Raw genomic sequence first — 72,089 nt, forward strand, 5'->3', positions numbered from 1 at the left:
ACTAAAAAAAATGTGTTTTTTTCAATAATTTTGATACTCCTGGCAAGAGCGGAATCTCATCTCTAATTTGAAACCAAAAACTTATCAAATCATTTACGCGTGACAGATTACAAGCAATAAATATTGAAGAATATCAGAAACGATTTGCGCAGAAACCCATTGCACGCGTGAATCATTATCAATTCTCATTTCAGGGATCAGTGAGAAAAATTTACCAAAGAATGTAAAAAAAAGCTAATGGGCCAATTGTCTAATAAGCACGATCGCCGTATATCACGAACAAATCTTGTGCAAGTTTTCGGCGCAACCTGGTTTTGACATTCAAATTTCAAACTCGTCTTGCTCATTTATGCGTGAAGTGTTTGTCTTATATTTGTCATCAAACTAAATAGGAATAAATGATTCATATTATTATGTAAATAGATTATCATAATTCATTTGTCTTTGAAGAAGAAAAATACATGGGAATCCGGTTTTCCCTTTTCCGGGACGCACTGTATAATGGACAAAGAGTTGTACTATCATTAGAATTAGCAATATTTTCAGTGTAAAATGGAAAAGTTGGGACATCACATAATCTTGGACGCTTTGTCAATGGGAGGATCTCCATAGTATTAGTAATTTTGACATTCAAATGATCCCAACGTTCTTATTGCTTGTTCAGTTGAATTCACACTTTCATTGATCTTATTCTTTGATTTTTCAGTTTTCATGCAAGCTAATCTTCCCCCAAGGGTTTTATTTTTTCTGTAAGGTAATGGTGGGAAGGAGGGGGGGGCGTCATGTGGAAGTGTTCTTTGAAATTGTTTTCCACTTGACCAGAATACTTTTGTCAAGAGACCGACTCCTTTGGGCAAGAGGAATTCGTTTGATAAAACCGCCCTCGATACACCACCGTCATTCATTTATCTTTGTTATCAATCGTCTCTATGGATTCATCCTTTGATGTTTAGTAGATGGTGGGGAAAATACTAAGAAGTTGATTTAAGGTCATTTTCAGAAGTTTTACACTTGCCATTTCTCGCCTTCCTTTCTTTTCAATACGTTCATGCAACCTTCCCTTTTAAGGCATAGATGGGATCCATTGTTAAATGCATAAGACGATTGTCAAAACATGAAGCAGTTTGCAATTATGGCACGCTTTGGAGATCCGATCTATTTTCAGAAACATGGGACTGTACCTCATGGGAAATTATTCTTATTCTTGCTGCAAAATTGACCTTGACCAAATACTGATGAACATGAACAATGGTAGGCTTTATAAAATTGATAATAACTCTAATCTTCTTTTTTCTCTTTCTATCTCACTATTTACTTCTTGTTCTATTTCCTTTTATTTATATCTGCACTCCCCTCCTTTATTGCCAACAATCTGTATTGCTTTTGTTTAGCATATTACTATCTGTCAAAATTCAAAAGAGCCTCTCTTATTCATACTTATCCACAAGTTGGCCCGCTCTCTGTCTAGACCCTGCTTATAGATAGAAATACTGTTCTGTTCCTTTAGTTCCTCGTAATAATTGATTTGTGCCCTTGAGCTCAAATGTACCGTTAAACGGTGAAAATCACTTTGCCTTTATGCCACCTTTTTGACAGCTGCTTGTACATACGTATCTATATCAAATCATTTTTTCAGTTGATTTATTTCGGATCGGTAAATCGAAAAGCATACGTTAGAAATTATTTTGCATGAGTCTAACTCAAACTCTTCCACATACTGAATCAGATGAAATAACTACGAGTTTAGATTTCTAAAACAAATGCGCACAGTCTTCCTACGATTCAAGTGATAATGGAATTAGTATATATAGTTTTGACTGATGCCCTGAGTTATTTTGCCCATTCCAACATTTGAATATGAGAATGCAAAATGACATCAATTTTCTGAATCTTATCTTAGCATCGATGACTCTTTCTTTTACACATAGGTCTATAAAGCAAATATCGACGATTCCTATTTTTTTTTTTAATCTACCTTTATTAAAAAAAAAATCATTAAGAAACCATGCAGGCAAAGAACACGAAGGCCTATATGCCTTTCTACTGCCGTTGTAAACTCTGAAACTGAAATCCAGAAGCGGTTATGCATTGGCAGTATATTCTGACCTTGAATCAGGAATCGATCAATTGCCATTTGCCGCCAGCAAATCATCGAATAAATTTATTTGGCATTTTGTTTACTAAGTTCATCAACGATTCATATATTCCCTGGAAATCACTTCTAAGAGAATCAAAGAAACAACATCCCATTTGAAAGAAGGGGGTCGGATGATCAAAACGATATCCTAACGAGACGAACTATTTGCCAAATCCTTGACTATTTTTGGAAATTTGTTACGTATTTAAGAGATCACTAATGTATCTCTCCAAACCACTGTCTGCCATGACCCCGAAATCAATTTGGACTTCAAAGCATCAAAGTGAATAGGTTGGACCAGTAAGGTTGAAGTTCTAATGAATAGTGATAAATGAACGGCATCTTGAATCTGTTACCGTGAATGTGGAACTAGGTTATCTTCTGTATCTGAGTCATTCTCGTTTTTTCTCTCTCATTTCGTCACTCCATCTCTCCCCTCCTTTCTCTCACTCTTCTATCATAATGAAAATGGGGGGGGGGGATACTTGACTGTCGGCATTCAATGAAAAGCATTCCTTTTCCACAGTAGCTGTGTGGCTGATTGAAATTGATTTTTCACAATGAGCCTGTGACATTACCTTCATTCTATACTCCAGCTTCATTCCTATATTCCATGTTCATACTACGTTTGTATTCCAATGCAGTACACAGTTCGATATCACAATGCATGGTTAAATAGATATATCACTCATTAACCCTGCCCCGTATTTCTATATTATGAAAGCGTCATTTTTCATATTACACATATATAAACTGAAACTACCCTTTTCAATGTTTTTTTTCGAGAAATAAGTCACTCTTTTGTAGTGTATTTGGTAGGGGAGAGGCTTCCCTTATTTTCATTTTTATTCTTTTGATTATTTCGTTAATAATTGTCTCTTGTTCAGCTGCTGTTAATTACAATGCGTAGTTGAGTACATCCCTATAGATATTGCGCAATGTACAATTATTTTCATTATGATTGTCCTAATTTTTGTTGTTATTATCATAATCAGTATTATTGTGTCTACATATCACTGGTGCTTCATACAACCATACCAGCAATCGTGATATCAAAGAAATATTTTATCGTCATGTCATTGATGTGTCTCTCTTTTAAACGTTGATGATATTGCTAGTTCAAGATATACAATCGCTTATAACGTTTAAAAGGAAGAAGATCAGAATTAGATAACATTAGGGGATCAATTTCTACACTGTGGACTAAACCTATATTCTTAGACCCTCAATTTTCGCCACATATACAGATCGCTTTAATGACATTCCAGTTTCAGTTGTTCAAGTTTAAACTATTTATTCTTCGTATAGTTTTTAGAGTGAAATCCTCGGACTGTGTGTCTTAATCGTTGGATATCGTGTTTGTTATTTATTATTCTACTAATACATATTTGCCCTCATCTCACTCTCATCTGATGATACATGAAATAACAGGAGAGCGTCCCCTTGGGTAATATGTTATAATTCAGTTATCGATGATTTTAATGATTGATTTTTGTTCTAGCTTTCTTGTTTCCTGATGTGTATACATGTAACCCATTTCCCCTGTATTTCAACAACCCCGTCCAATATTACTTTTGCTTTTGCTGTTGGATATAATTTCTATAATATACAGATATTCTACAGTCGATGCAAATTTAATGAAAGCTATTTTTCGCACATATCGAGGCTCCATTTTGCTCAGAGAGATGCGATGTCAACAGCAAGACTTCCTATAAATCAATTCAATTAGACATGTTTACTACAGGTTATTGTACATGTAGTCACGAATCATAATAAGGTGGTATGAATTCAACATTGGTAAATTTCATTGCTAAAGCATTTAGGAAGCAATGAAATTTCCCTATTGGTTTGGGAATATCATCGATGACTTGTTTTACATAAATGAACAATTGGATTCTTATATTCACCGTTATTGGTGGCAGCAATCATAACACAAATGGCGGAAAATATACATAGCTTTTTTTGTAAAAATATATAAATATATATATATAAGTTCGACTGGGATGTGCAATTAGTATAATATAAAATAATAGTGATGTTTGATAAGTGATGTTGAATGCAAAGTACTAAATTGTGTTTTGCGATATGAAATGAGAATGAAGATGCACGCACAGGTCTGTAGTGGTGTTCGCTTGGTATAATAAAACTGGTATGGCGTACAGGAATGCGTATATATTCACACACTCTCACTCCAAAATATCTGGACGAGTATTACTTTGACTAATCAGATTCTATCTACTTAATACGATATGAAACGTGTTTACTTTGTCAATGCATGGGCCAAGGTTATGTTACTGGAGAGAGCACATTCAGAGAACAGGCACGTCCCTATTGTGATTGTCAAAATGTACACTATGATACGTCTAGTTTCGAATAAGAGGGACTCGACATCTCCATGTATGCACAAAACTTAATCATTATACGTGAGGCTCACAATAGTTGAATTACAACACCTTTTCTAAAAGAGATTATAAGAAATTGGATATGAAATGAAATGAGAAGTTTATCCTGAAGTTAAACTTGTTCATGTGTCAGCGTGAGGTCAATTCGTTTGCTTCTATTCATTGTAGTCAGATCTCGTGCTTGCGATAAGATCAGGGCCCTGTTGTACAAAGAGTTACGATTGATCCGATCAATCGTAACTATGGGAATCCATCAGTGTCATATTTTTTCTACGAAAAATTTGCACAATGTCCGTTTAATGCAAAAAGAAGCGCAGTGAATTTTCAAGAAAACAATGAATGCATGAATATACATCACAGCTAGAAATTATATTGAACAAACATGCATAATAGATGTTGACGTTGCTGGCCGTCCATAGTTGCGATTGATCTGATCAATCGTAACTCTTTGTACAACAGGGCCCTGGTGTCTATGAGTTAATTCCCCGAGATCCTTCTATACTCACCAGGCCTTTGATCAAAGGGCCTTTTAAAAGGCCTGTAAATGAAGACCTCGCTTGTATGACACCTCCAAAGTTCAAGAAAACTGTATATTGTAAGGTTACATGTAATGAATCGTTAAATCGTCACCCTCCCCTCCTGTGTTGTGAAATCGAGATGGCCACGTATAATGACAAGTTGTAAATTATCATAATTTATATATGCATATCTTGCTAATTTTGTAACATGTATACATGTGCTTAGCAAAATCTGTGTCCCAGATATTTATTTCATTTTCGTCATTTACAGCTATACACTCACTATCGTCACCCACATCCACACGCACATTTCACATTCGCGCATCTAATAAAGATTACCATTTATAACATATAAAAGAAGAAGAACTAGAATTTTAATTCGTCATGAGGACGAATTAGGTGATCTGTCTCTGATTTTATGAACACGAAGACAATCAGCATGTTTATTGAGATAGATATGATCATCATGATGAAAACTGAACTTTTCTTACGAAAAGAATATGTTGAATACTCTTGAAAAAGAGGGAAATGAGAATATGTGAAATACATGTAGGTGTAGGCGATACACATTGTACATGTTATAGGCTTATTAAAAACGATTTTAATCTACTTAATTGTGCGATATTTGAACATATATACCTTGTAATGGTGATTAAGAAACGTTTGCGAAATGTTGAAAAGAAAAAAAAATTATGTCCACTTTTGGGTTCGAACCGGGGACCCTAAGGACGCAAGTCTGATGCCTTACCCATTGAGCTACACGCTTCCCATAGACTTAACACATAAGCAAAACGAGAAGATCTGAAATCCAATTTTGCAAGTGAAATACGGACATGATCCCGGCATCTGATCGGAAAATGGAGACCACACTTGCAATAGCTCACAATCTCAGCTACAACATACGTAAAGCCCAGAGAAAACCAACGAACAGAAATGGAGATATGGCTCGCGAAATAGAGGAATGTAAAATCCAGTTTTGAGAAAAAGTCATTTCCCATAGAGATTGCACACAAAATGAGCGAAAATGACATGCCTCTATAACTTGCCATTTTTCAGGATGATCCATTCCTTTAAAAGTAAATTAAGCCATCATATTAAGAAGAACATGTTCTCAGCTACAACATATTGAAAAGTGAGCGAAAATTGACCAATATTTACAGAGTTAGAGTCAAATTTGCAATGACGTCATAAGTAGCAAAATGGGAATTTTGAGTTCCGACGCCATTTTGATGACGTCATGATAAAATTTCGGGTCAAATGAGACACGAAATCACATCTCCCATCCATACTCTATTCGAATATGAAAAAAAATGGGGGTCAACGGACTACCCTAAGAGCTATAATGAATTTTGTATAGGCATGTTTTTGCACATATATTGTCTATGGTTAGTGCGCGCGCGCGTGCTGTAAACTTTGATGGAGGCTAATTCCTTCATTACTTGTCGTAGAAGGTTGATCAAGGTATCAACTTGTTCAGAATTATATTATCGGTGCATTGATATAAAAAAATGGCGATCCTATGTTTTATAGTGCCGTTACGCGCGGAAACGCGCGCGTAACTGTGCGCGCGCAAATTTTGAAATGTTTAAAATCACCTGAAACATACTGGGCGTTGTGGCGTGCGCCTGTAATCCAAGCTGTGGGGAAGTTACAAATTGATGCAGAGGGTCGAGGTTCGAGCCCTGGTCACGTCTTTCGGATGGTGACGTTAAAGGTCGGTCCCAGACGTAAATAATCATATCTGATTGATACACGTCTGACAAAACTCAAATACACACACACACACACACTCTACTTTGGTCAAAAAGCGATTTTGAGCATTTTAAAATTTTGACGCGCACGTCGTGACCTTTACATGACCTTTGATGACATGGACAGTTGACCCTTGACCTGAAGTTAATGTGATGTAAATATTGTTAATTTTCGATCATTGATAATGAAGATACGATTGATAATGTGATTTTACAAAATGGCGTCTAGACGTCATGATGACCTTTTGACCTTGATCTTGTTTCGTTCACATGACATGATAAGTCCCCATATCTGATGATATTTTGAAGATAATTGATGGTGTAGATTTGGAGATTTTATGGTAACAAGAAAAGGGTGGAAAAATAAAAATTAAGAAATAAATAAATAATAAATAAAAAAGAAAATTCTTACGAAATTATTAGTTGATCTGTCGATTGACAGATCACCTAATAATTATATCAATTTGCCGAGTCATTGGCTCAGATATATTAATGTACATCTTCAGGTACTCACATACCCCCTCCCCTCCCCCCCCCCCCCGACACACACAAACGCACACCCACATTCTTGTACGCTCTCGCAATAAGTTACAAAGCCTTATCTTATATACAGTAGTGGTCAGAAAAAAAAATGAAAGCTTGATAGACTTTACTTATTTCGTTTAATACTAGTTTCACATCAGCATTAGATAGCAATGCGAAGGAAATCAAAGCACACACACACCCATACGCCCGCATGCATATGGGTTAGTGTGTGTGAATGTGGGTGTTCGGGATGGTGCATCTCCATATGTGCGTGTGTATTTATGTGTGAGGGTGTGTTTGTGTGGGTGTGTGTGTGTGTGTGTGTGCATTCATATAGTTAAATACGAAATCAATCGAGACAATAAAAAAAGATAATTTACTTGGTCTTGGAAATGCGATGACACAGAATCTATGTGAACACTGGTAATCAATAATAATATTTAGAAATACAAAAAACAATGAAAGCAATAAGTAAATACAAAACTCCACATTATTTTCTTAATTTGTAATTGGTATACAGGTATCAACCTTAAAGGTTGATATATAACGAATACAAATTAAGAAATATGGAGTTATAAAGGTTTCTTAGTTTCGAAATTTGAGATAAAGTCCACTAGATGCGTTCCAATCATGTCGAAATTTCTTTGAGGTTGAAAATTGTCTCCGCCAGAAATGGACTCTGGCCCTTAGCTTTGAAGGTCATTAACTTTAACAACTCGATCATGGAGAAGTGCTAGTGGTTTATCCGGCTCTATATTGAAAAATGTTCTCCCCCTCCTTATTAGCTCAATTTTCGAATCCGAAGCTTGCATATACATGTTATAATAGTTTTGTGACAAAGCTTTTGTGATACAACAGTAACTCTCGTGGAAATAATGAATAAATCGTTGATATATTTCAAAGAATACAGTTTTTTCTCCTTTGGATGAAGAACTTCAGGGGAACTTCCCTTTGAAATTTACCCTTTTGGTAAATTAGATTCGCTTCATGACCATAACAATACAATTTTGCTCGATATCAATTTAGGTGTTTAATGAAGGATAAAAACTATAATAAGTACACTTATCATTTACCTTTGAATCAAAGAATTGAATTATTGGCGAAGTAAAATATTTTACTTTCTCAACGCCTTGAACAACACGAGCTTTATGTACATGTATGTGGTCCTTCCTGTTAGTGATTAGCTATAGTGTGTAGCCATTACATAATTTCATACATGTATGTGTGTGTGGACGGTATTGATAAATTTTCATGCAATAATAAGCTAATCAACGGCAAAATCTCTTTTTCCAAGGATCATAAAACGATCTGAATTATAGAGGTAAAACAGCTTTGAATGAATCTTTCAGTTCCACTCATGTATGACATATGAATCGAATCACATCCAGAAATTGAATGACAGTAGCTATTTCAATCTTTGAAGACTGCAGTAGGCAATCATCGATAATTCATTCGGCAACGACCAAATAACTTACTATATCATTTCAGAGAGACTTTGTAGAGACGTTTAATGCCCTAATGAAGGTCATCGTTGCGTTGAAGTTGTTTCGAAACTGTATCATTGGATCACTATACGAGTCACTCATCTTTAAAGGTCAAGTCCACCTCAGAAAAATGTCAGTTTGAATCATTAGAGAAAAACAGACAAGCACAATGCTGAAAATTTCATCAATATCGGATGTAAAATAAGAAAGTTATGACATGTCAAATTTTCGCTTATTTTTAACAAAATAGTTATATGAACGAGCCAGTTACATTCAAATGATAGAGTCGATGATGTCACTCACTCACTATTTCTTTTGTTTTTTATTGTTTGAATTATACAATATTTCCATTTTTACGAATTTGATGATTAGGACCTCCTTGTCTGAAGCACAAAATGTTAAAATAATGGAATTCCACGTGTTCAGGGAGGAATGAAACTTCATTCACATGACAATGAAGAAAAAATCAAAATATTTCATATTTCACATAATAAAATACAAAAGAAATAGTGAGTGAGTGATGTCATCAGTTCCCCCATGTGCATACCGACCGAGATGTGCATATAAGTGTTTTGTTAAATAAAGCGAAACTTTAAAATGTCATAACTTTCTTACTTTACATCCGATTTTGATGAAATTTTCAGTGTTATGCTTGTTAAATTTTTCCCTTTTTATTCAAATCAAGTTTTTGTTGGGAGGGACTTGTCCTTTAAATACATTTTTTTGTGAAGCTGTAACAAATGTATAGTTTGCAAAAAAGGGGAAAGGGTAAAAATATTTGCTAGGTTATCTAACACTTACCTCTGATCATTTTCCTTTTGTTAGTTTTTGCGTTTTGCCTTAACTAGGAAAGGGAATTAAATATTTTCTTCTTTATTCTCTTTAGGGGAGAGAAGGCCACCAGAGAAAGGATTGCTATGATGCCCATCAAGAGTATAGTCACGTGTTTGTTTCTTGCTCTGGTACTGGCTCTATGGATAGGGGGCAGCTTCGCATGTTTTATCTCCAACTGTCCCAAGGGAGGTAAACGATCAAATTCTCGTCCAATTAGACAGGTAAGTCTATTGTCGATAAACCTATTACATGACTTTAAAGTGACGTTTGGGGGTGGAAATAAGCTTTCGAACTTCTATAGCTTAGCGTTGTAAAAATGCTTTGTTGTGTTTTTGGATGCATGGAGAAATAAAATCAATCGATGTGTCCTTCATTGATATCAGTCCAAGCTAATCCATAATAAGGTGTCGTCGTGGTCTAGTGGTTACGACTCTCGTCTTTCAATAGGAGGAACGTGGGTCGAATCAAAGTCATGGCGTGTGTTCCTTCAGCAAGAAATTTACCCACGTTGTGCTGCACTCAACCCAGGCAAGGTGGATGGTTACTTTGAATGCTAAAGCTGGGGTCATAATAAAAGTGCGCCTCGGAATGATTTTTTTTCTAGATAGATGGCGCTATATAAATGTATTTTTTAATATATCTTACTCAAAGACATTGGATTTCTAGGTTCCATATCATTAAGCTTAACGTTTGATCGAATGGCATTTTTTGTACATTTAATGGTTTGGTTATTTTGTAGGCCTATAACTTATAATTATTAAAGTTCAGCAGTGCCATGCCCCAGGTCAATCGCAAAATTTATGTTACGGAGCCTTTGTCTTCTTTGAGTCAAACCAGGTGTAGTCCTAGAAGGTACAAGATTGTTTTTGATAGTTTGAGTGAAATTCTTTATTTTTTATCTATTTGTTTTTGTCTCTCGTTTCATAGTTCTTAAGCAAAGTGATTCTTTTAAGTGATTTTCAACAACAAAATTACTTACTTGAAATGATGCATATCTGTTATTTGATAAAAGTTAGAAATTTCTTCCAGAGACTATGAAATTATCTCGTACGGATTGTCAGCGCTAAAGTCTAGTTTGTTATAAGAAGTGTGCAGTAAAATTACAACAGATGCAATTATTTTGGAGAACTTTAAGAAGGGATTTCAAGCAATGTACTCAGAAAGGAAATAAATCTAGTCAAAGCACTGAAATAATTATAATCTACCTATAAGCATTGCCTCAAACGCTGTCAAACAGTATCGCGGTAACGTGTTATAACTTACCGGATAGATTTTCTGTCAAGCAAATTAACCCTGGTGTACCAATGTGGTAACGACGTATCACAGTACGGATGAATAAGCGAAAATAATCTCAGGAAAATTATCCATCGGAGCTTAAGGATGTGGATGGGCATTGCACTTGACTCAGGGTTAGCGTGAAACTTGAACAATGCTGATAAGTGAAGGCTATTGCTAGAGAATTAATCATGGTGAGAAGTGATTATGATACTTTATCCTGTCGTGTTATGGTAATTTTTAACACGTTCTTGATGGAGAAAAACAGGGATCAATAAATTCTGGTAGGAAAAAAATTACAAGGCAAGTACCGTGCTTTTTTACATTCCACAAAATGCTGCTGATATCTAAATTTGGATATCAAGAGTGTACAAGGTGTGTGTTTCTAATACTGCAGATTATTTACCTCCACAATATTTCATTACAAAGGGTTGTCTAAATGAAACGTTGGCTGTTAGCATGACTCTTGGAAGCGAAGATCAAGCCCCCCCTCCTCCAAAAAATATGTCTTCGGTTGCTTCGTGTATTATTTTCCATAGGCAGCACCCCAGGTATTCTGGAAGATGTGTAAAAATTGAAAAAATATAGCAAAAAATGACCTCTACTTTGTAGTGAAACCCTTTTTTTGGCTTCTCGAATATCTGGGGATTAATTTGACCTCCCATATCCCCATATTTCTCCCAGTGAAAACCCCTTTGTGTCATTTTTTTTCAATTTTTCTGGGCCAATTTGATTTCCATTTTGTAATGAAAGCTTTTTTTTTCAAATTTACATCAGCACCCCTATTAAAAAAAATATTTTAAAAAATATCGCTCCCATTGCCCTTGTCGTTACACGTCTTAATTTGAGTAGTTGTATATGGATAAGATCAGATGGGGAAAACGAAACAAAATGTGAATGATTTCAAGGAATAGATATTTTTCAACGAATTATGCTGTCATCAATACATCTGAATCCTGCGGTGTGAACAAATACTAGTAGTCAGTGGCGTACCGTGGGTCACGGCGTTGGGGGGGCACCAGAAAAAATTTTGAGCCACTTAGTGAGCGCTAAGTTGCCAAGTACACTGACCTATAGAGACATTTTAAGGACAGTGCCATTAAATTGATTAAATAATGCGAGCGCGAAGCGCGAGCTTAAAATTTTAGATATTCAGACCTAAAAGGGACATTATAATAAAAGTTTTGTAATCATGATACGTACCTGTCTCACTAAACAATGCGAGCGCGAAGCGCGAGCTGAAATTTTCGCATATATTGACCTCAAACAGGGAGATTTTAAGGACTATATCTTTAATAGGAATCCATTAAGAGTATACAAATCTCACTATAGTCATATATTGGGAGTGCCAAGCTCTTGCTGATTTTGTTAGAATTGCATCTAAATGCATTGAGCACTTGTAGTAATTGTAATCATCATTATACGCATCTCACTAAATAATCAAATATTGCGAGCGCGAAGCGCGAGCTAAAAATTTAAGAAATTCAAATACGAAGAGGGGCATTCTAAGGCTTGTTTTTTGTAGGAATTTACAAAGAACATACGTATTTCACTAACCAAAATGATGCGAGCGCGAGCCTGAAATTCTTTTATATTCAGATCAGAAAAAGGGACATTTTAAGGACTGATCCTAGAAATTCATGGAGAGCAGACATACATGTATATCACCAATCCACTAATGCGAACATGAAAATCTTTTAAATTCAGATCAGAAAAGGGAACATTTTAAGGACTGATTCTAGGAATTCATGGAGAGCAGACATATTTTACCAATCTACTAATCGAACGTGAAAATCTTTTATATTCAGATCAGAAAAAGGGACATTGTAAGGACTGATTCTAGGAATTCATGGAGAGCAGACATACATGTATATCACCAATTCACTGATGCGAACGTGAAAATCTTTTAAATTCAGATCAGAAAAGGGAACATTTTAAGGACTGATTCTAGGAATTCATGGAGAGCAGACATATATCACCAATCTAGTAATCGAACGTGAAAATCTTTTATATTCAGATCAGAAAAAGGGACATTTTAAGGACTGATTCTAGGAATTCATGGAGAGCAGACATATATCACCAATCCACTAATGCGAACGTAAACACGGACAGGAAATGTTTTATGTTAAGACCTTAAAATGGGGGAATCACTTTAAGTAGTCATGAAAAAGAAGCATAGTATTAAACATAAAACAATATCTCGAAATGCAAGGAAATATTTTTGGTGTATGTCGACTTGATAACGGGAGGTTTTAGTATATTAGGATTACATATCTCGTTAAACAGACAATGCGAGCACCAGGAACAATGAAGACGTAGGCCCTGAGTGAATTACGTTTCATAAAGTAATGAAAAAAATATTTCTTTTGTAATATAACATAACATAATTATAATTTAATATAACATCATATAATGAACAATAATTTCTTCTTCCCCAGTACGTTTCTCTTCCTTTCTTCCTCTTTTTCTCCTTTTCCCCGTTTTTTTTTTTTTGGTCAGCCGATTGGGGTGGGGCACGTGCCCCCCATGCCCCACCGTAGTTACGCCACTGCTAGTAGTTGTTGATTCTCATCGCTCATATTTCATTTATAGACAGCTTTTCGGAGATGATTTTTCATCATGTTTATCGTTATCGTTGGATTGCGAGCATGGAATCTTAGGTAATAGGATTATAGTAGAATGTCCAATTGAAAATTGGAGACAGAAGGTAAAGTTCATTCCCACACACCGTGCGTGACTACACCACGTTTTCGAGGATGTTATATGTCGTCGTCCATTTCTGTATAAGTCTGCCCCAATCTTGGATTTACATTCGCACTCTCGGATGGATTGATTAGATGATAATCATGGTATAATAATGACATCCTACTGACCAGTGATTCACCCGTACATTGTCCATTACATCCAGCATATCCTCCAATCCCCATTGATTGAACTATTCACGATTTTTTTATCATTCATGAATGGTAGAGTGGGAAGGTAGTGAAAGAGGAAAATTATAAATGTAATTTTCCACCCATCCCCTATTCTCTGTTACTCCATGACTATATTTCTCCATTATAATAAGGGCAACATGCCATATCCTCCCCTTTCCGACAGATCAAAGCTTCAATTTGAAGTCAATTCAATTTTCTCTCTGAGACCATGTAATTGGTTGGGCAAAAGTCGGAAAGCCTATGGCATTTGTAGCATTCATCACAGATGGTAAGAAATGTCGTAATTGACTCGGAATAATGCACTGACAAAGCTCTGGACTGGGAAAAAGCCAGTGAAATGTACCAGCTAGCTACGGGGAAAGTGCATGAAGGTTGAACAATGATCTACCAAACCCGAGTTGCGACTCTTTGCTTTACGCTGCAAACGGAACAACAACTTTATATTCCCATATTACGTGGTGCATATAATCATCAATATAACGATGGAAACTTCAACAATTAACTTCGTTTTCTTTTTCATTTTAAGGTTGCTAATTATTTCCAATGATAGATTGCTTCTTCCATCGAAATGTTGACGAGTATTTGATGGTTCATCTTGAGTACTCATTATCACCGGAAGATTCCTTTGAACAAATTGCGATCATACGTCATATATTTCCCCGAGATTTTCTTTTGTACGATACCATTAAGCGGAAATCTACCTGGATATTGATCTGTTCAGACGATACAATGATGTGCTCATTGATACACATGATAGGTTAAGATAAAGACGGGACCCATTACAACATCAGTACATTAACAATTATTCTTTATATTTCTTACGCATAGAATGCATAGAAATTAATCATGTCGGGATTAGAATAATACAATCCAAGAAATTTGCATTTCATTTCATCCTCACATCCTCGGGTCCTGATAAACATAAGGCAATTTTCCATCCCAGAAATGATAACTATAGCTTGGTGAAAGGAATGAAAGATTTGTAATATAAATCACGGATTACTTTATAATTCTGCCCATTATTTTTTTAAACCCTATGCCTTTTTTGTCATGGGTCCTCTTTGTAGAGTAATGATATTTTCACAAACGCAGAAAAGGGATCGACTTTAATTTATATGGTAATAAATTTGCACCGGTGCAAAGGTTTTGTTTGGACAGAAAGCGAAAGGATTCTGAGGATATTGGATTTATCTTCCAAGCTCACAGTAACCCTAGAAATCTTGTCTTTAGTATTATGATATACATGTACAACAAAGATAAATCGATGGAATGATACGTAGCTCTTAGAATAATGAATACTGAAGAATTACAAAAGAACGTGAGTAAAGGAAGATAATAGTTAAATCAGAAAATAAAATAAATAAGAAGTCGATTTTGCTTTGTTTTGTACATTAGGAATGTGGTCCTTCATTATGTTCATGCGACAACTATTCCACAACTGAGCTTGGAGTATGCTTTTAAAAGATCATGGTTAAAATCTTGAACAATCTAATTGGGAAAAAAGCCAAACTCATGGGTTGACGCTATATTAAGAAGTAAGCAATAATAACCCTCCCACCTCCTACAGAAAAGAAGGTTATTATGATTTATTTTTTTTATCAGTAGGGAAAATTATATTCAGGTGATACGATGGTCCAGAACTTGTTTAATGACTGAGATAGGTATTAAATTCATCTCTCAAAGACGACTATGAAATTTGTTGATAACCCATTTTCTTTCATGTGACGAAATTCTGCGACTGCGAGACGTAAATTTGATGGGTGTGTTACCCCAAATCCCGGTATTTTTCATATTTTCGTTATTTGCATGACATTCTAACCCCTTGAGCTACAGAATTGTTTTCGACCCGACGTTCTGAGTACAGATGATTACTCACGAATGATTCATGTGATACAGCCATTAGCTACTGGCAGGATAAATTTGACACATTCCCTCTGGGCGATGCACGTGCAGTGCATCCCTTCCACTTTGCCACCAACCCTGGTTGCCAGTTGTGTAATTGCAGGGAACGAAACGCCAGCGTGCTCTATCATGCGGCTTACGAGCGAGTCCGGTATCTTTATCAATGGTGTGTAAAGAGAGAGCGAGATTGGTAATGGGTCGGTGACATTGAAGCAGCTGTGACTAGCCGGATGATGACAGGGGTTAACCAGTCATCCTCTACACCGGGTTCATACGATCTCTATAATCGATCACACCTAGCGGCTATTTACGAGGCTAACGAGAGGTTTAACGCGTGGTGTTGACTACACCACAGTCACATTACTACCACGTTAATCACACACGCAGTATAGAGGGTGTTGACCGGCTAATTGAAGTCTTTGAATTACCCTGCAGCGGGAATCACAATGATCCCTTCAGATTCTTCGTGCATCCGAAGAAATACTTTCCTTAAATAGATAAGAAATTCGCAATTCAACGTAATCCAGAACAATGCATTTCATGGTTTTCTGAGACAAATTTCAAAACAACAGCTCATCAAGTTGAGCTGCTTGAATTTATTGATTTCATGTCTTACGAAAAAAAAATGTTTAAATAGAGATTTATCCAAACTAAACCAAGAATAAACTAGAAGTCCACATCAGGAACTTGATGAACATGCATCAATATGGTATTCAATCAAAACAAAAAAACACGATGGAAACTTTCTCTTTTTTTAGGAGACGTTGCTCTTCTTTAATATCTACTAAAGATTATCTGAATAAATGAATCGGGTACGCCGCAATGGCGATGAGTTGTTAAGTTTGATGAACAGGTATAAAATCTTGTGGTCATCAAATTGAAGAGGTTAGAAAACTATTTATTTCCAACCTGAGAGGTTTGTGCTTGTCCGTAATCTGACTTGAGAGGAAATGGCCTGTATGAGGAGGATATGATTTTAATAGATGTCAATCTCTTGGTTGCGGTTCATGCAATAGGATATTCTCTCAAACGAGACAGCCGTTGATGATGCGACAAAAGACACAGGACACAATATTAAATGTCTCCCAGAGGGATAGGGCAACGTTTGTTGAATTAAACGAAAACATGTAGACGGAATTTCGAGTGATATACACAATGACGTCAAGCCTTTTAATAGTCTTATCAAGTTCAAATATATGAATACAGTTTTCGTTTCTGGAGGCAGTAAACATGATGAGTGTTGGGCCAACATTCTACGTTCTATCAGGCCCTCATTGCCAAGCACTTGTAGTATTGGCAGTATATTAGCCAAGAGGACAAAAGATAATTGAATTCTGCTTTTTTTAAGGACCATAGTTGGTAACCTCAGGCGAAAATGGCTTTATTACAATCCATATGGTTTTGAGAGTATTCGTTTGCAAAATGTTTTTTGAATACTGAATTTCTAACTGAATATAACATTGATGAACGTCTTGATGGATGAATTTTATCTTCATTTTTTCGAATCATACGTACGTGTGGCATTTTCATGCAGTTTGTTTGTAAAGAAAACTACTGGGGATTTCTGACGAATACAGACTCTTTAACGGTCCAATTTGGTAAAGACTGTCAATAAGACCCGATGACCACCGAAAAAGTTGGAAATAAGATCCTGAACCCTCCACTTTTCAGAAAAATCAATCATCTCAAATCATCCCGAAGCTCTTCCACCCCCTACCAAACCATCCGAGACTTCCCAAATATGCCAGTGAGGACTGAATCCAATTTCGGAGTTGTTCGGTTTGGTCATTCTACAATTTCTATATTATCAATTTGGATTTACTTGGCATTCCCAAAACGTGCCTTTTTTAATTTTCTGTATACTTACATTGCAATTATGTCACTTCTAGCATATTACTTTGTTGTGTCGTACATTTTTTATACTGATATACCCGAAGACATCTGTCTTGCTCTTTACAAGTTGAATTGACAACTAAAGTACATCTTATTAAGACATCCATGTTCAACATTGCCATTAAAACATTTTGTATCTGTCTTGGTTTTAAATGGTAGGTAAACTTAATTAGACTTTCATATACCTCAAAGAGAAGCAGATTACAGGACGTGTTACCTTTGAGTAAAAACTGCCTGTCCTACATTATGCTTTCTTTGATATCAGATTGCTAGGATTTGAATTGCCCTGAATTTCAATCATCACCCTGCTTTTGCCACCCTAAGATCTGGAGACGTGATAAGACCGTGATCAGAGAAAGTCCGCATTAATGGATGCCCTTTTCTGAAATCACTTTTGAAGACATTTCAGAAATTCATTCGATTTCTTGTCCTGGTACTTTTGAGGTAGACTCTAAGTAGGTCACATGCATAATATAGAGAAAAATGAATCCAATCGGTAAGTCTTATATTGACCTATTCCAATCAATTTGGGAGTAAGACCGCCACCTAATATGACGTACTTAAAATCTTATCAAGCAATATAATTACCAAGTAATTATATTTTTGTGAAATAATTTTGTAAACGGTAAGATACTGTTCTAAATGATTGAGGATTTTTGTAACGACGTTATGTCAAATTGTATAGCTTATTTTGATACCTGATGCAAACATTCACCATAAGGTGAAGAATCAACGTCCTTGTCCTATAATACTATCTATTATCATACTCATTACGATTTAATGAACTAAATGACCACTATTTATCATTTCCGTTAGCGTTTGCATGAACATTTACGTTATTATAATATTGTTAGCATCGCAGAGCCATCCAAAGCCAAACAAACTTTTGTATCTATCTAGATTTGCAAACACTTGTATGTTTACTTTAAAATAGACCTATTAGGACCTATTACATTGGTGAGAATGCAATGGAGACCATCTAGCATGACTTAGAGGTCTAGTCTCTGAATTAAGCAATTAAATATACTCCTAACCTATTGCGCCCAATACGTTGAAATAGGTAAGTACACTAAAGCCTCCCCAATGGGAAAGGGTTTGGTATTAGGGCGTGAAGCAATGCATTCATCGGTCTATATAATCTTTCCGTGCCTTCCTCCGTCATTCCCCCAGTGGGCAGTCAAATTTCAATTATGCCATTGAACTTTGTTCTCAAACGCCATTTAAACTATTATCTTGCTTTTTCGGAAAGAGAAAAGTTTGGCAATATACAATTACCATCCCGTGGAGGATGGGACAGTGCTTTAGAAGGGGATGGTTCATCCTGGAGTGTAATGGTCTTCTTGATTGTTGGAGAGTACTCCATGCCATCTTGACCGCATACTGCGAATACAACAGCAGATGTCTAAGCCACTGGGGTTCTGCTGGTCGATTTGTTCAGCCAGCGAAGGATTCTGTCTAATTCTTCAGCTAAGTTTAATTCTATACGATAATCTCCCTGCATTTACCCCATTGATATTTTCTCATTTTCATTTTTTACTTCAATTTCGTACTTTCCAGATACAGAGATAACTCTCAATTAAGAGTATGTCCTTTTATATGTTTAATGCAGCATGCAAGACAATTTGAATTAATTTTGACGCTGTAATAAACATTAGTGTGTAACACAGCACAGACGAGATAACTTTCGACGACTTTTGATAGGAATATAAAGGTTAATGACACACTTTTATGATGATAATGATGATTAACGAAGATCTGTCCTCGGAGGTCGGTTATGGACAATAGCTTATTGTATTAAATAATTCAGAGCGTCACATTTCATTCCCGTAGTCCTCTGTAGCTGGTATAGTCAACCAAGTTGAGGTTGGTCCCAACATGGACCTACTCTTTCCAATATGGGGATTACGAAACAAAGGATTATTACAATGAAGTAATCAAACGCACCCATTTGTCCAAATTCACAAACAGACGGCACTGCCAGTTCATCGCCAGTACTCGCTTCAATCGCTGGCTCTTTCACCAGTCATGATTGCTCAACGTTCAGCATCGTGTGAATAATAAAGAAATCGTTTCCCCAAACACAAATGAGCAAAGTAATGCTTTGCTTATATTTTGGTTACCGCCTTAATACCTCCCTTGACATATCCAGTCATTAGTAGCGTGAAACGTAGCTATAAAACAGATCAATTGAACTAAATCTGACAATTAACATGCACGTGTTATGCTCAGTGGAGTCAACGTTAATTATCAACGTGTGGAAATGACGTATCGCTCCAAGACAGTGTTTCGCATCGTAGAGTCCATCTCGGCGTTGAAAATTCATTTTGCCGTTGCAGCATTACGATTCTAGCTCTGGGGTGAAAACATTCCAACTCATGGCTTACAGCAACAACTCAAAATAGGGTTGCCCCTCGATGTTGATTCAGTGTTGTCTTTAACATTCTGATAAAACAAAACGTAGCCCGTGCGTCTTCGTCCCGAGGCCCAGGCGATCGCTTCATTATTGCTTCATTTTGATAGACGTTTTCCTTCCCGCTCTTCCCTACGCCGAGCATTTCCACGACACGTTCACGGCATTTCTTTTGACAACTATGACTTTTTCACTGACCATTGACAAACAGCTGAAACATCCGGATCTGCTGTTTTTTTCTTCTTTAATTGGAGCTGAGGCTAGAATTAATTACTATCAAACTCGTCCCATTTTCAGACCCGTGTATGGCTTCTTTTTTTGAGAAAATATATCCTCAGAATTACTTTGTCCCCTGGAGACTGTAGTATGAGGAGGATTGTAGAAGCTTTAAGGGTGCAATTTTTCTATATTCTGTACCAATTTAGGATGATTAGTTGTTACCTATTAGGATTTGGTGCACCATTGAAGGTACAATGTTCACTCTTCATGGTGCAAATTGGCATTTTTAGGTGCAAAAAAGGTCTTTTGTATTATTTTCAAAATAGATAAAAGATTTAACCCACATGGTGCTTCCAATGATGCTTTTAGTTGTGTAAACTTTAAACTTTATTCTTAATACGCACATTACCGTTAAATGTGATACCCTAATTTCTGTTGCCCTTGCTTCAGATAATCGAATGGGGATTTTAAGTGAAATTGATTACATTCTGTGTAATCCCTAATTTGAAACTTAGATCTGAGTGGGAAAGGATATGGCAATAATAAAAATTCGATTAAAAAATTTCGAGTATTTGTGAGATTGCTTAAATCAGTAGCGTAATGAGCAGAAAGTTTCGAGGGGACAAACTTGGCATAGCGGGAAAAAAAATTGCGAGCGACCGAGCAGAAATTTTGTCCCTTTTTATAGTCCAAAGTTCGAATTTGTGATAGATATTGTGATACTATGTAGGGAACTATATCACATTTCAACCCTTTTCTTTCCTTTTCTCCCTTTCAATTTCCTCGGTCGTGAAACTTTTGGGGGGCCATGGCCACAAGCCCCCCCCCCACACACACACCCATCCGCACGCCAGTCAGTGTGCGTTATATAAACCATTGTAATATGTGGGGTTTCCAGGAGCTTTTTTCTTCATTGAAAAAAAGGATGATAGTGCATGCATATACGTGATAGGGTGGGACGATAAGACAGAAATAGGGAAAATCATTATTAAAATATGTAATCTGACGGAATAACATAGGTCAAATAGTTTCTTCATCATTTTTAAGATAAAAGAAACACACACGAAAAAAACATCGTCAACTCTTCAAATTTTATAACCCAATTCTACAAACCTCGTACATTTGAAATAAAATTTTCATTGTTGTGTCAAGTAATGCAGTTAGGACTTCTTCCTATCGCGAATGTAGGTCTGGAATAACTGATTAAACCATGGAGCTCCTGACGTTATACTTGATTGACATCTCACAGTGATATCCGGACATCGCGGTTATCCCGAATATGAAATACAATGTACACTGGCGACCAAAGAATAGGGATTATCATATTGATCGAACCCATTTAATTCTGATCCTTCTTCACGCTTTGATCATTCCTCTTCAACTTCGTATTCCTGACCGGGATTTCAAGGGTTTTATTGCACCAAATACATATCATCATTGGGGTACATGGATTATCCCAGACGGGGAGGACAGACCCCCATTAGGGACAGACATATCAGCAGGAAACGATCAGTTAGGTTTAATAATCGTTGGCCTCGTGCTTCCAATATGAAATGCTGCTCATTGAAATTAATATAGCGCTGTTCTCCGGTAATATTACGACCATCATCTTCTCATTGGTTAATGTAGATGAAATTCTCTTCTTTCACATTTTCACAATCAGGAATAGGCCTATATGAATATATTTCGCTATTATTATAGCCATCAAATACTCTAGAATGTTTCAATTTCATAAATTAGGTCATTTGGCTCAATTAGAAGAAATATCCTAATGAACTAAACACTAATATATGAATAACGTTGACATTCATCGATGCGGACTATTGCTTAAAGCCTGTGTATAGCTTTGGTAAAGGGTCAATAATGTGATTGATAATTGAATATCATCTAATATGACAGTCTTACTGAAGCGTAGAGACCGTTAGATATTTTTCCAACTGCACTTCTCTGAGAAAATTTCAAATATTCAAATCTTGGATATATAGCGCCCTCTCTCGGCGATGCTTGTTTTAAATTAAAAAGAATGGGCATTCAAGCACTTATCTTATAAATTTAGTGATTAGATATCCAATAGTTACAGACAAAGAACATATCTTGGAAATTTCAGCCCATTCTATGATTTGGAATAGGATTTAATTGAAAGACAAAAACACACAGATATTTAATTTGATCGGGTGACCCGATCAAGTTAAATTTCCATGTAAAATCGCAAAATTTATCCTGTAAAACACATTTTCATTTCATATCCTCCACATCATAACTCTTATAGGGCATATCCATTCATATTAGCTAAAAATGAATTGGAATAGTAATAGGTGCATTTTGGTGGATTTACCAAAACTATACACAAGCTTTAAATCAATATAGACATGGATTATACAGTAAAGATATTCCTTCGGCACTCTCTGCAAAATAAATTATTGCTCAATTCTAAAAAAAAATGATAATGATAAAAGAATCAATCCAAGGATTTTACCTCAATTAGTGCTTTCTAAGACGTCACCGAGCAATGAAGGTCTGATGTATTATACTCACAGCGTTGGCACTGTCGTTTGGTAATGTATTCATTCAATATTGCCACTCCCCACCCAGGCCATGCATGTGTGAATGAGAACTTACATTGGATCAATGTTTGCAGAGCCCTCAGGAGGATAGTGCTTACTCTTCAATATAGGCCTACACCAAAATGTAAAAAGTATTTTATTGTTTAGCCTATTCGGTCCTGATGTATTAGTCGTTGTATGAACTATAAACATGATAAAAGAAACTTAAAAGGAATGAGAACCTGCATTGGATCAATGTTTGCAGAGCCCTCAGGAGGATAGTGCTTACTCTTCAATATAGGCCTACACCAAAATGTAAAGAGTATTTTATTGTTTAGCCTATTCGGTCTTGATGTATTAGTCGTTGTATGAACTATAAAAGAAACTTAAAAGGAATGGGTGAGGTAAACACAGCAAACTCAACCAAAAAACAACAACAACATTGTGTCAGAGGGAAAATTAGTCGTTTGTTTACAGTTTTAAAAATCAACCGGGGTGTAACCTATTCTTGTGATGACCATAGGCCTGTATAATTCAACACCATCCGTTTCCATTGAGTCTAAAGATTTAACTGATACATAGGATGGACCTACCCTTCGGCTTTGTAGTAGCTATTCCCAGCCATGGTGCAAGCTAACTTTCATGAATTTAATGTAAAGAGAAACGGTCACGACTAGGGAATTGCGATTTCTCATTATACACGTACAAAAGGCTATTTAAGAAATGGAAGGATCGGAATTGATCTTTATGGGTGTGTTTTGTTCTTACGCATTAGATCAGATCAAAATAATTGATATTAATGTAAATTTGGGTGTTAGTCTGGAAAAACAACCACATTCTTAATAATTTTATTCTCTCACAAATTACCAGCTTGCGACGGGTATTTATTAATAATGATAATAATATAGGTTTATTTATCTAGGGAAGCGGCTTCAGTTCTGAAAACTGTTCTCCCAGCGGGCCCTGCTATTATTATTACCCCGGCTTTATATAGCTGGGCTGCCTAGGCGCTAAAACATTCAATGAATTTCTTCCTACCGGGTACCCATTCACCTCACCTGGGTATAATGCAGCACAATGTGGATATATCATTTGCAGAAGGAAATTACGCCATGGCTGGAATTCGAACCCACGACCCTCTGTTTCAAAGTCAGAAGATTTATCCACTGGGCCACGACGCTCCACTATAATTCAACAACATTTATTAGTCCGCTTTATCGCTTCAGTCCATACCCCTTTCATGGACACAGTTAAGACACAGTAGACACAGTGTGAACACATAGATCCGTATTCTAAAGTAATGGCAAGCCAAATACAAAGACCTGGGAACGATTTTCGACTGGGGGTGCTGATGTAAATTGAAAAAAAAAAGGTTTACACTACAAAATCGAGATCAAATTGGTCCCGAGAAATTTGAAAAGCAAAAAAAAAAAAAAGTTTTCACCAAAAGAAAGGAGGTCATTTTGGATGCATTTTTCAAGTTTACACATCTCCCAGATTACCAGGAGGTGCTACTATTGGCGAATACACGCAGCACCCCCGAAGGGAAGTTTTGGGGTGCTTCAGCGACCTTGCTCCCCAGGGCCATGGCCAAAAATATTAATTTTTTGTTTACATCGTATGATTCTTATTCTCACTGCACTCTTACATCATATGGAATGATTGTGATAGTATGTTCCTTTGAGCACATGTTGGAATGAATTAGACTAACTTAAATGTAACAATGATGTCCATCTTTTTGTTCAAAATTGAACAAGGTATTGTGTTCAGGAAAATACCCATATTACTATGTTTTGTGTGATAGTGGGATTTCATATTGAATTTACCTAGCAGATAAAGGTTATTTTACCGTCAACACTAATCTTTGTTAAAAAAATCAAAGCAACTCTATATTGACTTCTGAACGTCTTTTTATCATCCAACTTGCTGTCTCCTAGTTAAGTGTTTTTTTCCCCGAAACCTATTCTTATCCATTATTCCAATAACTTCAGTCCTAATTAACCCACTTTCAAGTGCTTGCCTTAAACATATCCAGGCTCCACAATCCACTTTATAATAATTACATTAATTCATTTCCATTTGATCATGTTTTCTAGATTTAATCATGATTGTTTCTTGTTATTTTCCCCCGTGTTGGCTTTAGAAATTGTTTTTACCAATAAGATTAGACCCAATAAATTAGGCTATGAAGAATCCGGTTTTTTGTCTTTTGACATTAAGAATTAATAGGGCCGACTCTTATTTTTTTCTTCTTTCATACCTTTGAACATCATCTTTAGGTAATTCATAACTATTTGACAAACTAATTTCATTTTAAAGCCGTATCCTTGTTCAGATTTCTTAAGATTTGTTTTGGGCCTCGAGAATAATAGCATATAGATTTACCGTTCAACCACTCAATTATTGTGGATACCGTATTCCTTCATTTCGTCTTATCTGATCACTTTTTCCAAAGCACTAATGAATAAATGCATAGTTAATTTAGCTGCGATGTTCTAAAAAGATTCAGTTTTCAGTGAACTGGACTTGATGGCAAATTTCTAATATCTAGTTGATCTCACATCTCAATTAGTTTCAGAAGTGAGCGCGACATTAATCTCCAAACATGAACAAACATTTCACTACAATTACCATTTTAAAACTTATTGTTGAAAAAAACTTTTAAAGTTGCAGGGGACTTCATTAAGTCGTGCACGCTCCTGCAACATACTTTCACAATCACCCAGGGAGCAACAAGGCACAAAATAGTCCCCCCCCCCATTAATTTTTTTCTTTAACTAGTGCACACCTAGGTACCAATAATGCATAAAGCATTTCCATTTATTTGAAAGCAGGATAAAAGAGCATTGTAGATTAAATGCCTTGCTCACGGGCATAGGTGCCGCGGCCGGGGATCGAACTCCGGACTTTCCATGTATAGCCAGGCGCCTTAGATCACTCGGCCACGGCACCTCCATTCATACACATGAACGCACAAACGAACACCCCCTCATCCACCTCACCACACCACACACTTGCTCTCCCCACACATCCACACTCACCCACTGCACCCTGCATTATTATACCTACCAAATTCACTCTTTGATGGTTCTCTGGACTTCCTCCCCCCCCCCCCCCCTCTCTCAAACTCATACCCTCTCCTACTCACGATACCCACACAGTTCTCACAGTCACCCACACTCACTCTAGTCTGATTCTCTTTCTTTCCACTCCTCTCCCTCATTCACACACACACACTCACCCCCTCCCATTCATGCACACACTACTGAACTAGAACTTTGTGACACACACCCTCTCACATTAACACGCTTCAATACACACTCACACACAGACATTTTTTTTTCATATTGTTTTATTCTGATTCCATGAACAAAAATATATAACATTTCAAATTAACATTTCAAAACACATAATATTTTACATTTCATATTTGGACATTTTTCACTAACTTAATACCAGCATAAATCATATATAACTTAAAGGAGAGACAATGAAATCAGTTATAAAAATGTTTATTTTTAGCACACTCTCCCATTCACCCCCTCTCATTCATGCACACACCCTCTCACATATGCCTCTTTTAACACACACGCACACACACACACATAGGGTGTATTGAATACATACACCTCGTGAGTGGAAATGTTCGGCCATTGTATATGGCATACAGGGTGTGCTCCATTGCACTGATTTGTTTTTGTAATCGATAGACCTTGCTATCAAAGTGAGTAAAATCCCCAGATAAACCAACGAAAATCAGTTGTCGGCACGGACTGCACACTAACCACAACAGAGCGAAAATGTTGAAGAATCGAACATAATTATTTGGTATTTGGATATAAGACAGAGTGACATAGTGTGAACACGATCCCTATACGTGTAAATGCACCAATTCAGCTTAACTTAATGTTTTAAAATAGAACCTTCTTTCACAGAGTAAATATATGTGTTCACAGAGAACCACTCTGTGCTTTTCGCATGAGGATCAATTTATAAGCACCGTCTTTAAAATGTATATACTAGCAGCTTTTCTCACCGCAACATTTAAATAAAAAAAACAAAAAATAACAAAATATAGTAATGGAAAATTGGTTTGCCCATTTCGATACAGAATGGAAAGTAAATAGTACAGCAAGTTTTTGGAAAGTTTTGCACTCTTTTTTCAAACTCCATGACATCTGGTTACCCCAGAAGAGCATAATAGATTTTTTTTAAAGGAAAATTTTGAAATCAATGGCTCCAACGAATAGTATTTATATGTTTCCCCATTTAGATCGTCAAACCCCTTCGTTTGTGCTATTTTAATAGTAAATTAATAGAAAACAAAAAGTAATCTTTATGGTAATCATAAATGTCCTATACGATAGAAACTTTCACTTCAATGTTACGTTAACTCTCACATATGGTTACACTTAACCCAGGTTGACACAAAAGTAATGAATAAAATTATATGACTGGCGCAATAACATCGTCTGTCCTAGTTATCGAGTTAAGCGTAATTTCTGCGATAGTTTCGATATATTTTCTTCGAATTGAAGTGATTGATGAAAGATGAAAGACAATAGAACCCCTAAAGTAAGCTTTATTCCATTCAAAGTCACAGGGCGAGTATCAGACATGACTTACTGATCAGTTCTACAGTCTAGAACATCGCTCGGTCAATTTGAGCGAAATCATGCTCATTTACGGTGAATGCAAGATGTCGCCTCTTCCCAATTCGAAGCGAAACCTCAAAACTATTTTCGCAGAAAATTCACAAAGTGTTTATTACCAGACTTTCATATACCAGAATGTTGAAAGGTAATTGAATGAAGTTTGATATATTAAACAGCAAAGGATTATTAGCAGGAGTGACATGGATATTATATATAGTTGTTCCCCCCCCCCCTTGAAACGGCTTCCTTGACCATACATCGGGTACACCTCTATTTTTATGGTGACTAACACAGTGGTGCCCAATTACTTTATTGTCATTGCGTAGCATGCACTGTTAAAAAAGTGATTTTACAGAAAAAAAAAGATTTTGCAGAAAGCAATAACAGAATCATTCTGTAAATTCATAAAACAGGAATTTTCTGCTATTTAACAAAACAGGTATGTTTGAAAAGGGGAAAAAGGTGTTTTATTTAAGGAAATTTGTAAGATTCCATACACCAAATACCAATTTCCTGTAAGATTACGCAATCTGGTTAGATTACAGGTGTTCTCGAGACTCTGCTGCAGGAACTTCTTTTATTCTAATGATAAATTTTCTAACAGTGTGATACTGTGATATACATTTGTTAGATGAGACTGAGTCAAATGATGTCACTTTACACCTTAAACTAGAAATCTCCAAGTCTTACGCGAAATCTATCTCTACAAATAGTTTCTACATTAACATGTTTAAATCGTGTCTTGATATATTTTCAGACGCCGATTTATGGAATTAGTATTTATGGTATTCTTAATATCGTGTTTTTCAACGAATTAATGGGTACTTTTTACACCTATTGAAGGAAGTCCGCGGGATTGTTATTGCAAGGTATTAAAAGTAGTTTAATCAGTGCAGCCACCTAAAACTTTACACTTGATTTTGCTTGATATTGACGTACCTTGATAAGCGTTTGCCACGATCGAACCAAGACTACTTTCTTTTAATTTCCCAACTGGTTTCTTCACGTGATGTGTATAGCATATCAAGCTGCCATTCTCTATGGATCCATTGGAAGAAAATTGAAGTTGGGATCGTGAGAGTCTGTGTTGAGGGGAAGTTTATTATGTGGTAAGCCCCAAGATTGAGATTTGGAGCTTCGATGATTTTTCGCTCACGAATTCCCTTACATAGATCAACCACATTAGTCCTTTCGTCCATGTAGGGTACCTTATTGCATTTGTTGATGTTTTTCCTGAGGTCAAAATCCTGATTATGTGATATTGAAGTAACTTTCTGGTATTAACTTTTACTTCCACAATGGTAGATGACATTTGGGACGATAAATTCTATTCACCTGGTGATTTGTTTCATCCTTGCTGTAACATTAACTAATTTAAGTGTTTTCTTATCATGCTTATTAAAAGAACGAAGATGAACGCACTGCTGATTCCATGAGAAATCCTCTTTAATGAAGTTATTATCACATGATCTAAATATTGTCAGTTGATCTGTGATATGTTATTATTTCCAAGCAGAATGCGAGCTTACTGAAGATCGCCAGTTCAGATGAAAACGTGTATTATCACGATCATTATTTCTTGGAAAAGGACCTGTAACCAGCAAAGAATTCCATTTCTTCCATTTTCCCACCAATCAAACATTGTCTACTAAAACCGTTTGGTCGCAAGTTTATTGGATTATGTTCAAACTTAATTACTATGATACCGCTGATAATTATAGCAATATGATTTCCGTTTAAAGCACAGGTTTACATCAAGGATTGGATTAAACCAGAGATCTGAGTCCCGTCTTACCAAGAGTTACGAATGACCATGTTAAATGTTAAATTGAGCATGTATATATTTTATTTTTTTATATGGAAATGAATACAAACAAACTACAACTATGGAATAATGGAAAGTCAACATCGCCTACCATACAAAATGCATGGAAGAACAGTGGTATTGTATTAATACCGCTGAAATGGGCAATCTTCCATGTGATCTGTACGTTATGTTAAATTGAGCATGTATATATATTTTATTTTTATATGGAAATAAATACAAACAAACAAACTACAACTATGGAAAGCCAACGTCGTCTACATACAAAACGCATGTTAATTTTTTTTCTAAATATGGTGTATTTTTATATATCATTTGTTTTCTTGGCAATTCAGTATGCTCCTTTGTTTATTAAGGATATTGTGTACATTTTCATAAGAAAAAAAATATGACACGGATAGAATTCCATATGTTTATAGTTAAGGATGATGGGATCAATCGCAACTCTTTGTAAGACAGGGCCCAGATATACATGTATAGGCCTGTATCACGGGACAAGGCCAAAACAACATGAGCAATAGACACACAGTGGTATAAATAATTTTTTTTTGTCATGCAGAGGATTACTTATACTCTAGTATCACAGGCATTACTTTGGATGTTAGGTCAAAATGGAATGAACAGAGGTCTGAGAGTTTAAAGAGCTATCAATCTACTCTCCAACACCTCCAGAAACATCATTATTGAAAGACTTAACTCCTTACATTGATTGATTAGTGGAAAAAAGAGTTTGGCACGATTTCACATTCTCCTTAACTCCGCTGTGACGCTGACACTATTAAACTTGAAACTCATGGACGAAATCACCGCAACGACACGTCCACCTGACTATGACGTCATCTTTCTTCCTGTTGGTAATATTATCCCTCGTTTCGTCCTGACACACTCAAGTGATCAAAGATGTTGGCGGAATACTTAAATTATTTTTCTGAAGGTCAGCAGAACTGAATGAATGTTATCCCACTGTTGATTTGACTGTCAGGACGAATGATTCGTTCGAGGTTGTGTCACTACTTGACAGACAAAAGGCACAAATTATCCAGAAAAGAGTATTATAGATTTATCTTGATCCAACATGCAAACTATCGTTCAGCATGGTCAGATTGTCTAGAATGTTGAATGGAATGAGAGACAATCAATACATTTTTTTGTGGGGGGGGGGGTAATTATTATGTATTTTCAGGGAGAAGATACATGAAGTACGCGTTTTATTTTTCTCCATATTAACTTTTGAGTTTCTGTTATCATCCATATCAAATTGTTTGTAATATAAACTGGCGCCTTGACACTCTTTCAATGTCTCCCTCTGTTAAACCAAATCGTTGGCGATACACGCTGCTAAATCTGATCTGAAATACCAACAAGAAAGGGGGATAATGATTCTACCCCTTCTCGATCACTTCCTTCTGTTGATGTGTTTAGTTTGCTTGGCTGCATGGTTGTGCCGTAAATGACCCACAAACCGATATATTTAGGATATCACTGATTGGGACGGACGCCTTTCTGGAGGGGAAAACCAGTTCTGCTCGGGAATGACGTCGATCGTTTGATGAAGACATATATATAAGAACCAAACGCATTACACCCAATCAACCTACAACACGGTGTGCACGACTGCACCAGGAGTTGACCGCTCCAACGATTAGTTTACAAATTTATCTTCTTCGTGTTAGGTCAGGCACTTCATTATTATTTAGAAACTCATCGAAAATAAATTTGTACTGACATGGTTAACGATTGACTGATGCAACTTGCAAAGGCCCTTCCTTGTTTCAACATACACAACACATATTTCATGACCAGTGGTATTGCTTTACTTTATGCTGAGTTTTTTGTTCTTTTGTTGTTTTTTTTTTTTTAGTTTTCACTTATAGGGAAGATTGAAACGATTTATCGATTTTCATTAACTTGTATTATCACGATAATAATATCATATATCATTCGATATCATTCAATATATCCTTCATTGTCAATGAATTCTTGTTATCAATCGATGATATATCTTATTTCCATTATTTTATATCGTATCATATAAAAACTTGTGTACCAGAATTAAATGGGACATAATGCGATTAGAATACAAATGACACCACTAAACGTTTACAGTCTGGCGTGAAAATGGGGGGGGGGGCCGCCGGACGGGGGCTCTTGCCCGCCCCTCCCCTATTTGTTTCATGACCATGAACAAAAAAGTAAAGGAAAGAACATGGAAGAGAGAAGGGTAAAATATGGTATTATTTTCTGAATATGATGTAAAAATCTATCGCAAAATTGGATTCTAAATAGAAATGTAGAACTTTGCTCGATCGATTCGCTCGCAATTTTTAATCATTATTTTACGCAATACCATGCGCCATATCTAGCCCTCTCAAAATGTTTGGTTCATTACGCCACTGCGTTCACACGAATGAGAGCTCAAATCTGTTTCAATTCAATTCATTTCAATTTATTTTCAAGTACTGGTAAAAAACTTACAAGCGCAAGAACAAAGGCAATACATCCATTAAAATATGAGTACAGAAAGAGAAAAATATACAAAGAAAATATACAAGTACAGGGAAGGGGTAACAAGGAGCGCCTTGAGTACCTAACAAGGTGGATATGTGCGCAATATAAATATCCTATATTACTATTATTATTGTTATTAACAAAAGCAAAATATGCTTGTCTGAGTTATCCCCGTAATAACCATAGTATCAAATCTTTAGAAAAGCAAGACGGTGGTCAGTAAAATCTTACAAATATCAGATGAAGAGGGATTTGTTTTTAACATATTTTTTTAGTGCCTTTTGAAACTTTGGAGTGATGCTGGTTTTTGAAGAATGTCATCTAAACCATTTCAAAGGGCTTGACCTCTGTATCTAACACTCATTTACCCTAGGGTTGTTTCGAAATAAATACTACGATACATCTTTGAGTTTCTGGAATCATAACTTTGGATGGAATCATTTATGGTGTACCGATTAGAAAATTGTTGTGGTAATTGACTTATGGTATATTTATACATAAACTCTGGAAGTTGCAGGTCACCTAGTTGATGAATTGTAAATACATTATATTTTAGAAAAAATTCTGAAGTATTCTATGATGAACCCTGTCAATGACTCTCATTGCACGCTTCTGTAATAAAAATATTCTATTCACCAGATAATTTGAACAACTGGCCCAAATCATGTTACCATATGATAAGTGTGGCAACATTAATGCGTTATAAATAAGTAACAATGCACCCGAGGGTATAACAAATTTCACTCTGCTCATAATGCCAATGACTCTAGCAATCTCAGAGCACATACTATCAATATGTTTCAAAGTTCATGCATCGCCATGGTCGCTGAATATCTTTCTTTTGAAAGTATTTTTCACTTGGTTCACTTGTATGCTAAACACAAACAATAAACATGATTAACAATTTAACACTCTCATGTTTATCGTGTTTCATGTTTTGTTTTCTTCTCCATAATTAGCTAAGTACCTCATGCTTAAAAAAGTGAGAAATTGTGATCATAAATCACAAGAATAATGATTTAACAATATTGATTTTGATTTCATGGTCAATATTGATAAAGCAGCGTTAACAATTATTTAGCTGTCCATAATGTGAGCATGAATTTAGAATATTCCTTTCCAGTGTGCAGTGCATATGAATCTATTACCTTGCAAAAGTTTGTTCGACTTGTATGGGCAAACGTGTGTGAAATCCCGCAAGCTTGGAATATGACTATTAACCTTAGGTGTGCAAATATGCTAATACGTTTGAAAAAGTGCATTTAACTGTCATTCATTCAATCTGATTCATCAAAATAGGTATCTTTTTTTTTCTTGTTTCAGTGCCTAGAATGTGGACCAGGGGGAGTAGGTAGATGCATGGGACCGGGAATCTGCTGCGGACCAACTATTGGATGTCACATCAACACACAACACACACTCTCCTGTATGAGGGAAAACGAGATCTCAACGCCATGTGAACTCCCAGGGAGCCCATGTCAGTCTGTGCCAAGCGGTACGTGTGGAGCAATGGGCGTATGCTGCAATAGTAGTAAGTCTATTATCATCATTATCGATATCCAGCTTAATACTACGTGGAAGCGCCGTGGTGTAGCGGTTCCGATTATCGCCTTGTATTCAGAGGGTCGTGTGTTCGAATCCCACCATGGCCTAGCGTCCTTTGGCAAGGCGTCAATCCACAATTTGCCACTCTCTACCCAGGTGCTAAATGGGTACCCGGTAGGGTGCGAAAGTTTATGTAGTATGCCTAGCAATCATGGCAATTGAGTCTTGGAACTCTTGTTGGAATGCTCTTCAGGGAGTGGAGAAGGTGCATACATTGTATGCGGGCATGCAAGGATCCGATGACCTGGGTAATAATATATCTGTAAAGCGCTTAGAGACGTCGTTCCGATGTGTAAAGCGCTATATAAATGCGGAATATTATTATTATTATCATTAATAATAGTGTATTCAGGATACAGTTAAGATGAACTAGATATTCATGATACAGTTCAGATAAACAAGGAATTATAACATTTTATCATAAAGAATAATCCAGGAAAATAAAGCAAATATAGAATTACATTGGTCTACATGAAAGCATTTTTTCATATTAGATATTCATAAAAAATCTTCATGAAAAAGTACGAACATAGGTCAATAAAAAGTAAAAATTCAATTTTACATGATATCATGTTCCATGCAAGAGGTGTTCATGAATGTACAAATAATTATATTGATATTAATGGGGGAATAATCACATAAATAAAAGATCTTAAAAATCGAGGTAAACAAGGCAATATACATACAATTTCCCAAATTAAACAGCATATACGCAAAACAAGAGAGGAAAATATTAAATGTAAAAGTAAGTAGTTGCAGCAAACAATTATTAGGAAGTCTTTTTAAAAAAAGTTAATTGACATCAAATTACCACTGTTCTAGATCTGGTACATTGAAATCAACTTATCTTTGTGAAACCATGAAATCTTAGCTGAAAACCGATCATTTTCATGATCACTATACACAAAAAGGCAAATGCTTGGAAAATGCTCGACATTGTATGGAGTTGCGTGGTTATTTTGCCAATACCTCAGCAATTATACAGTTTTTCCAAGAGCCATTTGGCACATATTTTATCATTTATACATACAAACACTTATGTGCATGGTCATTTCAATGGATTCTGTTCGATCTTTTTGAGATCGTTCCCACAACATGCATTTATCTTTAAATGATATTACCTACCCCTCCCCCATACACACACACACACCCACCCATGCATAACCATACAAATAAAGACACAATTAATCATAACTTACATCAACAAGTCACTCACTATTAGACTACCAGTCGGCCCAGCTAATGAGGGGGGAGGGGGCAGGGGGGCAGGGACGTCAAAGCCACCTCAACATGCAACCAAGTCGCGCTCAGCTGTAAAATACTGTATATGCATGCGTGCCCTGCATAAAAACAGAAATGATAAGATTAAATCATAAAATCATAAATTGCACTTGAATGCAGTCGAATATACACTTAGTGCATAAAAAATTACAGTGTAAGAAAAGAAAGAGGTTGCTTAGAAATCAGAATTTGAGTTTGTTTTGAAAGAATTTGCTAGAGCTTGAAAACTAAAGGAATGTAGATGAATTCAAGTTAATCCTACATAAGAGACCGGATATTTAAATATTCATCATCCATGATTTTGTTTTAGAATCATTGCTAAAATGAATCCATATGATAAGTTGATATCCAAGGAACATGAAGAAAAGAACCAACGACAGAAAACGAGAAATATTAAAATGCCCAAGAAGAGAACAGGGAAAAGGATGAAAAAAGAGGAATCGATAACATATAGAGAAAGAAATGTGAAAATTCTGCATGAGTTAAAGTTGGAAACCATTCATTTTGTGACAGAGAAAATATCGTGATATCGCTTATATTGCACCCCAAGCGGTATCTTTCTTATGAACAAACGTGAAAGGAAATGATCAGAGCTCATAATACGGAAACAATTTCTCCTTTCAAGTGCTTCTAACGGAATGGAAAGAATGGATTACATCCTCCTTACCCCCGCCGGTTAGAAGATGAATAGTCAGTCAACTGATCTCAAGATTTCAGATGAAGAAAATGAAAAGCTTCATTGAAGCATGCAAGGGGACATTTTATGAAGCGCTTCAACGAATCAAAAGATTTGAAATACAAAGTTGTAGGAAGAAAAAAAAACGTCTAAACAAATTATGGATGTTAATATTAACATGATAGATTTGTGGAATATATAAAAGTGAATTGAATTTATCTAACAAAAATGACACATGAAATTCATTTCTACATTCACATAACGACTTTCAACAAAAATGGGAATATAAAATTGTGTACTTAAATGATTGCATACCAACAAAGAAAATGTTTGTTAATGATGATGAAAGTACACTTAGTTGGACTATGAGTTAATGCAAGAATCAAATTTTTAAAACTGATTAAACATTATCAATTTCATCAAGATTTCTTCAATGTTTAGCTTTTTTTCAACATTTACCAGTCAATTTACTTATTTGTAAATTATCATTCTTAGCTCAAAAAGATAGCTTGTAACTTGAAATTAAGTGGTTGAAGCTTATCCCCCTAAGATTTTTTGCCTCATAACACAACTTTGACATTAATGATTTCTTATCTTTTCGCTATTTTTACCCCCTCCCACCCCCACCCCCATTCCTTCTCCTCTCCTTTCCTTTCTTTCATGTCTCTTTTATTTTCATATCTCCTCCTCATATCTTATTCTTTATGATCAGATACTTGTTCAGAAGATGCATCTTGCCTGATGATTGAAGAGGACGACTCCCTTAGTAGATACGAGCAGATGAGCCGGGAGGACAGCGGGTCAACAAGGAAAGATCTCCGGGTTAAACTTCTCGATTTACTTTTGAACATGCAGGATCAATAACAATAAACTGGAAATTGTTTAAAATTTCGCCAATAAAATCTTATGAAAAAGTCATTTTGAAAAAAATCCATACAACATTTCCTGAATTTAAAACAACTCCCGCCATCCCATTTTGCCCGTCCATTTTCTTTTTGGATGCTCTGTTCCCGACATGTTTGTTTCTTTAAGATACCAATAGGCACTGCTCACTCTTTTTCGACTTTCATTACAACCAATACTTAGGGTGAGCTCAGCGAAAACCGAAATATATAACTGAATCATAAATGAGACATTTTCGTGCTTTTTTCATGGTAAATGAGGAAATTGTGTAATATTTGTAAATAATTACATAAAGATATATTTAGGACAATTTCACATTTGCTTGTATTCCGTGCTTCATATTATATTATGTGATTATTTTTTCCCTGCACATGGGCACATAGTATAATCGAGTTCAAATTTAATTTTCAGAAATGAGACGAAGGGTGGCTTAAATCATTCCATTACAAAGGATTACGAATCTAATCATGTTAATGCTTCGTGATATATTTAGGATAGAACCGTCATATTAATCTGGAGAACATTAATGTTTTAATCCCTCATCTTTTACATTAAGATTAATAATGATCCATAAAAATTATTTTGTGTCTGGCGACTAAGCTGAAACATTTAGAATCGTGATCAGGGGTGTACTGTCATACACGCAAGATTTCGATTTTAAGAAACACGCGTCGGCGTGAAACCTGCATGCAGATAATCTGTACCAGTCTATATGGTAATGATGTAGTTACACTATATGGAAAAAAAAACTCCATACCGATCGATTAAATCCCACTCAAAATAATGTAATTGTTTTGATCGGATTGGAGTTGGTTTCGTTGCTGTGACTATAGCAGAATCGGGCTCCGTCCCGTTACAGTTTTCCAATCGGGCGAGCGTAACAATTACCATGGAACAGGTCTACCTTTTTATTGGCGCCAAACTAGTAAACGAGTAGTGTTATATGTTCGTTCGTTTCACTATGCTACTTGTTTATTTATTTATTTATTTACTTATAAGTCTTTTTTTAGTAGGTTGGCTCCATCAGTAATTGATACACTGTTGTCCTTGGAGGCCCTACATTTTGAGGAAAGCTTATTTTGTAAAAGTGGTATTACAAGCCATAAAGCATAAATTCAGAATTAATTGCAATATTTTTGGTGCATATAGACATAATGCGAGAATTGGTTTTGAAGACGTACGTTATGTTTGGTTAAAGATCTCGGAACATTAAGAGTGTGGTACAAGTTACACCAGAAGATTCAAAATCTGGATGAATTGTCTATTTTTATTTTTATAAAGTATAGTAATTGCATTATTTCATGAAACAATATTTTAGAAATATTATAATTTGGCTCGGTATCTTAATCCGCATTTGGTTTATCTCATAATTGAATAGTATACACTGTTAACCAAAATGAAGTGCTAATTTAGCACTTACAGTGCTTGTATAGGGACTGCACTACTATAGTGCTGATTTCCTAGTTCAAATTTATACTAGAAAATTAACACTCGTAGTTCAGTCACTATACAAGCACTGTAAGTGCTACATTAGCACTTCGTTTTTTACAGTGTACGTGTCTTTTATATTTTCAGGTCATGATACCATCCCTCCCCCTCATTTTTCCCCAATTAGCGTTTGATTAAAGTCTGTTTATTAGAATCTCTTCTTATTTCTCTTTGAAAAAAAAGTTGTCAATACAAAACTAATTGTAAATGAAAATTATGAAGGGAAGCACTTCTTGTTTCATGACTTCAAATCAATATGAAATTTGTTTCTTAACAGAATTATTTTGAGCTCATGAATCTATACAGTAATTGTAGTTTATTCCTGTTTCTCGTAATGCTTGCATATAGCACGTCAATCATATATTATCTTGTAGCAGTGAGATTTAATTCTAATCCATGTCCCCCGTCTTATTCCAATAACATAAAAAAATATTGGTTAAGTACTAGTAAGGAAGGAGAATCCTTTGATCATGCTTTCCTATTTTCAATTAATATTTATCAAAAGGGATTTCGCCCTTGCAAAAGAGTTCTGGATAAGGAATTTATGAATTTTTAAAAGCCATTCCAACATGTAGTAAACATGGTTAAACCATGGTTAAGCTTCGTAATTCCGAAAAACGTAAATTGCCTATACCTCGATGTTCGTTAATCCGAAACCGAAAAAAGGTTTTCTGATCCGAACATTTGTGGTGTAATTCCAAAGGTTCGTTAATCCGAAAACAAAATAGGGTCCGTTATTCCAAAGGTTCGTTAGACCGAAAACGAAATAAGGTTCGTTATTCTGAAGGTTTGTAGTCCGAAAACGAAATAAGGTTCGTTATTCTGAAGGTTTGTAGTCCGAAAACGAAATGAGTTTCGTTAGTCTGAAAACGAAATAAGGCTCGTTTTTCCGAAGGTTCGTTAATCCGAAATTGAAATAAGGTTTGTTATTCCGATGGTTCGTTTATCAGAAAAACATGGTGGGGGGGGTAGAAACACCGTTTCACTTTCAATTGTTGAGAAGATATGAAGGCAGGGGCACGGCGAAACGTATTTTCCTTTGGGGGGCAAAGCCAAAAGGGGCACTTATATGTAAAAATGGGCCTTTTGGTGATAATTTCACCATGACATTATCATCTGTGTGATTTCGTTGTGTGTTTTGTAGTAATTAAATTGAGCAAAGCCTTTTTGAAGTGATTTCTTATTATTATATATTAAGGCTTTTTAAATCCCAAGTTCTAAAATTCGCTTTTTGGTCAAAAATGGGGACAATTATATGGCATACTGTTAAAAAGGCATCCCTTGCGAGATGTTGCGAGCGCTAATCGCAAGCTCAAATTTTTGGACATACCAATAAGAAATCAAAATCTAACATTCCGGGCAGTTCATGAAAAAGATGTATATCTACCTAAAGAAAAATCTAACGAAAATGTATGATATTCCAACCTGATAACTGGACATTCTAAGCATTTTTTTAACCAGAAAATGGGTGAGTACCTTACTACATAATAACTGAGGCGAGTGCGAAGCATGAGCAAAAAATTGTGATTTCCTAAACTGAAATGCATTATGTTGTACTTTAAATAGTATTTAATTTCGAAATAGGGCACATTTTATTTTGAAAATAGGCATTTTTTTATCACAACCGGCGGAAGCTGTTAAAAATTATACCCCTCCCCTAAAAAATCCCCTTATCTGGAGGTTATTCACATGTGACCAACACACAGTCCCCAACATACTTAATCCATTTGCTCGATCAGGCAGCAATTGCTCAGAGAATATCAAAATTAAGATATTTGATCCAAGCGCCAATTCTTAAAGCAATACATGCTTTGACCACACCATGCACATGTATCATTCTAGGTTGAAACTATAATTGCATAATATCCTGTTGATTTTTAATTACAACACCGTTTTTGTTCCTAAAATAGATTAATATCATTTTCAGACAAACGAAACATTTCATTTTTGGGGAGACTAACGAACCTTCGGATTAACGAACCTTATTTCGTTTTCGGACTAACGAACCTTCGTAATGACGAACCTTCGGAATATTCAAACCTTCAGAATTACCAATGTTACCCTTAAACACAACGCCTTCATTTGTTGTTGCTTCTGTTCTCATTATTATCATCATCATTGTTATTGGAATAGATTTGTTAATTAAAATTATTGTTGCCATCATCCAAATTTATCACCATATGGTGTTGTCACAATTAATATATTTTCATGTTTATTATGATCTTAATACTTAAGAAAATATGATTACGTGATATGCTATCCGTTGTTGGTCAATTTAAGTGATAAGTTCCCTTCATTGTATACAAAAAAAGGAAATGTTCATTTTGAACCAAAAAAAATCTGATTGCTAGGGAAATTATATTGCCGTAATATAGAAGAATTGATTACACTTTCTATTTTGACATTAAAAAAAGAAGATTACTTGTCTCTGGAATTAAATATAAAACTTAATGTGAGACAGTGCCAGAACCTATTTAATTACCAGTTGTATTAAAAATAGTGTTACATGGCATATTTTTCTAATTTTCAGTAACAAGTTTTGTTTTTTGCAAAAGAAATTTGCGAATGATAATTTCCCGTAAGCCCATACAGCAGCTATAAATATGAATATATTGCATTAATGAATCCGTTGTAGTTGCGTTCGATGAATTTGGGAGGTGTCCGCTTGTAAATGTTTCTTTGTATTATAAAATGTCACCATGATCTCTCAGAAATAACGGGTCGTGGTGTGTACAAAAAATCTCTTAATTTGAATAGTGATTCGATCTATTCACACATATGAAATAATAATATTAATAAATTAATTTTGTTGTCAATACACAGCAAAAACTGTGGTGTTAACCGGTGTCCATAGAGGACCACACCATTTATTTTACACCGGTGTTAAATTGGTGGTGTATAGTTTTACACCTATAGGTGTTATTACAACACCCATGGTTGTTACATTTACACTCTTTGGTGTTATATTCAATCTCTAGGGTGTTATTTTAACACCTCAGGTTGTGGTCCTCTATTAACACCAATTGGTATCGGTTTTAACGCCACAGTTTTTACAGTGTACAATGTTGTTCTGGCAATTTAGATTGTAGCAATGATGTTTTATAACCAAAGATGAAGTAAATGATACAATATACAACATATAGCCTTTTTAAAGCGAGCTCATTTTTTTCATTTCTTTAAATAAGTTTAAAATAACGGAAGAATAAATCAAACACTTTTTGTACAAAACCATGATTAACCATTGATTTCTGAGCTCGTGTATAAGTTAGAAAAAAAATGGAGATAAAACTGTAATGAATGTCGAATTATCGGACAATGTATTACTTATTGCCAGTACTTATTCATTATTAGCATGCCACTCAATGTTTTTAGAATTAACAGTATCGTATCATTCTGTTATATTCAATTTATTTACTCTTTGACTTTTTAATATAGAATTTCGGAAATAATTTGTAAGTTCACGATTCAGTAGAAGATTCCATTAAGCATAGAAATGTCGACACTTTAATTTCATCTTATTTCATGAAAAAAGATCATCTTCAATTACGAATTTTGTCAGTTTTGTTTGTATCATTAGAATATTTTTTCACAGAAAACCTATTGAATAGAAAAAATAGATTTGCCATTAAATCCATGAAAGCATTGTTTCATTTCCAAAAAAAATTGATGTGTTTTTATTCATTTTTTGTTACTGTGTCAGTTTCATATTCTATTTCGCGTACACTTCAACAATATCACAGTTTAGAACTTTTTGCGTTTGAAATCGTTACACCAATGTCAAATTTGGAGCACATTTAAAGGTGCATTTTCAACCATTTTTTTTTTATTTTGGTATGTAACCGTTTCAAAAATCAATACAATAAACAGTGTACAAAATGAAGAATTGCAACTGAGAACGATAGAAATATATATGTATATATGAATACTTAAAAAGATATGAATGAATCACTCTACTTAGAGACATTGGCGATCATATAGAACCCAGAAGAATGTACAGTATACAAAATGAAGAATTTTGTATGCTGTGTATAACATAATACCACTGATAGAAGAACCACTGATATAAAGGCTCTGTTCTTCCTAAAATTCCAATAGAGTGTATAGATCTGTATTGGATATCATTCATTCCATCATTTATAAATTGTGTTTACTAGTATGAATTAGCAGAATCATGTCCTGGGAATAAGCTGTTATTGGTTTTGTTCGTTGTAAAATAGATATCCTTTTGGATAAACCCTGAATGTATGACTCTATAACGAGCAAGAGAAGCATCATGTGGGATACTGAACTCATTCTGACGTTTCAACAAGATTAATCAGTATTGGTATTACCAATAACCTCAGTCGGTTAAAAGAAGTCGACAAAATGAATTAAGTTGCGAATTTAAGTGTGTTTTTTTTATTCTTAATTTACACTCCTCTATATACATTTCAACAATAGCGGAGTCAATCTTTAAACGATTACGAATTTCATACGATATCAACGCTGCGTGCAGATTTCTTTTCTACTAAAAGTGTGGAAGAAGGTAAAAAAAATAAAATATTGCCAATCAGACACTGAAGGGATTTTAAAGTCATTCTTAAACCAAAAATGACGAATCCCCTGCATACAAATCTCCATTGATTGCAAAAAAAAAACTCCGGTAAACTTTAAAAATTTGTCAAGTATAACAATATTACAACATTGAGCAAAAATAATTAATTCCTGAATCAAAATTGACGGATGTTTTGCAGTGCTACGTGAACATACAACCGCCGGTAAAATTGAAACTTTACCGGCGTACAAATAAAGCTTAACATTGAATAAATCATTAATTAGTTCTTAAAGAAAATTATTGACAGACCCCCTGCCCTGTTGCATAGAAATCTTCAACCCTTAAAAACCATTCCAGTAAAGATAAGAACTCACTATTTCATTGACCATCTTTGGTTTAACACACACACACCCACACACACAAATAAATTATCCTAGTTTTATCCAGTAAAATGTCATAAGCAACGGGGCTGTGCAGCTGTGTGTGTGGGGGGGGCTTATAATTATTTGAAAAGTACTCCAATTGAAAAATAAGGGACCCCCCTGCCATATGTTTATCCGCTGGTTAAAAGGTATACGCGTGTGAGCGATGAAAGCAAATACGAATTACAGAAGAGAATTTGTCCAATTCCTGACATAGCGCTGATTAAAACCCTTCTCATTATAACAACGGTTTTGTTTCGCATGTCATGACTTCAACTCTTGGCGTATTCTTAAAAGATTAAGAATTACACAAGAAAGCCGAAATAAGTTTCCTTTGGGGCGCTTCCTACGTTTAATGTAAGGGTTGCTTGCCTAAGATTAAATTATGTTTCTCCTTCCCTTATACATGATATTCGTGATTCATAGTACCTGGTAATTCAATGCACGCAAAGCTTCCGCCTTGGGGAATTTATACTAAAACAACGGCAAAGCTGGCCCATCTCGCCAAAACAAACCCTTATATATCATGATAACAGGCGGATGATCGGTGGCGTAATGTTTAATCTTAGGGAAACTAGGTCCTTCTTGCATCGGTAAGGTATCGGGAACGAAGTTAATCCGTATTCTTAAGTCAAAAAATCAATCGCAAGTCAAAAATACTCGCTGCTGATTGGCTGAAAATCAAGTTGCGCATGATTTTGAAAGATGCGATTGATTGCAACTCTTTCTACAACGGGCCCCTGAAGACTAGAATAGCACATCAATGAACACTCTATAAATGTATTTGTTGCATTTATACTTTGAATGCACATTGTAGCATGTTGAACAATGTACTTGGCAAACTGGAAAACACAATTCAAAAGAATATATGAATAATCAAGACATCAAAGTTGGTGCTTATCTCATTAAATTTTAAACCACCAATGACCTTCCTCTGATCACGCGCAGAATCATCTGGCCCCGTTTTACAAAGAGTTGCGATTGATCCAACCGATCGCAACTATAAAAAGCCAGCAACATCAACATCTAAAATGCATGCTAGTTCATAATATTTTCTAGATATGATGTATATTTATGCGCTCATCCTTTTCTTGAAAGTTCGTTGTGCTTTTCTTTGCTTACAAAAGACAATGAGTACAATTTCCTGCAAAATAAATGATGACATTGATGGATTTCCATAGAGTTACGATCGATTTGATCAACCGTAACTCTTTGTAAGACAGGGTCCTGATCGTGCTCAGAGAGGAAGTCCGGAACTGGCTTATTAGATATGAAAAGTTTCACGATGTTCGTCATTTCTTAAAGGCCTGTTACGCATGAATTGCGAATACAAATTTCGGTCATTCGTTGTCGTCCGCATTAAATTTGGCAAAAAAAAATAAAAATCCGCTTTAAAATTGCGGATACATAAAAGATGTACAGCGAACAAATTACGATTAAAAGCGGAAATATCACGAATAAAAACGAATTACCTTGCGAATGCTATTTTACGAGGGATATTGCTTGTAAAATTGTGGAATGTATTGCAGACATTGCGAAAATGTAACGAAAGTAATGCGGAAGTATAACACATGTATTGCGGACAAAAATAGGATGCTAAACGATTATTGCGGAAGTATTACGTATGCATAGAGAATGCAATGTGCACGTGGTTCGGAAACAACGGTCGCATTGCGAATGTGATACATTTGAATCGAGACCATATAAAAGAAGAGCACTCCATTCTTCAGCGTCATTATCTTTATCAACATTGTAGAAAGTAGCAACATGTCAACAAGAGCCAAATCAAGAGGAAAGAAGAAACAAAAGACAAGCAAAGTTGGAGAGAGGGCTCGATCCGTCACCAGTACCACCTCCTCCACAATCCCTAAGGTCACCGAGTCCACCTCCAGAAGACCTCCCTGGCGCCGATGAGGTCCCTGGTCCAAGTCAGCCTAGAGATGACAAAGCTGAAAAGAAGAGAAGAGGCCACGAAAGAGCTTCACCCTCAAACCCGACCAAGAAGATAATGCCTTCGAATGGTTAGCAGAAAATGAGCTTTTTTGGAGAAGGGGAAGTAGGATGCTTAAAGACACAAACAGAAAGAAAGCTTTGTGGGAAGAAAAAGCCACTGAGCTTGAAATAACATCAGAGCATCTACAGGGATGATGGCGGGGTATGCATACTTGGTACGTTAACTTCACCGCACCAATGCTTGATGAGGTTACGCTGCCTCTTGCCATCTCTTGAAGCTGTGTTTGGTGCTTGAACCTCCACTGTGTCAACAAGGTTTTGGCCCCTTCGCCATTCTCCAGGAACTATTAATTTTGTCAATTCTCCAGCTGCCGGTTCACAAGCCTGTTCTGTAGGACTGGGTAGCGGGTGCGCATTAGGTTGTGGAGCAGAATGCAAGTCTTCAGTATCAGCCTGACTGTGTCGGCATGGTGCTGCATGGTGGTGAGAAGGACTTGGAATCTATTCGCCATGATACCAAATGTGTTCTCGACGACTCTCCTGGCCCTCGACAGCATGTAGTTATAGATACGCTCTTCCCTGGTCAGGGCCTTTGCACTGTATGGCTTCATTAGGTATGTTCTCAGAGAGAAAGCATCGTCGCCCACAATGAAGTATGGGACATCTTGGGTGTCATTGGGTAAGGGATCTGGATTTGGCCAACCCATAATGTCGCCGTTCTCGAGACCTTACTTCAGCTCACTTTGGTTGTATATTTGAGCATCTGATGCGGAACCCTTTCCTGATACGTCAGCCCAAAGAACCTTGTAGTCAGAACTGACCAGGGCAACTAAAATGATATTGAAAAACCCCTTGTAGTTGTAATATTCCGAGCCTGAGTTTGGGGGAGCTTTGCATGCCACATGCTTGCCATCAATCGCGCCGATTGTGTGAGGAAAGTTCCACCTCTGCAACCAGTCACTGGCAATTTCACGCCATTCTTCATCGTTGGTAGGGCAAGTCATCTGTTCATCAAGGTACTCTTCTGATATGGCTGTACATACTTCTCAGACAACTTTGCTGATTGAGTTGTGAGGGACCCTCCAACCGTACTGCATGTCCCTGTATTTTGAACCAGAGGCAAGATGGCGTAGGGTTATGGCCACTTTGAGTCCAGGCTCTAAGTTCGCTCTGAACATGCTGAAGTTGGTCTGTGTCTTGAGCAGTCGAGGAGTGAGCCGGTTCACCAGTTCGTCAGACATGTATGGGGGCATTCTCATAAAGTTCTGGAAGGCACGTGGATCTTCGTTACGCAGCTCCACCATCAATCTATCGTACATGCCCAGATCTAGTCTTCTGCCAATCCAAGGTCTCACCCAGACAGCTCTTTGATTTCTCCTTCGCTTTCTTTTCCGTATTTGGATCAAACGTTGAACTTGGAAGAGAAGATTGTTATGTTGTTGGATGGCTGCAACTATCAAATGTCTGTGATGATCCATGGCAACATCTTATATTCTACATAATCTTAAAATGACGGTCAAATCTCATTTGCTGTTACATTTATATAGTAATCTGGGTTTACGATGAATGTTTGCTGTGTACTCGCAAATTGTTCGCGAAACAGTCGTAATACAAACGCACTATTCGTGACCAGTCTGTAAGCATTCTTTATAAATTATTATAGCTTGGTACAAAGTCGTATTAGGCACGCTATGCATTCGTTTCGCATTCTTTCCCAGTCCGCTACTTATCCCCAATCCCATGTCCGTTGCGGATATCACAGGTTAACTGCGAAAATTCAGCGCATACATTGAGTATGCATTGCGTATGCATTGCGCATATAAACCGGATGATTTCCGCTCCCAGGAGTTTTGGGCAGCCCAAAACTCCTGGGAACGGAAAAATGTGCCTTTGCGGGTGATTACGGACATGTGCGGAAAATAACCGTCTTAAAACAGCATACTTCACGAATATTACGGATGTTTAGCGTCTGTAATCAAATTTTATCCGCAATTTATGCGCAATCCATCCTAAATGTCACTGGGACCGGGCCTTAGATGTAGGGATTACAGTCAGCAATCGAATAGTTGAATACATTAAAGCCCGGTCCCACTGCGCTTACGGATGGAACGCGGATGTAAAACGGAAAAAAATCGTGCCTTTCGTTAGAAAACGCTTCATACACTCTATGCATCGAGCATCCGTCAACTGTGATTTCATCCGCTCAAAAAGTTTTGAGCTACACAAAACTTTTAGAACAGAACTTTCCGCCGTGTGCGATAAAATCCGCAACATAATATACGAGCAACAAACCTTCCATGTCCGTTACCGTCCGTTAACGTCCGCTGTATCCTCTCTGCATCCTCTGGGCATCCTCGCAACTCACATCCACTGCAGCTGTACAACGGAAAGAGGAAGGGAAAATAAGGTCCATGGAACGTCTATACGGAAAATAGAAAGAGCGTGAGCATAATGCATCTCGTAAATGAAATATTCAAAACCCCGGTAACCCCTTCGGAGCTCCTGCCCTCCCCCCCCCCCCTCCTCCTCCTCTGCGTACGGCCATGTCCGCGCTCCATACTGTACCCACCCCCGTTTTTTTTTTCGTTATGTTTTCGCAAATAATGTTCGCTAATTTTGTCCATTCCTGGAACGGATGAAAACAGATGGAGCCACCCCCGAAATTTTGCTCGTCCACTGTATCCTTTGTGAAATTTCAAATTACCTCACCATGGCACCTCGCGCTGATACACAGAATGTTTTCATCCCGGGATAGCTTTGAAGCTGCTGAAATGGATTACTCTTCAACATGTTCAATGTTCAAGGTTTTGTGTCCGTCGGCCAGAGGGACTAGGCCTTTAGGGTGGGTGGTTAAATAAAACCATATACAAACATATACACAACATATACACAGTACCTTGATAGCTTCACTCCGTTATTGGTCAAAGTAACCAATACTTTGATGAATGTGTGTCAGACCGTTATTTTGGTAAAGACTGATCAATGTCATGGCGATTGACATCAATTGGATAAACGTATCAGGGTTTTTCTTTGATTTGACTCGTATATCATCATAATATGCATTAATCAAGACAATGATTATTTTTATGAAGCAAGTAGAAAGCAGACCATTGCCATTTTAGGCTTCTTCAGTTGGATGTGATTATAATGATAATAAAGATGAAAAGAACTTGTCGGCATGGCTTTGAAAAATGACTATCCACTAAACAAAACCTTGTTTGCAATCATTAGGGAACCTCCTTTTAAAGTTTAACAATAACCAGGGTATGTCTTCAGCTTGTTTACGAGGGAATATGTGATTTCCAGGGGCTTGGCTCAATGTATTCCGAATAATTCTAAGGTCATTTTTTATTTTTTCCTCGGAAAACACTTTGGCAGACGAAAAAGAAATCGAACTTATTGGGATTTCATGATGAAAGCAGGATCAATCGTCCTTAGCTCGAGAATTAGATTTGTTATGGGTTCTTATGATAATATCGACCGAGAACTATGCGAAAATTGGAGGGTCGGATCGAGTAAGGGGGACAAGAAGAGGGTATAATGCAAGACAAATTAAGTCCGAACACCGATATGGCATGGTATCCACACAGTGCTTCAAACATGGATCCCTTTGGCGAAAATGTTCCGACTTTAATTTCCGCAGTGTTCATGGTGAGAGGGGAGATGTACGATAGAACCTCGAGGGATTGATACCATTCCTGAGAGAGAGAGCAGGACATCACCGATTCTCATGAACGAAGATATAAGGTTGCCCACGTATTAAACTCACGTAAAATATCTTCAATCTTCCACCGCGACCAGGCCCGTGAGGATTCCATGATCTTCTTTTTGATGCAGCTAAAGGTATACAGACCTACGGCTGGTTAGTTGAATATCCAGTAACTTCGTGGAAAACTATCGAGAGTGTGCAAAATTATTGTAGAAGTTAATTTATATCGGCATTCCGATTAAACCCAATGTACTTAATTGAAAACTGAAGATATTTGACTTTTTTTATTCTTAGCCAACTTCTTAACTGTTTCATATTTAATGCTTCATACAATCTCATACTTTTTATATCTTTGTGGAATCTTGGTCGATTCAACAGAAAGGGCCTCACAGAGGCTTTTGGGAACATAATAAGTCCATTTTGATTAAGACAAAGGAATCAGTGTAATAACAATTTATACCATATCACATGCATACTTTTCTTTTTTTCCGATTGATTCAAACGTTTGGAGGCATGGTATGTATTGGAAAAAGCAAACCTTTTTTTTTGGGGGGGGGGTTGTTTTCGTTTTTCTTTTCAAAGGATCATGCGGTTTAAGTACTTTAGAGACATTTGCAGACTTAATTTATCTGGTAGCTGATAGATCTGCATGCGATTAAGATGTTATTAAAGCGTTTAATGATAATACCATCTTAATCTCATGCAGATCTACAGCTACCAGATATATTAAGATTGCAAAAGTACTTCAAAAAGCCTAAATGCTTAGCGCAGAGCAATCTCCCCAATGAAATCTGATGTGAAACTATCGCATTTAGAAATCCAATAATTGTGAGAAAAGCAGATACAATCTTAAGTTTCTTGCAACGCTGGAAAGCAGTTTGAAGTATATAGTAGGACGCAATATCATGAAGAAATTAAGATTAGATGTTTGAACGCAAGCTTAGTATTGCAGCTGGCTTCTTGTTTTACATGTTTTAATGACATTAAACATGTTAAACATGTGAACAATTCGACATTATGTAAGATGAGGATGCAAAAAGGGGCAGGGCAACGTTTTACTCTCCATTAAAGATATTTCGACAGAAATTAAAATGTTTTTTGCTTGTTAAATAGGCATACTAGATCTCCTGGTTGATATTAATAAACTCTAATTTTTAACGAATATAGGCCTATGCAAGATTGATAAATGATTCGTTAGAAACAATTGAATGGCACTGAGCTTTGGCAAAATATTTTTTTAATCATTCTGTATAGATAATTAATTTCATTTCGAAATTTGAACATTCTGAACTGAACTTCACAATTACCGGAAATAATGAGTTATTTTTCTACGGCTCAACTTCAACATTTATAGCCTAGTATAGGCCTACAAACATTCACGGAGTTACGAATCAATCAAAGTGTTTAATGTGTATGATAATGATAAGCGATGATCATTTTGGAAGTGTATATGCATTGTCTACAAACCGACAGGCTACCGAATTTCTACAGATGATTCATGGAGAATCTGTGCCCTGATTCGCTGATACCAGCTTGTCACGTGATATGGGTCGGAAGTTAGACGCCACTGCGCGGAAGACGACAAAGCGGATACAGGTGATTGAGGTCCTTTCAGCAGCTTGGGTCTGTGTGTGAGAGGTGGATGATAGAGGTGTGCGTGGGTGGATGACCGTGGGTGATAACGTATGCGCGTGTGCTGTGTGTGAAGATGGGTCTTTTTAAAATTCCATCCATCCGTATCTCCCTTTTTCTCTCTTTTATATCTGTTTTCTCCGTCATGTTTGCTCCATTCTCGTCCACATACCCCCACACTTTCCCCATTTCCCAATATATCTCTATAAAACATCATGTAGATTTTAAAGTATATATGGGCCCAATGCGTGTGTGAGTGTGTAGGTGTGATTGCGCCCCATCCCTCTCTCTCTCTCTATCGATGTATCTATCTACATGATATATCTATCTATCTAATCTATCTATCTCTAACTTTCTATCTGCCATCACTTTCTCCCGATGTAGTTTATTCAATTATCTTTGGCAGGCAACACCCTACAACTCATGGTTAACATGACAATTACACATTTTTTCCTTGTCTTGTCCTTGATCCAACCTTCATTTTAATGTGCAGCATCTCACAAACGGAAAAATTGTGAATAAAATATACTTTTGTAAGAGGAGTTCTCATTTCTGTCATTCTATGATGCTACTTTTTTACATATACAATTTGTAAGAATTTTTTTCATTCGATATAGGTTCTAAAAGCCCTATTCACCACTTTGTATATTGGATGGCTGTATTTGAGAGTTGACTGCATTGAAAATAAATACACAGTTCATATTATTGAATCTAGGTTATTCGTTAGTTCATGTGTGTTTTGATGAGAAGATTCAAGGTAGTTTTCAGGATAACCTAGAATATACTCTCTTAATGACATAGTGAGCCTCATTTACATGTAACTAGATAAAGCATTTATCAGAATTGTGTCTGAAAGCAACAGCCGACGGATGCACATGAACAAGGTGAAGGATAGACATGATAGAGTGAGTAAAGGGGAGGGAGGGAGATAAAGATAGGAGACACATTGATGAAGAAAAAGAACGAAATGAAACGTTTAAAGTCAAGTCCACTGCCAGAAAATTGATGATTTGAATCCATAGAGAAAAATCAAAGTAGCGTAACGCTGAAAATGTCATCAAGATCGGATAAAAATTAAGAAAGTTATGACTTTTGTTTCACTTATTTCTCAAAAAACAGTTACGCACAATTCAGTGATATGCAAATGATAGAGTCGATGATGTCCCTCACTCACTATTTCTTTAGATTTTTATTGCTTGAATTTTATAACGTTTCAACTTTTACAGATTTGACAATATGGACCAACTTGATATAACCATAGACTGTTAAAATAATGGTAATTCCACATGTTCAGGGAGGAATACAATTTTGTTTTACATGACAATGAGGTGAAAAATAGAATTTTCATATTTGATATCATAAAATACAAAGTAATAGTGAGTGGCGTCATCAGTCTGTTCTTTTGCATACCGACTACGATGTGTATAAAACTGTTTTCGTGAAATTAAACTTTAAAATGCCATACTTTCTTATTTTATATCTGATAACTTTTTTGTTGGGAAGGACTTGTCCTTTAAAGGGTACAGCATAGAAGATACTTGTTGTGCTTACGAGACTTTAAACCATGAAACGAATCAGGTTCTGTTATCTCGTCTAGCTTTGATTCAACCTATCCCTCACTCAGCCTTATTAACCTTCTTATGCATGTGCCTCAAATTATATCACTGAAAAACCTACTTAAGACGCCACTTGAAACTGCGTTTAATTCATGACTGACCCTCCGGTTATTTGCAGTATTAGGCCAGCTTGGGATCAAGCTCGTACCGTTTGAGATGCCGGATACCCGGGCCGGAACCTTCCAAGGTGTTGTGTCGCTCAGTTTCTCGCCATGGGGTAATAGGAGTAAGAGAGGCATCATTTTCAAGGTGACATGTAAATGCTATTTTGCCTGATGGTTTTATCTAAAACTATAAACGAAAAACAAAAATTGATATTAACGTCTTTTTTTCTACAGAAAGGACAATTTTTCATCTTTGTCATTTTTTGTTCAGATGATCTTATTTACGATTCAACCGTGCGCTGGTTGGTATAATCTTATTCGAACTACGAAATAGAATAACTAGTAGAGTAAATCTTGTAATTTTTTTCTGACTCAGAGGAGGAATTACAGAATTACGAGCCATAATCCTCTATATTCCAATACTTGGAAGAAAACAAGCGATGAGGAAAATCAATTAATAGTTATATTTTCTAATTTAATCATTATCCTTCATGAAAAACCGTCATAGGATTAAAGAGTATTATTGAACAGCTACGGAAAGTAATTCTTTCGTCGCCAACTCCTCCCCCGCTATAGGTATACAGTATGAGTTAGTATATTCCACTGTAAAAGAGAAAAAATTGGGTTAAAGTTTTATCATCATGAGGGTAATTATGTGCCCAACCAAATTGGGACAGTATTTTACCCAATGCGGGAAGCATATTTTCCAGTAAGGTTTAAAAAAATAATCAGCAATTACTTTAGAATTGGCAAAATTTTCATCACATTGGATATATAAAAATGCCCCAAAGAAATGCCCAATGTTGGTTGGACCATGGACCTATCATGGAGCACTTTAACCCAATATTTCTAGAGCGTCTTAAAAATGTTGAGCAACATGCTGTCAACAAAAAATTGGTTAAAAATTTATCCAATCTGGGTAGTTTTAAACCAATAATGTGTGCTTTGGGTGAAAACTACACAGTATTGGTTGAAAACTACCCAGAGGACAGATTTTTTAAATCAATTGTAATGCAGACACTATGTTGCCCAACTTTTTAAATTGTACAAAATTTATTCAGCAGTGCATGGGTCTAGAAGACGTCTCCCAAGTGACGGCGCAGTGTGTTTCGAAATGGACGAGATGATAATGTCATCTGGGGATCATTTATTAATTTTTCTCCCTTGCAATAACGTTTCTCCTTTTTTTCCACTGGGGCTCGTCTACCTCCACCGCTGACACCCCCCCCCCCCCCACGGAAACGCATCGCCAAGTAACTCTCTAGAGATGTATTTGATGACACGCCACGGTTTTCTAACGTTCACTTTGCGCGGGGGTGGAACATGAGGAACATACTCCCCTTCCCAGTAGCCAATAAGCGCGGGAAAATGAAGTTTCTTTCCACAATATCTAACTCTCCTATAATACAAAAGAATGATCAAAGAAGTCAGAGTCGATGAAAGTAGCCTTATATGCTTTATATTATTTCTTTTCAGAGTTTCCCCTCTTTGAGAGCGATGTCTGTATAAACTCGCCCTTTCCCACGTATCACTTTGACAATTGTGTTCCTCCATCAAACAAAATGTTGGGTCGAATTCTCTTTAAAAAAAAAAATCGGGAGATTAAAACAACGAAGATAAAAGAAAGAAGAGGGTGAGCAAATGAATAAGAAAATGAAGAACAAAGGGAAGAAGAGTTTAAAAAATATCGTGACTGGATCATGACTGTAACCATGCATTATTACCTATTTTAATTAACTTGTCTACCCACCCCCATCAAAATTCACTGCCCCCTAAATAATTGCTCAATTTACATCAAATATCCTTCCAACTTAGGCCATTTTTTTTTCTTTAGAGACATAAATATAAAGACGATGTCTTTTTCTCAAGCTAAAGATGGAAAATATGCGATCCTGATAAAACTACGGAAACAATTTAAGAAAACTGATAGCAGATTAGTATGTTAAGTAAAGGAATTTTTATTATGCGTTCAATTATAATTCTGAAGAAACTCGATCTGCCCCTTTATGTACAATTTCAAGTTGAAATTGGACATAAAGGGGCAGAGTTCTTCAGAATTATAATTGTTTTAAACCATGAAAAAGTGTATCCATCGTTTACCATCATATTATTCAATTAAGAGCTTCAGCATCTGCTATAATCTTCAAAGGGCTCTGCAGCCTACCACCCTACCATTTTATAACTCCCCTATTCACTATTTCATTACTTAATCTTATGATTATAATACTTTTAGAAGTCTCCTTTTATTAGTGTTTTTTCCTAAACACTAGACCTACGTGTATTTTCGGACCGTCAATCTAGGCCTGGGTCGTTTGCAATTATTCACATTGAATTAGCTCAATAATTCGAAACGGCATCTAATTATTGTAATATAGACAAAATTCGTTTGTGGTACAAGAAAAACCATTTTTTACCTGTCGCCTATACCCAAAATAAAATTGCAGATACATTAGGTTACCGCAATTACGTGGTTACCATATAGACACGCTCGTATTATGAATTCAATTATTCTTCATTAGCCTTGCTTTGGAGACATCACATACAATAACCTATATTTAAATGACATAATATACCTCCAACACTTCTAGAGAATGACGAGCTTGATCCAGATATGTCTCATATTTTTCCGCCTTTTCCCCCTTTTCCTTGCATGCATGTTTCAGTCGTGTAAACCCTAATTGCTGAACATGAAAGGTTTCTTGGCGATAATGACATAATACCGTTGACGCGATGTCTCCTCTAACAAAATAATCAATTTTAGATGCATATATGAATTTGTTATCTAAAAAAAAACAAGAAAAACGATGCAATGACTTACATAGGCCTATACGTAATAATGAGATATTTCCGTGTGCCTGTGTCATCTGAGATTACTCTTTTTTCTGATTGACTTGTAGATCATATACAAAAAGGAAGTACGTTAAGTGAGTAGTTAAGTAAGCATGATATGCCTTATAAGGGGACAACACATGATTATCTTCTACACACTAATTTGCCAATTAATGCACTATTTCATGGGTTCTCATTCTGTTTAGTTCAAGTGCCATATTTCCTATCGGTCATCTGTAGCTGTGTCATTAACCGACAGGAGTAGTGAGCCAAGGAACGAAGCGAGCGAATCTAGGGGGCTACTTTTTTAAGGGCTCGCTCAAGAGCCCACGAACAGGAATTGAGGTGCAATACTCCCAAAGCTTTTTAAATAATTATTCAAATTCAAATTTGCTTTATTTCATTTTCAACAGAGCTAAAGAAATGGTCGTAGATGAAACTTTTACAAACAATGTATAAATTAAGGTAGGTACAATGTGTAATATTTTTCCATAAGTAAAACAAATTATGTGAAAGCAAATTATCATTCACATTATAAAAAATGAGAGAATGGAGGGATCCACTAAAAAGAAACTGCTTTTATAGTGTGGACCCCTCTTAAAAATTGTTGTAGAATTGTCAAATGGAGACGGACACAGAGGTAACAGAACATAGAAAGGCACAATGGCAATAACAAAGAACAAGAACAAAAGAAAAGGGAAACACACGAAGGATATGAAAACAAAAAGGAAAAGAAATAAAGATGATAAGAACAGGAAATCAACGCTGAAAAAAAATGATTTGAGTATGCATGAAATGGTAAATTTAATGAAGCAAGTTATTATTATTCAAATTGATGACATTATGACCTGTATGATTTAAGAAAATTATTTCTAAGTTTTTAAAAGAACTGAGCTCTTCACTCAGGGAGGTCCAGAATCTCGGGCCATCAAATATTCTTTTTTTATATAGTTTTTTTTTTAGCTAACATCGTTCGGGAAAACGGTAGATGAAACTCGTTGGATTGTTTCGTGGGGTAATTGCGAAATGAACGATTCTGAGGGAACATCAAATCAAATACGTGTGGAAGGGAGTTTTTGTTGTATTTATACATAAATTGCCCTAAGTAAAACAAATAAAGATCGTTTGTTTTTAGTAGCTAGTTGTCAGCAAACAATAGATTTGTGAGTGAAAGAAATGAAGAATGGCTAATAATGCGGCGAGACTTCTTTTGCAATAAAAGTAGTCTGCTTGTGGGTATTGCCACAAACAAGAATACCGTAATTCAAATATGGTAAGATTAAAGAAGAAAAAAATACCAATAGGTCTCGTTGTGGAAATGAAATTTCAGTTTATTTATGATGCCAATGTTGTGTGAGATAATTATACAAATATTTTCGATATGGTATTTCCACAAAAGTTTTTAAAAACTTTTGTGGAAATACCATATCGAGAATATTTGTATAATTAGTGTCTACTGTTGTGCCTAGGAATCTTAAAAACGAATCAACTTCTAAAGGGGTATCATAAAACACAGTGTTTGTGGGATATGTTTGGTTTTGGGTGAGATTCAGGGATAGTTTATTGGCTCTTATTCACAGAGTAACCTTTCTTAGCTCAGAATTTACTGTATTTGCTAAAGTATTATGGTTTTGTGAGAATAAAAAAGATTAGAATATGCTGCAAAAAACATGAACGAAGAATATAGGATGATTTACAAAAATCATTAACATAAATGATGAGTAGTAAAGGACCCAACAGGCTACGCTGCGGGACTCCACATTTTATATTTCGCATATTGAATGTATGTTCGTTTAATAGTATATACTGTCGTATATTGGATAAGTAGCTCCTGAACCACTCCAAGGCCTTCCAACGCACCCGATAATGAGTGAGTTTACGTAATAATCTTTTCTGATTGATGGTGTCGAAGGTCTGGAGAAGTCCAGGAAGATACCAACCATTATGTGAAGAGTTGTGAAGAACATGCGCCACTCTGTCAATAAAATTCGGTAAGGCATGTTCTGTATTGTCTTTTTAACCAAACCGACAATCTGAGAATGTATTGTGCGCTTTCAAAGATTTTATATTTCTACTGGAAACAACCTTTTTCTTATAAAAATCGATATGGAGGGCAATAAGGAAATAAGATGGTAGTGATTGACATTTAGCTTTTCGCCTTGCCCTTTTCTTGAAAAGAGGTATTACTAAACCAATTTTTCATGTTGTCTGCATGGACTTGTCCATTAAGTAATGATAGGTTTAAAATGTACACCAAAGGACTGACAATTGAGGATATGCAAAATGTTATGCAAAATATCAAAATATGATTAGAAAAGGGGTGTATACCTTTAACTTTCTTTTTAATAAGTTAAATGATTGTACGTAGTTGAATGAAGATGAAAGAGAATTCCAAGTGATTGGTCATCGATTCAATACATATTTTCAAACAAAGCTACGTGGAATAACAATACGGAAGTCTGTAAGGAGATTCCTAAATTCACCTGCTAGCTTGCTAACACTTACAAAATAATAATTGAGCCATAAAGCGAAGTTAATATTTGTTATGTATGGGTATACATCCATACATGTATAGCAGGATCAATAGTTTTATAGAGAGATTCTGAATATTTACCTCATCGCTCTCTATTACCTGCTGACAAAAGAGGGCGACATGCACATCTAAAACAAGTATAGAAAGAGTGGTAACAATAATGCAGCTAAAATAAAATGAATAATAACAATGATAATAATAATGAAAATAAATATAATAATGATAATAATAATTTCATAAAAACAATAATATTGATAATAATAATTATTGTAAATCGTTTTGGGCTCTAGATAATGTGAATTACCTTTGTTAGGCCTAACTCTTCTGCGTTCAGATCTAATAATGGATTAACATGAACAAATACATTCTTTCATCAATCAAATACTCTTTACAGATCATTCATTTAACCACTATACCTCTGTATAATTAAAAAACAACTATGATACAAAACATTGAGTATATCAATAAAAATATGAAGACGAAATTAATGGCATTAAAAACACAATTCATCCTTTTTTTCCTCGCATGCGTAGCATAGCGAGACTATGGACGGCGGCGGCGTTGTCAACATCAGTTCTTAAACAAGGTTAAGTTTTTTTAAATGACATCGTATAACTTAGAAAATAATTACATTGACCTATATCATGAAACTTGGACATAATTGAGGGGTATCAAGTATTACTAAACATATACCTGGGTTTCAGGTCACATGACCAAGGTCAAAAGTCATCCAGGGTCAATGAACCTACAGACCATGTTCGGGGAATATATATCGAAATCTTACTTAAGGTTCAGGTTTCGAAATGTCATCGTAAATAAGAAAGTATATAAGCCTAGTTCATAAAGGTTACACGTAAGGGTAATGAAGTATTACTGAACATCTTACCCGAGTTTCAGGTCATATGACCAAGGTCAAAGGTCATTTAGGGTCAATGAACTTTGGCCATGCAAGCCTTGCAAGGGGTATTTGTTGAATTACCATCTGAACTCTTAACTAACTACCTTTAACTATTAACTAACTTTGTGAACAAATTTTCGGCATAACTCCTATGAGTTTAAGATTGCATGCTCGATCTGTGATGAAAATCATAAGTCAGAAAAAATTGAAACCAGTGAGATTCGAACCTGGCTTTCCGGGCAGCGACTTGACCACCTTGCTCTCCTGGTTCACGGTTGAGTCAGTGAAATGGAATTCAAATACATTCGACCCTCTTCTTTCTGACTCATTGATATGCAAATACAATCCGCTAAGGACTATAGACAGTAAATAAAGAGGCTTTAATAATAGGAGGAAATTATAATTTGTGAATACATTTTCGGCCTTAATCCTATAAGTTCAAAATATTGCATGCTCGATCTGTAATGAAAATCATAGGCCCAAGTCAAAATAAAAAATGGAACCCGTGGGATTCGAACCTGCCATCTACAGTGCATCCCAAAAAATATACACTTTTGAAATGGCTGCCAAATAAAAAAATGTAGCACTTTGGGGGGAAAGACTTATAGATATGGAAAGCCAGTAAAGTCAACTTTCAAATGACACCAAAAAGTTGAAAAACTATTCATGCATGAGCGAGCATTGCCCACTTAAACAAAGGGTATGAAAATTAGGGTGGGCCTGAATTAGCCTTCCAATTTCTTTTAGGTTTGTCTGTTTGGTACTTGCAAAGCTGAGTGCATTTAAAGATCAGTGATTTAAAGATCAGTTGTGATCAATTTGTTGTTTGTAAAAATTTAATGCGTTAATAAATTGAAATTTCATGCATGAGTGATCATGAATTGCAATTTTTAGTGCAGCATTTTGTCTTTATCATGTGAATCTCAACAATGTGTTCATGACAGTCAGGAGAAGAGGGGGTATTATGACTTAGGTAGGTGAAGTAAGTTGATGGGATAAAGGTCAACAGAACATTTAGCAACCCCTCTCTCCATCTCCCCCCCCCCCCACTTCTCTTCTCCTGAGAGACTATAGGCATGGTCACACCGCCCGAGCGTCGTTGGAGCGGTCGTGGAGCGGTAGGGAAAGAGGGTCGAATTTCGTTTTCAAAATCGGGGGAAAAAATCGAAAACATAAAAAAAAACAATCGAAATCGAAAATGGTGAACGGTAGCGAGCGGTGATGATTTTTTTCTCTCCGCTCCACGACCGCTCCAACAACGCTCGGGCGGTGTGACCATGCCTTAAGCTCGGCTGGGCTGGGCAGAAATTAGCCTTACATTTTTTTTAGTGGTTAAAGCTAAATTAATGAGTGAGATAAGTTTTTGATTCCTAGGCAAATTTCATGAGTAATTAAAATTTAATGCATGCATGAGTGAAAAGGTTTTGTAATTTATTGTAGCATATTCATCTTGTGGACCTCAGAAGTGTGTTCGTGAGAGTCAGAGTAATGTGATGGTACCTGTTACAAGCAAGAGGGCGAGATATGCTAAGACTTGGTTAAAAGGCCATTCTTTGTCCTTTTACAATTTAAAAGTTATGTGTACCCTCCCCTCTCCACCTCCATTTCCCAGCCCAACCTCCCCCTCTCTGTCTCACTTCCTGGATTGTAGCCTACACTCTAAAAAATGAAGTGCTAATTCAGCTCTTAAACAGCGTGTATAGTGACTGCACTTCGGAGTGCTGATTTTCTCGTTCAAATTTGAACTAGACAAATCAGCACTCCGAAGTGCAGTCACTATACACGCTCTTTGCACTGAATTAGCACTTCATTTTTTAGAGCGTATTCAAAACTTAACTGCCAAGTGACCGGTGGCTGATGGTCAGTTTTTTTATTGATTGATTACCAAGAAATTTAATGATTATGATGATTAATGAAATAATTTATTGAAAAAAAACCTGAATGTTTGATTGATCACATTACACATTGAATGAGTTGATTTACTGATAAATTAATGATTAAATGAAAGGAAAAAGTTAATGCCCAAATTCAGAATTAATCATTAAATCAACATTCTGCTCTGGACTTTGCGTACATGACAATAGCCACCAGTCTCTAAACAGGGGGGAGGGCGGGAAAGAGGGAGGGGGCGGGGGCTGAATGTTCTCTTGACCCTTATTCCATATCTCACCCCCTATTCTCCCGACTCCCATGAACACATTGCTGAGATCCACATGATAAAGTTGAAATGCTTCCCCAAAAGAGATCCAAATGATAAAGTTGAAATGCTGCCAGAAAAGTGTAATTTGTGTTCACTCATGCATTAAAGTTCAATTTAATAATTCACAAAATTTGCTTAAGCAGCCAAAACTGGTCACGGTTGATCATTAATTTATCACAACGCCCTTAACTTTGCAAGTTCGAAAGGATTCGCCTCTCAAAAACTGATATAAATTGGAAGGCTAATTCCAGCCCACCCTAATTTTCATTCCCTTTGTTTCAGTGGGCAGTGCTCGCTCAAGCATGAATAGTTTTCCAACTTTTTACTGTCATTTGAAAGTTGACTTTATTGGCTTTCCATATCTAGAAGTCTTTTCCCCCAAAGTGCTAATTTTTTTTGCAGCCATTTAAAAAGTGTATAGTTTTTTTGGGGGAACGCACTGTAGTATGTTATATCAGGGGCGTCGATCCATTTTTCAGATGGGGGGGCGAAATCATGAATCAACGTTCCAAAGGCGTTCGATCACACAATACAAACAGACTCATCCCCCCCCCCCCACCCACACATAGGCCTATATATATATATATATATATATATATATATATATATATATATATATATATATATATATATATATATATTGTAAAGAAATGGATGAAGAGAACAATGGTAGACGTAGCTTAAATCAAGGTTCCCCAGAGCTATCTACCCTTTGGAAAAATTGGTTATGCCGAAAAAATGTCTCTGCCGGGAATCAAACCCGAGCCCCCCAGCTTTGAACGCCGGTGCCTTAACCACTAGACCACAGAGACGGGTTAGTGACTAGGGCGAACCCAATCCGATTGACCGTCAGATAGACAGATTTTCGACACTATACCACTTATAATTTCCTTTGTCGGGTGAACCCATGAAAAGTTTCAGAAAAGTATGTAATTTATTACCATAAAATTAAAAATCGACACATTTAATTTCAGGAGAAAATTTTCAAGGTTAAATATTGAAAATTGTTATTAACCATAGCCTGTCAATTATAGCCAACTCGCTCTACAGTGCGTATCAAAAAAAGTTTACACTTTGAAAAAGCCCTGGGAATTAAAAAATATACAACATGTGGGTAATTTTGTCACTTGTAATTATGGGTTTGGGTCTCATCTATCCAATGAAGGTAAAAGTTTTGATAGAATGTTAGACTTGAGTGAGCACTGTCCATTTTTGTAAAGCTCGCAGAAATCTGTTTGGGCAGAAATGCTCGTTTTCACGCTGTGTCAAGGGGAAAGGGCAAAATCAAACTTACCCTGCGAAGCATTTCTCATAAATTTCCCTAGCACTTTTAGCCAATTGAAATAAAACGGATACATTCAAGCATTTTGTAACAATTTTGCCGCCCAAATTTGAGATTTCAACACTTAATAACCACAACCTTTACTCTTTTTGTGCCAGCTGGATCCGAGGACATAACTGAATCTGAACAAAAGTTTATATCACACATCTCCAGCATTTTTCACTAAGTTTTTATCATTTAAAGTTGGTTTACATTTCATTTTCATTTAATACTTGTTTCTCTACACTTTTCCCAAGCTTGGCAATGATTAACAAAATAAAAATCAAGCCTAAGCCATTTCATGTAAATCACTGCTCAGTGTAAAGCAAATATCGTCACCATGGACTTGGTGTGTGGGGGAGTGGGATGGGGCGCAATGCACTCGTCGAAGTGTTTTGGGCAAGGAAACAAGTTTAAAAAGGTAATAGATATCTTCATATCAATTTTACTTGCTAATTTCCACGTGTTCTTCATGATTAAGGTCTACTTTTATTCGCATAACTATTTCAAAGTTCTGCGCAAATCATTTTTCACCAACTTTTCAAAAGTAAGTGGTGCTCACTCAAGCGGAAATATTTTTCGATAGTTATATCGTCATTTGCTTAAATGGATCTGTACCAATGCTAAAATGTGGGAAAATCGTCAGGATATTACAAATATATAATTTTACAGGATTTTTTCTAAGTGTAAACTTTTTTTTGGTACGCACTGTATATATAGAAGTCAATAACAAGATTTAGTGGTTAGGTGTAGGATAGGATTAGGATTTAGGTTTAGAATGTAGGATTATAGGATATGATAAAATGATAAGGATTAGAGTATTATGTTGTAGGTCACCTTAATGACACAGATTAATATATTTTTTAATTGATTAAAACATCGTGAACCTACATTGGGCCCACATGGGACCCATACAAAACACAGCCCAGATGGGTCATGTACATGGGTTTTATGTGGGCTAGACCAGATTTTCCCCATAATTATGAAACCCACATGGCCCATATGGGCCCCCGGATGGTTTTGATGGTACAAAGCCCATATGGGCCCCATATGCCCATAGGGGGCCCATATCCAAGCCCAGATGAGCCCATATATAATACCCACACGGGCCGCCCAGATATTTTGCTGACTGGGGGGATACCATGCGCGACCATCTGACCATGGGGTCTCGAAAAGTACCCTAAACACGTATTTTCCATTTTCTTAAGTATTGGCGTGTGAAATCCTATCCTTAACAAGTATGGAAACAAAACGATACCCTTGGCAGACATTCCCTGAACTGAACCCCTAAACACTATACGATATTGTACAGGCGCGTACGCAAGGGGGGGGGGTTTAGGGGGTTCAAACCCCCCCCCCCTCGTTTCCTTTTTTTTTTTTTTTTTTTGCTTGCTTGTCTCCCCAGAGGTCGGTCTGGTCAAGGAGTTATTGGGCAAGCGCCTGATAACTCCTTGGTCTGGTTACGGACAGTTCCCCTACCCAATAATGTATATGACAGCAATAATGAACAGAATCCCATGTTTCCGACGAAAAACACAGAAAAAATTTCCGCTCGCTTCGCTCGCTCCATTTTATTATATCTTTTCCGCATGTCGCAGACATGATCACGGTATCGCCATTAACAAGGCCATACATGATTATCATGATGTATACTTATGAATACAAGTTAACCAAGACAAAGACATACGTTTTCTTACAAAATATGTTTTACCAATATGAAAACCAAAATGACGGAAAACGCTAAAATGTCGGTTAGCTCGCTCCGCTCGCTCGTAATCATTTATGAAATTTCTTAAGTTTCTAGTCTCTTGATCAAGGCCATATCATGAGACTTACGAGCAGAAGGACATGTATCGTCAACTAATATGTAATCATTACCAACAAGCTATTGAGAAGAATATTGTATGTTTTGACGGAAAAACGCAAACATTTCGGCTCGCTCGCTCAGCTCGCTCGTAATTATTCATGACATTTCTCAAGTTTCTAGTGTTCTGATCAAGGCCATATCATGAGTGCTACGATCCGAAGGACATGTAGCATCGACTATGATACCAACAAACTATTGACAAAAAGGTTGTTTTCAACGCAAAAACGAGAACATTTCTGCTCGCTCGCGGGTCATGACCGCACTGTTACATACCCCATCCCCACTTAAATGTTATTGTCTTATTTGCAGCGCTGAAAAAAAAAGAAAAAAATCATCACCTCCCCCCCCCCCGCTCATCACTTTTTAGAGGGCTGGGCGGGAGATTTAAAAAAAAATCAGCTCGAAACCCCCCCCCCCCCTTTCAAAAATCCTGCGTACGCGCCTGATATTGTAATTGTTTTGTCACGGACGATTGGGTGTAAGTACATAGTGGTACGGCCCCACCTTCCACACCTCGAACAAATCGTACTCTATATACACGTAGTGTTGACTGTTAGCTATAGGGCAAAAAGTACATCTTTATAAACATTTTTTTGGTGTATTTTGACCCTAAACACGTAGCTTTCCTGTCGAAATAAATACCCTTCTTTCATTATTTTAGTGTTTTGACACCCTTATTACATTACGTACGCAACGTGCCCTATCTTGAAAAAGACATCCTGTTTACGTGGGGGGTTTTTTTGGTCGCGCATGGTATCCACTCGTCGATGTAAGTGCCCCTCCCCCGGGCGAAACAACTACATTAAAAAAATAATGAGGGGCATCCTGTCTCCACAAAGCAACAAAAAAAAATACAAACCTACAAAAACAGGAAGGTAATCGCAGGACCGCAGAGCCGGACCGGGTGCGGGCCCATTTTTTTTTCAAAAAAAATGTGTACAATTTTAAACGTAATAAGAGTGCATTTTCGGGGATGCGCCATTCCCTATATAGGCCTACAAGGTGCGCTCACACCTCAAATCCAAATCCCCACCCCCCCCCCGGCCCCCGGGCCGGATATCCGCGCCGATAAGTGGGCAGGTTGCAAGGGCGGAAATCTCTCCCCAAAGTAGGTAGGGGGACAGGCCCCTGGAAAATTTGACAAGCAAAAAAGAAAAAAAAAAGTTACCACCCAAAAAGTAAGGTCAACTCGTCCAAAATATATGTTTTATTTCGATTTTGAATGTATTTCTTTCATTATAAAAGACCACAAATAGTAGGAAATAATAGGGGGACATAGATCTAGCATATATATATATAGGGGACGCTTCCCCCTGTCCCGCCCCCCCCCCCCCCGGAATTTCCGCCCATGGGAGGTTTTTTAGAACTTTGGGAGCAATTATTAAGAGTCTCATTCCAAGTTACACAATTCTATTTTCTAGATTGATATCATTCTTACACGGGGTTGGTGGTTGTGGGGGATCTCCCCCTTGGACCACGCCCAGTATCATCATCGCTAGTAATACTTCATTTGTTTACATCATGGAGCCATCTAGCTCTATGATGGAACTATATTACGGTACTAGCTCTATGTTTACATCGGTTCCGGGACAGCCCGACCACCGGACAGCCCGACCCTGGACAGCCCGACCCGCTGCCCTGGACAACTCGTCCCGGTCGAGTTGTCCAGGGTTGGCTCTGAATCGGACAACTCGACCACTTGAATTCTTCTTCAAAATTTCATGAAATAAAATTTCAAACTTTACTTCAAAAGTATTTTCCCGCATAATCCATGTTTCTTCAATACATTCTCGACAGAAAAATTGACATTTCAGTGCATTTTGAGCTATTTTGATAGAAAATAATGCGAGTTCCCTTGCAACGAGAATAATCCGATACCGCCGGCGAGCCGTGTTCATTCAACTTACAACTTGCAAATTTGAGTTGATTTTTCCGTCACTTTACATATTTTAATGGTGAGTGTGTGCTATTTTGTATTTTCATATTCCGTTTTCACATTTACTGTACTTATTTAAAGTTATTGCATTTCACAAAACTGATACTTAATGCAAACTTTTTGAGATAGTTCACCTGGAAAGGACACCGATGCGGTGCTGCCTTTGGCTTTGCCTCGCCGGCCGGCCAGCTGGGCGACCGGCTGTGCTGTGATTGAGTGAGGCAGTCAGCTCAACTAGCTATGCGAGGTCAACTTATTTTAGTTATTTTTTCCGTCTCTTGACATATTTCCCATTTTCCAACGGCGAGAGTGTGCTATTTTTGCATTTTTACACTTCTACTTATTAACAAGTTTTTTTAATGTCAGTAAGCTGAGCTGATTTTAGGAAGTTGATTGACTGCGTGGTCGGAATGCCCTTCCCAAATTTTAAAGTAACCATCCTTGACGCCCCTTTTTGGAGGCCTTCAGGCGGGGGGGGGGGGGGGGGGGGTGTGCTTCCAACCAACATCTAAACCAATTAAGGAAATAGATTTGAAAATGTCTCAGTTTGTAAGTTATTAAGTTTACAATATGGAATAGTTTATTGAAAAAAATGTATTATACCGAAATTGAAAAACTTTACGTTTTTATCAAAATCCAAATTTTAAAACTTGCTTTTCATTATCGAAAAACATGTCTCTTATTTTTTTACCTGTCAGTATCTGTCACAGCTTTTTTTGATGCAAATTCCACTGGAAACAACGGGTCTTCTGGAGGATACAAGCACTTGGGCTGGTCCCAACCACCTACACCCAGGATGAGGAGAAGAGGTTTCATACTCGACAAGCGATGGCCTTGGCTTTCCATTTCTTTCACGAGCAGAAATGATACCGAGTTCCAATGACTTGGGCATCAGAGCAGCAGTCCCTTTATCGATGAGGTAAGTACAGCTTCTTCGATAGTATCAAATTTGTGAACTTCATGCAGGCACATCAAATTTCAATTTTTATTTTTTGGTATTTTCAAATTCTTTGAATGAAAGAAAGAACAATTGAATTAAACATTTACTTATTTTTTATATACATTGTATTCATAAAAATTTAAAATTGCTTCTTAAAAATGTGAGTAACTACTACATGTTTAGGTTAAGTAGAAGTTGTAACATTCTAAATTAATTTTGGGTATGTAGGGGTTATGCTTAATTCATGAGGAACATTTATGTCATACACATCTAGATGATACCAAGTATTGTTCAAGTGAGCTTGAAGGGGAAGTTCACCCTGACAAAAAGTTAATTGTAAACAAGTGGAATGCCTCTGGCCGTCTCACCTGCATCACGCGGTTCAATATAGCAGCAGTGCTGACTTTGCATACTACTCTAACTCGCACAAGATGTTCAGTGATACATGGTTACTCTTATGTCCTCTTTTTATGAACTAGACCAATAAACTTACAGAGATATGGTTATTCAACAAAAAACCCCAACATGGCCAAAGTTCATTGACCTTACATGACCTTTGACCTTGATCATGTGACCTGAAACTGGAACAGGATGTTCAGTGATACTTGATTACTCTTATGTACAAGTTTCATGAATCAGATCCATAAACTTTCAAAGTTATGATGGTAATTCAACAGATACACCCAATTCGGCTAAAGTTCATTGACCTTGGACATGTGACCTGAAACACGCACAGGATGTTCAGTGATACTTGGTTACTCTAATGTCCAAGTTTAACGAACTAGACCAATAAACTTTCAAAGTTATGATGGTAATTCAATAGATACCCCCGATTCGGCCAAAGTTTATTGACCCTAAATGACCTTTGACCTTAATCATGAGACCTGAAACTTGCACAAAATGTTCAGTGATGCTTGATTACTATTATGTCCAAGTTTCATGAATCAGATCCATAAACTTTCAAAGTTATGATGGGAATTCAACAGATATCCCCAATTCGGCCAAAGTTCATTGACCCTAAATGACCTTTGACCTTGATCATGTGACCTGAAACTTGCACAAAATGTTCAGTGATGCTTGATTACTATTATGTCCAAGTTTCATGAATCAGATCCATAAACTTTCAAAGTTATGATGGGAATTCAACAGATATCCCCAATTCGTCCAAAGTTCATTGACCCTAAATGACCTTTGACCTTGGTCATGTGACGTGAAACTCATGCAGGATGTTCATTGATACTTGATTAACCTTATGTCCAAGTTTCATGAACTAGGTCCATATATTTTCTAAGTTATGATGACATTTCAAAAACTTAACCTCAGGTTAAGATTTCGATGTTGATTCCTCCAACATGGTCTAAGTTCATTGACCCTAAATGACCATTGACCTTGGTCATGTGACATGAAACTCTAATAGGATGTTCAGTAATACTTGATTAACCTTATGGCCAAGTTTTATTAACTAGGTCCATATACTTTCTAAGTTATGATGTCATTTCAAAAACTTAACCTCAGGTTAAGATTTGATGTTGACGCCGCCGCCGCCGCCGCCGCCGCCGTCGCCGTCGCCGTCGGAAAAGCGGCGCCTATAGTCTCACTTTGCTTCGCAGGTGAGACAAAAACAGCAGAAAAAATAAAAATATGGCCAAAGGTTTGAGGAAAATCAATCAAAGAATTGAAAAGTTATTAGAATTTCAATTATTGGATTTGTGATGTCATGTGTGAGCAGCATTTCTGCATAATAAATGGTAAAAAGTCAAGAAATTGTAATTTTCTAAGAAAATTGAAACTGGTTTTACTATGTCTTTTGTATATATTCATAAGACAAAACACTTCACACCCAAACCTGAAAAGAAAAGAAAAATAAGTCATCAGGAACCATCGAAAAAAATTGAATTCATGGATTTTATATTACAAAACATATGGGGCAGCTGCTCGTTTATGACGCCACAAATCTAAAACTTGAAATTCGAATAACGTTTTGAAACTTCCTCATACATTCACCAATATTTTTTTGGTATTACTTTTCTGCTATTTTTATGACCAACTTTTTTTCAGAGTGAACTTTCCTTTATTATTGAATTAGTTGCAATTAATTTAACTTTAATATATTTAAAAAATGTATTTGCTTCTAAACTGAAGGTTGAAATGGTTTGTTTCAGTAGCAAAAGAGGTGCAGAGCTTCAAATAGTTGAAATTACTTTATTTTATTTCTATCTTTCCAGCTCTTTGAGACCACCTGAATTGCAAGCTCTGTATGGCCAGTTTATGTGTGACAAAATAAAAGATGAGGAAGGGTTGAAAATCCCTCCAGCTAAGTTAGGGATCATGTAATTGCCATGGAAACCAAATATAGTAACGTATAACAGGTTGTATATTCCTGAAAGTGCAATTGTTGGATAAATGTTAATTTATATTGGCACTAAAGTAATTTTAAGATCGTCCTTAGCTTTACATAAACACCAAGAGCAGAGGATATTGTTCCCAGTTGGAATTGTGTCATATTTATTATCATAAGAGTATTATCATAATTGTGGTAATGTAATCCTATTTGAAATTTTGAACCAGTATAAATGTGGGATATGTTTTATATACACTGAAGTTCAATATGTGTTACTATGTAATTTTAGATCTGATCAAGTTTACCTTAATGTTACTTAATAAAACCCACTTAACTCCAAAGAAGTATTTTGAATATTTGGTTCTTGCACTATTTTGTATCTCTTTTCTCGCTGAATATTTACCTTTTATTGAGAGCTGCGGTGACGGGTTCCATGACATTTGCTCTGGCAAATTCCACACCATAATCTTATGAACAGCTTCAACCAGCAAGGTCTAAACCTAACTTAAAACCATATTGCAACCCTGAACCTCTATCTTAAGGGGCTTTCACAATTGCTCGTGCGATTGTTTGCGATCACTTGGTCACAATATATGTTGCACAGAATTGCAACTGTGAAGGGTTGTAAGTAGTTGCGCAGCCAATTGTGAATAGGGCTTTAGACAAAATTAAGCCTGGGGCAATTGTCGCAGGAGCAAATGTTGTGTCACATGGTAATCAGATGAAGATGATTGGAGAGATGAAGATGGGGGGGGGGGGAGGATGGAGATGAAAGATGGGATGGTCATGACGAGGAGTGATGGAGTTGAGAGGGGTGTGGATGATGAGTGGATGGAGATGATGAGAGGGGGGATGGGATGAGGCAAGGATGGATGGAGATGATGTGGAATGGTTGACAGGAGTAGGGGGTGGAGATGAGGAATAGATTGAAATGAAATGGGGATGGAGATGCGAAAATGGTTGGAGAAGACGGGAATGGAGATAATGGGAGTGGAGATGTCAGGCGGCGTGTTGATAATGAGAAGAAAGATAAAAGGGCAGGGGGGGGGTGATCATCACAAACATTGCCTCCACCAACTTCATCATCAATATCATTACCATCATCGTAATTATGACATCATCATCACCACAAACTTCATCATTATCATTGGCGTACTGAGAGAAAGATTTTGAGGGGTAAGATATGGCCCATCATGCCAAAGTTATTTTAAATTGTGAATGAGTAAAATTTTTTACAATTTTATTACACAAACTCTTTTTTATTATGACATCGTACTAAAACTCTTCTCTCTTTTCGTTTCTCTTTCATTCTTTTTTTTGTATTTTATCTTCTTTGTTTGGGGGGTTGCTCTTGCCCCTAAGACCATGATCCCCCACCACCTGTATTCCACTGTTCATTACCAATACCATCTACTATCGTCATAATCATCAACACCACTAGCTTCATTACCATCATCGTCATCACTAACATCACAACCACCATCATCGACATCATTACCATCACTATCATCACCACCTCCCATCTCAAAACAATCACCAGACACCGACACCAGTCCATAATTATCTTTATCACATCATCATTATCCTCATCACCACAACATCTTGATTATCATCCTAATTTTTTTATCTGTGATTTCATACACAGATACTAGTACTTATGTCACATTATTCATCTCTTACTGTAAGATGGACTTTACATATCACCCAAAAATGACATTTCAATCATTGTTAGTAAAAATGAATGAATAGGATTTATATCTCCCTTATCAAATCAGCGCGTGTTGAAAACGCTTTGAAAAGGGAACCAGATAAATAATAATGTACTTCATAACTATTAATGAAAATTAATGAAAAGTAAAATGTCAAGATTCAAAGTCGCAGCTTGCATATTTGCGATTGACAAAAGGAATATTTCAAGCTAAAGCCGTTTGTTGGAATTCTTGTAGAGTTGGTATGATTATCATTAAAGGGGTGGTCCAGGGTGAAAATAATCTTAATACACAGAGTAGAATTCACTGTGCAAAACGCTGAAAATTTCATCAAAATCGGATAACAATAAAGTTATTGAAGTTTAAAGTTTAGCAATATTTTGTGAAAACAGTCGTCATGAATATTCATTAGGCGAGCTGATGTCACATCTCCACTTTCTGTTTTCTTATATTATTACATAAAATCATATTTTTTTCATTTTTTCATACTTGTGAGAATAATATGTCTCCCTTATGATTAAATAAGTTGCAGCAATAAATATCTAATGTACTAAATCAGTAATTGTTGTCAATCCAGTTTTTCTATTTCTTGGAGGAAAAAATTTGAATAAACCTAATTTCATATAATAAAATACAAAAGAACAAGTGGAGATGTGACATCATCAGCCCACCTAATGAATATTCATGACGACTATTTTTACAAAATATTACTAAACTTTAAAATTCGATAACTTTGCTATCTGTTGTCCGATTTTGATGAAATTGGCAGTGAATTCTACTCTATTAAGCTATAAATACCTTCAGCCTGGACCACCCCTTTAATCAAAAAGTGGCACGAATATTCATCTTTTGATAAAGACATGCAAGATTCATTTTCTAAATGTGTTGGAAACGGCATTACCATGGGAATAACAAGACAGGGTATTAATTTCCTTCAGTTCAGTGGTATCCCTTTTCTGCACTTTTATTCCTTTGCATTATTTTTTCATTTCTTTATTTGCGCCCCCTGAATGTGCCCCCTAGATACGACCCTGACTGACCTGGGTACAATACTAGTTTTATCTACTTGATGAGAATTTCAGTCAGTTTTTGAAAGGCAAATCCGTTAGAACCTGCAAAGTTAAGAGTGTTGTGATAAATTAATGATCAATCGTGGCCAGTTTTGGTTGTTAAAGCAAATTTCATAAATTATTAAATTGAACTTTAATGCATGAGTGAAGTTCAACACACATTGCATTTTTGGGGGCAGCATTTTAACTTTATTATGTGGATCTCAGCAATGTGTTCATGGGAGTCGGGAGAATAGAGGGTGAGATGGAACTTAAGTGGGAAAAGTAGGTTGATGGAATAAGGTTCAACAGAACATTTAGCCCCCCCCAAAAAAAAAAAAAAAAAAAAAACCTCCCTCTCACCCGCCCTCCCCTTCTGTTGAGACTGATTGCTCTTACATGTACGTATGAAGTCCAGAGCAGAATTTTCGGAATTTAATGATAAGTTCCGAAAATTGGGGCAACAACTTTTACCTATCAATCCTGTCAAAAATTTATCAATAAATCAATTCAATCAATGTGCAATATGCTTGATCAAACATTCATTTTTTTCAATGAATTATTCAATAAATCATCATCGGCCTAATCAGTCAATTTCTTGATAATCATTTGGCACCCCCTAGTTCAATCATTAACCCCCCCCCCCCCTTTAGTTCAAACATCATGTAATTTTGCACTCCTACATGGATAGAACATGGCACACCCTTAAAAATGTTATGAGGGAAT

The 72,089-nt window shown here is 36.5% G+C and overlaps 1 protein-coding gene across 1 annotated transcript; it reads left to right on the top strand.

Moving 5' to 3' along the window:
- Positions 1–9,709: 9,709 nt before the first annotated feature.
- Positions 9,710–37,659, top strand: LOC121425491 (oxytocin-neurophysin 1-like). Its single transcript, XM_041621560.1, has 3 exons — positions 9,710–9,872; positions 33,141–33,348; positions 36,092–37,659. Exons 1-3 carry the CDS (start codon positions 9,735–9,737, stop codon positions 36,241–36,243), a joined length of 498 nt encoding a protein of 165 aa, XP_041477494.1. The 5' UTR covers positions 9,710–9,734; the 3' UTR covers positions 36,244–37,659.
- Positions 37,660–72,089: the final 34,430 nt, after the last annotated feature.

The sequence above is a fragment of the Lytechinus variegatus genome, chromosome 12 (genome assembly GCF_018143015.1).
Source record: "Lytechinus variegatus isolate NC3 chromosome 12, Lvar_3.0, whole genome shotgun sequence".
Lineage (NCBI taxonomy): Eukaryota > Metazoa > Echinodermata > Echinoidea > Temnopleuroida > Toxopneustidae > Lytechinus > Lytechinus variegatus.

What these genes read in the sequence shown, in the direction of transcription:
- LOC121425491 (XM_041621560.1), top strand. Translation starts at nt 9,735, where the DNA reads ATGATGCCCATCAAGAGTATAGTCACGTGTTTGTTTCTTGCTCTGGTA. An exon ending in ATTCTCGTCCAATTAGACAG is followed by an intron (nt 9,873 to 33,140) that starts GTAAGTCTATTG and finishes TTCTTGTTTCAG; the next exon opens with TGCCTAGAATGTGGACCAGG. An exon ending in GGGCGTATGCTGCAATAGTA is followed by an intron (nt 33,349 to 36,091) that starts GTAAGTCTATTA and finishes CTTTATGATCAG; the next exon opens with ATACTTGTTCAGAAGATGCA.